The sequence below is a fragment of the Molossus molossus genome, unplaced genomic scaffold, assembly GCF_014108415.1.
Source record: "Molossus molossus isolate mMolMol1 unplaced genomic scaffold, mMolMol1.p scaffold_m16_p_15, whole genome shotgun sequence".
Taxonomy (NCBI): domain Eukaryota; kingdom Metazoa; phylum Chordata; class Mammalia; order Chiroptera; family Molossidae; genus Molossus; species Molossus molossus.
This window is the reverse complement of record NW_023425350.1, coordinates 55,471,080-55,542,870: the sequence shown is the minus strand read 5'-3', so window position 1 is coordinate 55,542,870 and position 71,791 is coordinate 55,471,080. Positions and strand designations below refer to the sequence as shown.

General features: G+C 47.8%; 1 protein-coding gene across 1 annotated transcript; it reads right to left on the bottom strand.

Annotated features, from left to right (window-relative positions):
* Window positions 1–12,825: 12,825 nt before the first annotated feature.
* HK2 (hexokinase 2) lies at window positions 12,826–71,526 on the bottom strand. The gene is made up of 18 exons (XM_036262506.1): window positions 71,014–71,526; window positions 52,638–52,800; window positions 38,182–38,330; window positions 32,788–32,907; window positions 32,044–32,139; window positions 31,017–31,116; window positions 30,528–30,711; window positions 27,657–27,812; window positions 25,712–25,945; window positions 23,276–23,580; window positions 22,387–22,535; window positions 22,008–22,127; window positions 18,239–18,334; window positions 17,729–17,828; window positions 17,448–17,631; window positions 15,990–16,145; window positions 14,573–14,806; window positions 12,826–13,045 (listed from the first exon to the last, which is right to left on the bottom strand). The coding sequence occupies exons 1-18, from the start codon at window positions 71,074–71,076 to the stop codon at window positions 12,901–12,903; spliced, it is 2,754 nt and encodes a 917-aa protein (XP_036118399.1). The 5' UTR covers window positions 71,077–71,526; the 3' UTR covers window positions 12,826–12,900.
* Between the last annotated feature and the right edge of the window lie 265 nt (window positions 71,527–71,791).

Sequence of the window (71,791 nt, the reverse complement as noted above, 5' to 3'; positions counted from 1 at the left end):
ACTCTCCACCCCACCCCCTGCTTCATTTCTCCTCTGTAACTTGCCACTGCCTGGCATATTACATATTAGATTTAATTTATTTACTAGCTTTCTTCTCAACTAGAACATGTTTTATGCAGGCAGGGGTTTTGCTCTGGTACTGCTGCATCTCCAGTGCCTGAAACAAAATGTATTCAACTTCAGAAAGTGAGGCCCAAAGCTGGTCTGTGCGGAGCTTCAAATAACCTGTAACTCTCTCAGACCAGGGCTCTTCCCGATGTGCCATGAAGCATCTCAAAGAGCCATATTAGGGTCCAAAATTGCTAGGAGAAGTGAGAAGCTACCATTTACCCAAACCAGAGCTAACACAAGGGTGTGGGAAATTGGAGGGCACCACATTAAGAGCCCCTCCCTGTGGGCAGCAGGTGTGTGTGGTGGCCAGAGGAGGCCACTCTGCACTCCATTGTGTGCACTGAGGCTTTTGTTCAGAGGAGCCCCATGCCGACAGCCAGGACGGCTGATTCAGTCAGCGGTGATAGGTATGTGATCAGTACCCAGGGCTCTATCAGAGTTCTTACTATTCACATAATGGAAAAATAATGAGACTGAATATATAGGCAACTGTTTATAGGAAAAGAGGGTGTGCTAGATCCAAAAAACATAGGGGCCACAGCTCCTTGAACTACTTCATCCTGCTCTGGTCCCCACTGCCTCCTCCTCAGACTCAGAAGTCATGTCTAGACTTCCTGCCTTGGCAGAACCTGGCCTCAGTGTGGACCCCAGTGCTGACCAGCTGGCTCTCCCCAGGTTTTTCCCCCAGCATGTGGTCTGAGTGGTCTGGCTAGATGTTGTCATTGTGTCCTGAATCGTGGATAGCGGCAAGGGCACATCCTGAGTTACCAGATGCTGCTGGAAGCTGTGGACACAGTGGTGGAAATGGAAGTCATCGATTACTTTGCAGTGGCCACGTGATCTATATCAGCGCTTTCACAGGGTCCCTGGGAAGATCCTAAGGGTGATATCCAGGTCTCTGGCTGTGAAATGTGTGTGTCATAACACATAACACCAAATGCATCACACTTAACCTGATTGTGAACCTGTTTCAGGGCCACATGAGTAATCCAGCTTGTCCAACTAGCAATTTCTCCTCTATCCCCCATTACTATTTATTCTCTCTCTCTACTGGATCATTCCCATTGGGACGAAAACATGCTATAACTCCACCCTTCTTGAAAAATAACCTATCAACCCCATACCCCTCTCACACCTCCGTCTCATGTCTCTGCTGCTTTCTTGCAAAACTCCTCTAAAGACTCAGCCGTGCACACTGCCTCTGGTCTCCTTCTCTGTCTTCTGGAATCGAACCACCCTCCCCCAAACTGCTCTGCTCCAGGTCAGCAGCCTCCCCAGCAACCCCCCCCCCCCCACAATGAAACCTCACAGCTCCTTTTCATTCTTGCCACACAGACCTCTTGATTTGAGGAACCTCTAAGATTCAGTTTGTACCATCTTCCTCTTATTTATGCTTATTTTATGGTGTTCTCATCCAGTGCCATGATTTTAATACATTTATAAATTTAGGACTCCTTATTTTTTCTCCCTGGCCTTAGCACTGTTCTGAACTTCAGTCCCATATGTTCAACTACCAACTCAACATCTCTGGGTATCAGACACGATATGCCCAAAACGAAACATGTCTCCTTCCTTTTCTTACTCCCCCTCCCCTCCCTTTTTCCTTATCTTCCTTCCTTTCTTTTTGTTATTATCTTTTCTCTTTTTTTAACTTATAATGAAGAATTTCAAGCATTCACAAAAGTAGATGGACAGGCTGGTATCATGAATCTTCATGTACCCATCATACAGGTTCAACAATTACTAACTCATGGCCAACCTTATTTCTCATCCCCCTAACCCTGTACTATTTTGAAGCCAGTTCCAAGCATAGACACATCATTTCATCTGTGTATATTTCTAAAAGATAATACCTCACTTTGAAACATGACCATCAAACCATTTTTGCACACACAGAAAATAACAATTTTTTAATATCATCTAATAGCCAGTGAGTGTTTGAATTTCCAACTGTCTCATAATTTTTTGTAAGTGTGTTTGTTTGAATCAGGATCCAAATAAGATCTCCACAGTGTGATGGTTTGATATATCTTCTAAGTCTCTTTTACTCTATAGGTTCTTCCTCCTTCTCTCTTTTGTTCTCTTCAATTTATTTGTTAAATCAAGGCCATTTGTCCTATAGAGTTTACGCATTTGGGATTTTTCTGAATGCACCCTATGGTGTAATCAACACATCTCATCCTCCTCTGTGTTACCTACAAATTGGCATTTGGACTATAGAGATGATGGTGTAGTCTTCCATCAGAAGGCACAGAATGTCTGCTTTTCTCTCTTCCTGTCATATTCAGAGCAGTTAATGCTCACTGCTCAAGCCCATCACCTCATTAAGATTGCCAAAGGTTGCCCTGGCCGGTTTGGCTCAGCGGTCAGAGCGTTGGCCTGTGATCTGGAGAGACCCGGGTTCGGTTCCCGCTAAGGGCATGTACCTCGGTTGCAGTTTGTCCCTGGCCCTGGTTGGGTCGTGTGGGGGGCAACCACTCGATGTGTCCCTTTCACGTTGATGTTTCTCTCTCTCTCTCTCTCTCCCTCTCACTCTATCTGAACAGAATATCAAAAAATGTCCTCGGGTGAGGACAAAAAAAAGATTGCCAAAGTTTAACATTCAAATCTACTATTCTTCTTCACTCATTGGCTTGAATACTTCTGTAAAGAGAAATATCCCCTCATCTACTATTTGGTTACCCAGAGGTAGATATATATAGGAAAGGCAGGATAAATGCTTGATTCTTTCCCTCTATTAACCAGTTCTCAAAATAATCAGTTGGTTTCCTATCATTCTCTAATAGAGAGCAATTAAGAGACCAATTTCAATATCATCATAAATGCATGGATTTAAACATTTTTGATGATGTTTCAATACATCGCAATTTAATCTTTAGTGATGCTCACATGGTCCCACCTTTCCTAAGTGGCTTAGTCCTTATGACAGGATCCCAGTGGTCTTTGAGAGCATCCTTGCTACCTGGTCTTTCAAGATGCTCCTGGATCATCTAGTGCATTTCCAGCCCCAGACCTAGGATCAGCAAACCTGGAAGATGGCATTTTGAGACCACAGTCTGGGTGCTGTAGTGATTGTTGCTTCTGAGTTACTTCAAAATAGGTCTCTTGTTTTCTCCTGAAAACCTGCCCCTCTCCCAGCTTTCCCCATCTCAGTGGATGATGACTCTATCCTTCCAGTAACCTTGGGGTCAGCTGATCTTCTCTTTCCTTCACACCCTCTATCCATTCTATTAACAAATTTGTTGACTTTATCTTTAAAATGTATCCAGACTGATAGCGTCTCACCTCTGGCACCACTACCTGCCTGGCCTATCATCTCTCACCTGGTTTGTTGCAATAGCTTCTGAACTGGTTTGTCTGTGTCTGCCCACTCTCTACATGGCAGCTGAAGGGCCCATTCAAAAACATAACTGAAATATTGGCATTACTTTTCTCAAAACCATTTCCACTATGCCTCACTTTATTTAGAGCAAATTCCAAAGACTCATAATGGTGTGCAAGGCCTTATACATAATCTGGTTTCCAATTACCTTCTTACCTTGTCTCCTCCCAAGGCAGATGCTAGACCTAATGGAAAGAGGATTTGACTCTACCTGTTTAGGGTGGTCTCTGCCCAGTGACAGTAGATTTAGGGCATCTGGCTGGTGTAGTGAGGGGCCTGGAGACCTGTCCTTTAGCCTTTAGCAGGAGTAGTGTTGATCCCTGACCTCGCTGTACCTGGTGAGGTGTTGCCAATGGGAAATGTTATCGAGTTCTCCCCTGTCCCACACTTTCTGATTAAAATGTCCCTTCTGAGTCATCTACAAAACTATCCCTCATCCAGTATACAGACAAGTCAGGACTCAGCGTTGAACCATAGCAAGAAAATTTATTGCAGAAAACCAGAAGGGATAACCCTACAAAGTAGTGTGAGCAGGAGAAAAATAAACAGTGTTGGGTTTCCATAGACACAAGAAAGCCAGAGCACCCAGAAGTCTCTGTATTCTGCTAGATGCCAAACAAAGCTCAGTGAGGCCCTTGGAAGCTCCCACCCAGCAGGAGGCGGGGGCTGTCCAGGTGTGAACTTCACAAGCACACGTGTCTTCACAGCCAGCCTACTCTGTTCCCACCACAAAATTTAGGTGGGAAATTTAAATTACCGATTTGCAATAAACCTAACAGGTCATTGATTTATTAAATTATTGATTTACAGTAAACAACTGTGGCTTTTCTTTTAGATTGTCTAGGGTAGGCCACTTGCCTTGGCAAGTCTAGCCTTCTTCTTAAGATAATCAGCTCTCTCTAGTGGTAGATTCTGTTTTTGAGGACACCGGTGCAGGATGGGGAGCTGCAAGGTGAGGACTCAGAGATACCAGGGTGACAGAGGAGTAAGGTCGGGGTGGACAAGGGCCCCAAACACACATGGCAGCCAGATCTGCTGTTCTCCCTGCACCTCACCACCCTGACCCCTGCTTCCCTGTTCATCCTCTGGAATATTCAAGAGTTCTTAGCAACTTCTCCCGCCTCCTCTCTTTCCCTTCTCCTTCTCCTTTCAAAGATTGCCTATAAGGTAGAAAACAAAGGAAACACACATGATTTTATTTATGTATGTATTTATTTATGTATTTATTTTACTTTTTTAATCCTCACCCCGGGGATATTTTTCTATTTATTTTCAGATAGAGTGGGAAGGAGGGAGAGGGAGAGAGAGAGAAACATCGACGTAAAAGGAAAACATGGACTGGTTGCCTCTCGCACAAGTGGCCCAAGGCTAACCGCAGCCAAGGTAGGTGCCCTTGACCAGAATCGAACCTGAGACTCAATAGGCCGCTGGTGAACGCTCTAACCGCTGAGCCAAAACGGCCACGGGGAAACACGTGCTTTTTTACACTAATCTGCTTCTTTGAGAGAGTCTAAATTTGACAGATATCCATTCAGTGTCTAAGGCTGGAGCAGCCTCCAGTCTTTAAGATGAATCAGAGACTCAAACACGAGTTGGGGGTTGGCGGCGCGGTCGAATAGATAGATAATCAGGATGCAAACTCTGAGATGGTTCCTGCATGGGGGACACATCCCATATATAGCCACATGAGGGCGCTCTGAGACGGAGCTGCTGACGGCACAGGGATCAGAACATATTTGCCGAATGAGGAGTCAGTGCCGCGTCCAGGGGCGCCATCTCCTGGCCAGCGTCTGGCGCCAGGTGCAGTGGATACCTGCGCAGAAGGCGGGCAGGAGCGGGAGGAGGGCTCTCCAACAGAAAGGCAGGTGGACCTTAATGCCCTGAAGACAGGGGGCCTTTTCTCAGGTACCTCTGGCCTGTGTCGCCCCCAGGGACTCACGCTCCATCCTGGGAAGGGGAAGAGCACCCCAGTAATACCAGATATTGGATGTCTCATCGTCTTGGTGAGGGAAAGCTCAGAGCTAATTTCAGTACTGTGGCATTTCTCGCAACAAGTCTTGTGAGGTAAATTCATACCCACTTCATGCATTATGTATATAATGTGAATAACACACGTGCACAAACGCCGTTTTCCCCGTACTTTCACTCTGGGGCTCGGGGAAATAGCCTTTGGGGGTAGAAATGTGTAGAAAGCTGCCAAGGAAAGGATCGCCTGGATCTGCCCGGATAGACGGAGGAGGTAGGAGGTCCCTGGGGCGATTCCGGGTCTCCTAGGTGGAGACCTTCCCGGCGTGACTGAGCAAATGGAAAATGGAAGTTCCAGCTCATTGGTGCATCTGCCCGTCCCCGGGGTCAGCAGGCGGCTGCAGATGGTTCTGGCACTTCCCACTGCTCTATTAAAAAGGAAAACATTTAATAAAGCCAGAGCACACGCGTCTCTCAGCTGGCCTGAAGTGCCGGCACTGGCAAGGCTACTGATTCCTGGTGTTGTTTCAACGTCCCTATTAGCGCCATTCATGTCTGACTTCCCTGGCAATGGACCCGCAGTCTGGAGAACAGAGAGCATGGTGGAGAAAGAAACGTGTTCATCCTCACAGGAAAGAAGGGGAAAGGCCCCCTCACCTCCGCATAATGCGGTGAGGAAGGCCTCATCTCCCTCCCCCCACCCCCGGGGTGGAGTCATGCACTGTTTCCAGGGCCACATCTGTGAGGTTCTCCGACACGCTGGCTGGCACCTGAGCCTGGACCAGGCGCATGGTGCCAGGATTTTCAGGTAACCACGCCAGCAGCAGATGGGGCTTACAAATAAATAACAAAACATAAATGTTTAAACTGGGCTGGAGCTTAAATCCCCTCATTTTACAGAGCAGGTTGGCAGGCCAGGAAGGGTGGGTATGTCACTCACATGATCTACAGTAGCAAATGTCACCCTTTGTCCATATCAGTGCCCCCCACCCTGGCAGGGGGTGCCTTATGATGTCAATTTCAAAAACATTTGAAAACATAAACAAAAACAACTGCTGTCCAAGAAGAAGAAAATAAAGGTCATCTGTGAGATTGTACATTGGTGAAGCCACTACGGAACATAATATGGAGGGTCCTAAAAAAATTAAAAATAGAACTACCATATGACCCAGCAATTCCACTTCTGGGTATTTATCTGAAGAAATCCAAAATACTAATTCAGAAAGACATATGGTATGCATCCATGTGTTTATTGCAGCATTATTTTCAATGGCCAAGATATGCAAGCAACCTAAGTGTCCATCAATAGACACATGGATAGAGAAGATGTGATATTATAAATAAATATATATACATATACATATATATTGGAGATATATATATTAGAATATTACTCAGCCATAAAAAAGAATGAAATCTTGCCATTTTGGACAAAATGGGATGGACTTAGAGGGTAGTATGTTAAGTGAAATAAGTCAAACAGAGAAAGACAAACATCATATAATTTCACTAATATGAGAAATCTAAAAAACAAAACAAACAAGCAAAACAGAAGCAAACTCATAGATACAGAGCACAATTTGACAGTTGCCAGATGGCAGAAAAGTTGGGGGAGTAAGAGTGAAAAAAGGGAAGGGATTAAGAAAAATTGGTAGTTACAAAATAGTCATCGGGATGTATATAGTCAGTAATATTGTAATAACCATGTATGGTGTCAGAAGGGTAGTAGACTTATGGGGTTGATCACTTTGTAAGTTATATAAATGTCTAATCACTATATTGTATACTTGAAACTAATATAATATTGTAATTAACATTTTTTAATTAAAAAATGAATATTAAAAACTTTAAAAAGGTCACCTGTGATTCCACCATAAAGAAACTCAGAAATAACTTCTATAAATGCTCTGGAATATATCCACAGTCACTCTGTCTCTGTGCCTTTCTCTCTGTCTCCCTTTGTCTAATTCTATGCCCAACACCAGAGAATGCAGAGTGTTTGGACACATGTAGAAGGGTTACGACATTGCCACAAAGGACAACTTGATAAATTCCAAAGATTTAATATCAAATAGACCAGGTTTTCAGACTGTAATGCCAAAATTAGACATGAATAAGAAAGGAATAATTTTAAAAATATATTGCTGGAAACTAAATAAGAGAATATTAAATTTTAAAAGGTGAAAAAGAAAGAAAACATACCAAATTACTAATTACTTAGAATTACAGTGAAACAGTAATGCATCTAAATTTGTAGAACTTAGAAGAGTTGCTATAGGGACTTAACTTCAAATACAAGCTAAGCAGTTCACTTAAGAAGTTGGAATAGGAGAAAAAAGTTAAAGAAACAATAAAAAGTTAAAGAAACAAGTAGGAAAAAAAACAGTAAGGGTGCCCTGACCAGTTTGGCTCAGCAGTTAGAGCGTCAGCCCGAAGACCAAAGACACATGGGTTTGATTCTGGTCAAGGCCACGAACCTCAGTTGCTGTTCAGTCCCCAGCCCTGGTCGGGGTCAAGTGGGAGGCAACCAATCCATGTGTTCCTCTCACATGGATGTTTCTCTCACTCTCTCTCCCTTCCACTCTATCTGAAGATAAATGGAGAAATATCCGCGGGTGAAAATTAAAAAAAATAATAATAATAAGGGCAAAAATCAATGAAATGAAGAAAGGGGGAAAAAACCTAACAAACAAAATAGACCCACAGACATGGAAGCAGGGAACAGAATGATGAACCTCAGAGGGAAAGGAGGTGGGGGAGGGAAGAGATAAACCAAATAACTTGCATGCATATATGCATAACCAACGGACACAGACAACAGTGTGGTGAAGGGTGGGGAGGTGGGGGGAACGAGGAGGAGGGAGTCACTGGGGGGAAAAAGAGGGTACATCTATAATAGTTTCAACAATAAAGATGAACTTTTAAAAACAAACCTCATAAGCTAATTCTGTAAAAAGATTAATGAAATAAAATTCTGGCAAGAGTGATCAAGAAAAGGGGTGATAAAAAAATTACATTGAAATATACAAATGTACAATGACAAGAGGGTAGGGGAACAATTACAGATACAAAACTGAAAAAATAATGCAACAACTCCTTTGAAGTAGTCTTGCTGAACTGTCAAATCTACAACTGCTCGAGTCCAGATCAGTGTACTAAAAGACATCGTTTATTCCAGCAACAAAGGCAGATTTATCAGAGAATGAATCCATGTTCTTAATCACAGTAAAGAATAATTAGAAGCACCATGTATCTCTTTCAATAGATGCAGAAAAAGCTTTTCATGTAGTATAACATTTATTTAAGATTTTATCATTTAAAATATTAGAAAACTAGAAACAGGAAAAAGAAATGCTTTAAATCAGTACCCAAAAACCTACATCAAGCACCTTTATAATAGAGAAAATTCAGGTACATTCCTTTTAAGGTGGGGAACAAGACAAAAATGTACTATTACTGCTACTATATAACAGTGCAGGAGATCCTAACCAATGTGGTGAGAAAAGAAAAAGTTTTAGCAATTTGAAGGGAAAGATAAACCTGAATATAAAAAAAAATATTATCATCTACATGGAAAACCAAAAGAATAAAAACTTTATTACAATTAATAATAAAACTAAACAAGGTTCTCATACATAAGACTAACTTACATACATTTCTAATGTTTTTCTACACCAATGGAATGATTTAGCCTTCTGCACCTCCGGCCCAAATGGAAGAAAACAAAGCCACAGAGAAAGACCAAAAAGAGCTGGATGGGCTCTGCAGAAGCTGGAAAAGCTATTTTCAAGTTGCATGCAACTTGGATGCAGGCTGTCCACTTGTTTGAAGGAAATGGATCCACCTGGGCAGGGAGGCAGCCCAAGGGAAACCCATGAGCACAATTGGCCCAGAGGCTTTGAGGATCTCTAGTGCAGACACTTGGTTTATGTTATACACGGCAATTCCCTCCTGAGTATCCTGTCCAGTATTATAACCTGTGGGGCATTAAGAGAAACCGAAGGTCCTTATGACTTCAATTAAATTTAGTTCTAAATCCCAGCCCTAGAAATCGTCTTTCCCCCCAGATAATCAGCAAACCCCCAGGCAGTAGAAGAGAGTAGCCCAAACAGACTAGTGGACATAGGGTCGGGACCTCTGGCAAGCTGAAGATAAATAACATCTTAACATAAGATCAAGGTAAATAACATCTTGATCTTACATTTCAGTTCCTGAGCCCTAAGGTGGAGTACCCCCTGGCTACTTTCCCATGAGACTGAACAGAGGGATGCCAGAAAAAAATCTCAAGGCTGTCCTCAAGACTTGAAGAAATTATTCATTACTCTTACTGCACCTTGCCTGATGAGCTCCCAGAATGATCCGAATCCCTAACCCCCAGTGTCTTGTGATTTTGCCCTATATCATCTGTAACCTCCACGTCACGGGGGAGTTCGGGCTGATGAGCGTTAGCTTCCTGTTCTGGCTTAGGAAAAGTCGTCTTCTAGTTGCAGTACTGAGTCTCTAGGAAGAGAAATATCTGGGGTCATGGCCAAGTCTTGGCCATGTGCCTATGAGGAAAGAGGGAAGAAAAAATGGAGCCACTGTAGTCAAGCAAACAAAACCACTTACATCAGAGTGGGCTGAAACATGAGGAATCAATTTTATCTTAATTTAGCCAGTGAACTTAAACTTTAGGATTTAAAAAAAATTTTTTTTTCTTTATTGATTTTCAGAGAGAGAGGAAAGGAAAGGGAGAGATAGAAACATCGATGAGAGAGAACATCAATTGGCCGCCTCCTGCATGCCCCACACTGGAGATCTGGCCCACAACCTGGGCATGTGCCCTGACCGGGAATCGAACCAGCAACCTCTTGGTGCATGGGTCGATGCTCAACCAGTGAGCCACACCAGCAGGGCAAACTTTAGAATTTTGTATTTGTGCATCAATGTCTGGCTATACATAAATCCTCTAGATAACCCTCTAAAGAAGTTAGGAAATATTAGTTCCTTGTTCCAGATATCTGGAAGATAACTGCCTTGGACCAATCCAGAAGTTAAGAATGCAGAACTGATTCTTCTCAAGAATGTGCTTTTTTACTACACAAAATCTCAATTTGTCTTTTTCTTTAGAACACTCTGGGTTTTAACTGATAGTGTTTTCTGAATTGCAGTTTGCTTAAGGCCCTTGAATAAAACGTTGTCATTGAATTCTACTGAAGCCTCCTGATTCATTTATATACCTGACAAGCACCTACAGTCAAAATCATGACACCCATAAATCATTCATACTAGCCAGGGAGTACTTATATGCATGCCCCAAACATGGGAATACACTCTTGAAAATACACATGAATCACACATGGGGTATTTTGAAAAATGTTATAATTTATTAATAGTAGTTAACATCACATAGTTAATTCAACTAGTTCTTTATTATACATGACAACATCCCCACTATACTGAGCGTTCGAGGATTTGAGATGATCTGCTATTCAGCCCATCCCCATCCAAAGTTGAGGTTCACTTATTTACACCAGGCAAAGCAGCATCAGCAAGAAACGTCACCTAATCGTGGGAACAAACATTCACAATGCATGTGCCAGTGTTCCCTTTTGGAAACCAGCAACACACCTTTCATAGCTACACACACAGCTCTACCTTTAAAAAATGAGCAATTTCATAGATGGAGCCTAATCATCAAGTTTAAAAGTTAAAATCCATCTGTTTCTTGGGCATCCTTTAGTGATACACAAATCTAGACACTGTTCTAGTGTCTAGTACAAGTTTGATAAATGTGCAAAACTCGTGTGCTCTTGAGACTTGTCTTTCCATCTTTCTGTTTTGACCTGTGCATCCTACTCAATAGTTACAAGGCCAGTCCTTCTTTACAATTCAGTGTTCAGGTGTAATGTGTGTGGGCATCATACTTTAGGGAAGAAGTGGGCTTAAGAATTCAGAATTAACTTTACCCCTGAAAAGTAGGGGAGGAAAGGTTTTATGCCACTCCCCCACCCCCCAGCAGATTGAAATAAATACCGTGTATAAAAACAGCTCAGCCCTCTGCAAGCTTCTTGTAAAACATTGACAAAACCAATTTTTTTTAGGACACAAATCCCCAAGTGTTGTCCCTGAGGCTTCATTCCATTGTTGTTTTGTGGTTTTGGTTATTAATGGTCAGACACAATTTAAAAAAAACATTTTTGGTGGCTCTTTTGTCTTGTAAGAGAGCTTCAAAATTCTCCCAACTGCCTTAAGAATGGAGGTTCCTAAGCAATGAGTCTGAGTCCTTTGGTTAACATCCCAGGTAACACTGCCCCAGAAAAGTCTCTACACACAGCAGCCGGAGGCTGTGGTTTCTTCAGCCCATAGCCCCAACCCACACCCCCTTCACTCTCTCCCAGGCCTTCCACCTTTCTGTCTGTGGGGAAAGGGGGGGCAGGGAGGGAACCGCTTGGCTATTCACTCACCAGGAAGAAGCTTCCTTCTCTTCCCACGGGGGAATGAGGTATTTCTACTAACCAATCAGTGTCTTCACCTTCCATCCTTTAACTACCCAGTCTACTAATGAGGCCGGGTCTGAGGAGACCCTGTGTATCTATACAAAGGACAAACTAACATATAAATACATACATACAACTGATCGTTACATACAGTATCCAGATGAAGGAGCACATGTACTTTGTGAACTAGATAAATTTCAAACATAAGTTAAAATAAAAATACAGTGTTTACACTTCTGTAGGAACATTTAAAAAAAAAAAAAAAAACACAGACCAAAAAGTCCCCCACCCTCCTGTAAAGGTCCATTGCCCATGGATGACTCGAACCCACAAGGAGATTTGACAAGTCCACTCGTGGCTTTGGTATTGCACGCTCAGACTCGGGATGCTTCATTCCAAGAACAGCAACCCACCAGGCAATGCTTGCAGATGAGGTTGAAGAGGGGCTGCCACATGGCCACCCAGGATTTCCCCCCACTGCCGCCCCTCCCACACACGTTCACGTTAGTGAACCTCCCTGGTGAGAAACAGTATCAACCTCCGTGCTGGGCGGTGCTCTCCGCCTAGAAATGTCATGTTGAGGGTCCAAGGTGAAGCAGCCAGGGTTCAAGGTGAAGCAACCATACCTTTTCATTAGTATCTCCATCCTGTAGGATTATACAGGGACATGGAATTCGGCCAGGGGGACTACTAAAGGTTAACATTTGTCTTAAGTTTTCAGAGAACCAAGGGGAATGGTTGTGATGAGTGTGAACAAATCCTTACTTCAAACTGTATTTATCTCAGGAGGGCCAAGGCTTGGGCACGGAACTCTACAGTGAGGACACACACAGACAAAACGCAGGCTGGCAGGGTCCTCTTTGCCCAGGAAGAGCTGAGGGGTCTGTCTCTGACACAGGGGGGGACATAATTTAAAGCGGGGAAGAGGGGAACCAGGGGAAGTCCCTTCTGACTTCAGGGACTCTATCGCTGTCCAGCCTCACGGATGCGGCAGGCCACAGCAGTGATGAGAGCCGCCCCCTTCCCGCTGCCATCCTCTGACTCCAGGAAGGACACGTCACATTTCGGAGCCAGGTCCTTCACCGTCGCGTGCATGACTTTGGCAAAGCTGGAGAAGTTGAGAGGAAGACACAGAATAAAAACCTTAGTCACGATTGCTTTGTATCCCCAGAGATGAGACCTTGAAGTGATGCTGGAAACCCCGGAATAACTAGATGAAGAAAAGAATGACAGCTGCCGTGTACTAAATACTCACTACATATTACACGAGAAAACCGAGGCTTGGAATCACTAGCAAAATGCCCCCATTCTATGTCAGAGCTGGTGAGTGGTGATAAGATTCAAATGTCTGAGATTCTGGCGAGTTGTGGTTTTGTTTTTTAATATGCTTTTATTGATTTTCATGAGAGAGGAAGGGAGGAGAGAGAGAGAAACGTCAATAAGGGAGAAACTTGAATCAGCTGTCTCCTAAATGCCCCACCCCCCACCCCCCCGGGGATCAAGCCTGCAGCCCGGTCATGTGCCCTGATGGGGAACCGAACTGATGACCCCTCAGTCAACCAACTAAGCCACACCAACCAGAGCTAGCAAGCTGTGTTCTTAAAACTAATCAGTGAAAGAGCCTGGCCGGTGTGGCTCAGTGGTTGAACGTTGACCCATGCACCAAGAGGTTGCCAGTTTGATTCCTGGTCGGGGCACATGCCCAGGTTGTTGGCCAGATCCCCAGTGGGGGGCATGCAGGAGGCGACCAGTCAGTGTTCTCTCTCATCGATGTTTCTAGCTCTCTCTCCCCCTCTCCTTTCCTCTCTCTCTCAAATCAATAAAGAAAAAACAAAAACTAGTCAGTGAAAGAGAAGTTCAATGATCATGGATGCCACAAGTGTGCCTGGCACAAATGCATAACCTGGTCTTACTCTTTGGAGGGAAGAACCAAGCCCCCATGCATTCTATTTTCCAGAGGTACTGTCTCACATCAGACCCAATTGAGTGCAAAAATGTCATTAAAGGCAAAAGGAGCATGTTCAGGTGGTCGCTGTTGGGACATCACAGGGACCTGCCCCCTCATCTGAGGCTGCTAACAGCAAACCCCAGTGCTGGTAGCTAGTCCTAATTCTCACCCGGGACCAAGGCCCCCATGTCGCAGTGACCATGCACATCAACAAAAGGGACTGGGAGCTTCTCAAAGGCTACTCTTCTCACTACTGTGTGAACTCTGGGCAAGTCTCTCAACTCCTCTATCCAATCGGCAAATGTCTCCATCTCACTCCATCCCGCCTACTGCCCGGGCCAGGGGCATAGCTTCAGCTGAAAAGCTTCCAGGGGAGAAAGACTAGGGCATTTCCTGACTTTGAAATAATTTATTCAAAACATATGCCAATATATGAAGAAAGGAGAAGAAAAATGGTGATCAGAGTTGAGAAGGACCAAGTCACCATAGCACTTACCCCAGGCAGGGGACAGTGAACAGGGGACTTGGGTGTGGAAACACAGGCCTACTCCTGGTTATTAACCATTAATCTATAATATGTCCATTACAGACACTCTTTGGAATGCCTGATTACCTTTTCTAAGGGAAAGCAGGGAGAGAGCAGACAGAGAGGGAGAAAGATGGACAGGGAGTGTGGCGGTCACTCACTGAGGATGGAGCTTGTAGAGGGTTCCGTCCACACCCACTGTCACTTTCAGAGAGTCCAGCCCACGGTTTTCTCGTATTTTGTCCACCACGGCGGCCATGCCTGCGCCACAGAGCTGGGCCGCCCGCCGTGCCACCACTGCGCACACCTCCTTGACGATGATGCTGTCGTCACAGGTGCTCTCAAGCCCCAAGTGGTGCAGGATGGCTCGGACCTGCAGCAGGGCCAGGCAGTCACTGGGGCGGGAGGGAGACAGCAAGTGGTCAGTCGTGCCAAGAGCGGCCCGGCCCGGGGCCTGTCACTCTAGGGCCCTGGCCATCAGCAGCTGAGTGTAAAGGCCAGTGCCCTGGAAGACAGCTCCTGTTCTAAACTCAGTTCAGAAACCAGCGTTCATCCCACTGGGCCACGCGGACTCTTCCTGCGTGTGGCGGGAACGTGAAGAAACAGTGCCCTATTCCACTTGGCCCAGGTGAGGTCCGGCAATGCTACTACAGAACTGAAACGCAAAACAAAAGGAAATTCACTGTCTAAGTATTCCACTCGTTTGGAAATATTAAAGGCAAGACAGTGCTCATGTGCGGCAGTTGTCAGTTGCAAAGCTCTCTCACGTCCACTCTCAATGCTGTGCACGGGTCACCAGGACAAGCATCGCCGGCCAACAACAGGTCCGTGTTCTCTTTCTACTCCCCCACCTGGGTGGTCTAAAATCCAATTGTGCACTATTTATGAAACACATGCAAATAAAATTGTGGGAAGAAAATAAACCCTGGTCTATAAAGGGTACGGCATGAGAACCCTGGGATCACTGTCTTGCACACACACAGACACATAAAGTATGTTCTTTCTATTCACTGGTGCAGACAGCCTTGGGCCCCACTCATGTCGGTTCTTGTTTTTCTATATGCCTGAGAGTAATGACACAGCGTTTTTAAAGGGCCCTGAAATTCACCATCCTAATTTGGAGCAGACTTTTCTGCCACTAGACTAGTGAGAGGAGGCTTTGCTTTGAGCCGCCACACGGCCTCCTTCTGCATTGCCTGACGAGCTGGTGCCTTATCACTGCAGCCAGCAGTTAGGAAGAACCCTCCGGCCATGTGTAAGTGCAGTAAATAGGTTACTGGCCTCTGTGCATTCTGATTTCCACCTCAAGTATCTTCCTAACTTTGATGTTTGATCTAAAACTCAGTATTACTTCGCATAGGCTTAGCATGATTCTTCATGGGAATATTATGTTTTCCCTTAAAATGCCAAGTGTCCATAAGCTATTTGAAATATATACTATAGATACAAATGTGTGAGCAACTAAACTGACCTTTCTGTAAGCCACGTCCTGATCTGACTTGAGCTTTGGAAATCCTTCAGCTTGTCTGTCCATGAGGAGGACATGGCCCTACCGTACTCCAGGACCTAAATTCTCACCTCTCAATTTGAGACAGGAACTTGGTTTCAAAGATTCCCCTTGTCTTGAGCCGTTCTGAGATGCGGCCACGGAAGAGCAGCCCACGTTTGGTGAAATTGATGAGGATGTTTCGGACAATCTCGCCCAGGTACATGCCACTGATCATTTTCTCAAACCTGCAATGTGGGTGACATCCACGGGGATTAAGTAGGAAAGGAAGTGATGAGACCCGACAGACGAGTCAGTCACCCCTGACACAACTGAAAGCAGAGGGCGTGCAGATTTCCCTCGACAGGAAAGGAAATGCTTCTTGACCCACTTGGGCATGATTCCTGGTGTTCGGTGAAGCTGGCTACAGTGCCCGAGGCCCACAGAGTTCCCTGTAACTGGCCCATCTTCTGTTCTCATTTCCCTTCCAAGGCTTATTCCTGACTCCTCGAGAAGAAATACACACCCAAAATTACCACACTTCCAGGAGAAGCGTAGGAGTCTTTATCCTTAACCTCAGTAGGCATTTAGCATGCTTTCTCTTACTCCTAATCATTAACACTTCAGTAACCAGTGCCAGCTGGAGATGCCCTGCCCTGGCCACCAAAACGGAATGTGACTACTCGGTGGCTGAGGGCCTTTTGGCCCCGAATAGTGCCTTGCAAAACTCATGGTTCCCAGTGTCAACCAAGACCCTGTGGCTACTCCGTTTTGCTTTACCCCATCCTGTATCCCTCATTAACATTGCCTGTGACCTCTACTCTAGACAGATGTTTTGCAAATATATTGTGCAATACATTGGTCCCTGGTTAATCTCATTAGGAAACACTACATCTTCCTAGTGGGAAGTGTGCTGGATCTTGCGCTACAGTCTCTCAGCTCAGATTCCTACACTACACGCGGGCCTCTGTGATGCTGGGGCTGGCCCTCGTCCAGTCTGACTACAGAGGGCACCACATGCTGGATGGAGGGAGGAGAGGGAGAGGTCTGCTCCTGCCTGCTTCCTGTTCCCACCTGCCTCACTCCAGTAATGCTTCTGCTTCTTCACCCTGGTAGCATCGCTGGTTCCACCGACCTTTGTTTCTCCCACCATCCCGGACCGAGATCTCAACGCTCTCTCCCCTGCCTGCTCCCAGAATCCTAGGGGCGGAACGGCTTCTTACACGTACTAACTCCATATTCCTCAGTGTCCCCCTCTTCATCCCTCTAAAACCTGTGTGGCTGGTCCCCTAGGTAAAATCTCCTTGCAATATACTGTTACGACTTGTTTTCCCAACCGGGCTCGGAAAGCTTCACAGTCCAGCAGGGGAAAGGACTTCACCCAGAACTTTCCAGATGTATTGGATAAGAACCCTTTCCAAGGAAATCCCTTCTTTAACATCTCAGGAGAGAGAACGCTGTGGGATTTCCTGTTGCAGAGGATCTCATTACTTGTCACCATCCAGTTCTGGGATACATGTACCAGGGGCCACACGCACTTGGGTGCCTACCTCTGCTTGCCAGGGTTGAGGGAGAGCTCATCCACAGCCACATCAAATTCCGTGCGGAAGTCATCCAGGCAGCCATTGTCCCCGAAGGCCCCCCACTCCATGTTGACACACATCCGCCCCTCATCCCCGTCCACCAGCTCCACGTTCCGCATCTCCTCCATGTAGCAGGCGTTGCTGCCCGTGCCTGCCAATCATAGAGACGTCAGGGCCTCACTCAGCATCATCTCCCACTCACCCAGGGCTGTGTGTCCCCAAGTGGGAAGGAAGGCCTAGGTCCTTACCAACAATGAGGCCAACTTCACAGTGAGGGTCTTCATAGCCACAAGTCATCATAGTCCCGACTGTGTCATTCACCACGGCGACCACATCCAGGTCGAACTCCTGATGAGAAGCAAAACAGATCCCCAGTCCACAGACGAACCACAACCTTATAGCCCGTCGGACACTTGCAAGGGAGGTTCACAGGAATATAAAACATAAAGCATGGCTCATTCTCTCTCTGCACGCAGGTCTCTGCTCAAATGTCGCCTCCTCAAAGGCTTCCCTGGTTCTACTCTTTAACGGAGTGCCCCGTCCCCAGCCCACTCACTGCGTCCTCACCCCACTTCACTTTTCTTCATCGCTCCACAGCGCTGACATTAGTTCCTGGGTTTGTTTACAGCACAAGGGTTTGTGGTGGTCATTCCTGAATCCCCAGTGCCAAGGGCCGGGCTGGACACACAGCCACGCCACAAACTGCTGGAGGGCTGAGCTAATTCTCCCGCTAAGCAATTCCCCCATTCTGAACACACCTCTCGCCGGTGGATGGCTTCCTTCAGCAGGCTCACCACGTCCTCGCCCTCACAGCCAGACGCCTTAAAGCCTTTAGTCCACTTGAGGAGGATGCTCTAAAAAAGCACAGTAATTGGGGTATCAGAGAAGGACTCCTGGGTCACCCCCTTACACAGGTTATACAGATTCCCCTTAGTAACCAATCATCTCACCCACAATGATTCTAAACTGGTTTCCCTCACTTGGATTTACTGAGTGCCTAGTGTGTACCAGGTAGCAGACTAAGCACATCTCATGTTACAGTATTTTTTTTTTTATTAATTTATTTATTTTATCCTCACCCAAGGACATTTTTGCATTTATCTTCAGATAGAGCGGGAGGGAGAGAGAGAGGAAGAAAGAGAGAGAAAAACATCGATGTGAGAGAGACACATCGACTGGCTGCCACCCACACGACCCCAACAGGGGCCGGGGACAAACTGCAACCGAGATACGTGCCCTTAGCGGGAACCGAACCCGGGACTCTCTGGTCCACGGGCCAACGCTCTAACCGCTGAGCCAAATCGGCCAGGGCTCATGTTACAGCATTTAATCCTCACAGCAACCTTGTGAATGTTTATCATTATCGTGCCCATTTCACAGGTAACTATGGCTGTGGAGTGACCTGCCCAGTCCCGCAGCTTGGAGGAGAGGAACGGGACTCCCCGGCCCGCGACAGCATGGCTGGGCCACGGGCACCACACGGCTGCGCCTGCCGGGGACCTGAGCTCTACAGGCTCGTTTCCGCTGCTGCGAAGGGCCGTTCGCCCTGCTCCCGCCCCAGCCCACAGAGGGGTCAGCGTGTGCCTCCTGATTTTCAAGCTCCAGTACACAGAGAGCAAGTGCCCCGCCCACACAGTTGGGGTGATATCCAGGCTTCACCACCATCCCAGTGAGGGACTCACTCCGAGCTCCTTGGGGTTCCCCACTGCCCTCCCATGTTCTAAAAAATTTGTTTTCTTTTACTGATTTTTAGAGAGAAAGGAAGGGAGAGAGAGAGAGATACAGAAACATCGATGAGAGAGAACACTGACTGGCTGCCTCCTGCGTGCCCCCCACTGGGGATTGGCCCACAACCTGGGCATGTGCTCTGACCGGGAATCAAACCAGCGACCTCCTAGTGCATGGGTCGATGCTCAGCCCCTGAGCCACGCCGGCCAGGCAGCCCTCTCATCTATAATGTGGTCCTTTGCCATGTCAGGGACCCTCAGGGAGCAGATAAAATGGAGGCTTTAAAAGTGAAAGAAACTTTCAAAACAGAGAGGGTTTTGTTCGCTGGTTCCCTCTTCACAGCTGCAGCCCGTCAAGAAACAAATGTGAAGGAAACCCAGGCCCCCTTCCCAAGACACCAGAATCCATAAATGGGCTGTGTGCTCACTATCTACCCACTCGCATGGCTCTTCCAGGCCTCGTTGGGCTGTTCATGCCCACCAGCCCAGCATTTCACGGTCCAGGAATTTGGTATCACTAGCCAACCTGAGTGTGTCCCTGTGCTCGGATCCCGGGAGATTCGGAAAAACAAAGTGCAAGCCGGCAGTGTCCTGGTCTACACACCACACCCAAACACCCGTGTGCTTATTTCCACCCAGCTTTCCGGTCTACAAATTAGCCTTACGTTGCTAACGGAAGTTTGTATTTTGCCCACTCTCGAGTTTAAAAATTGTTCACATAAAATTATTTCAGGTGGAACTATGACAAGCAGTCTGGGGAGACACGCCCAAGGCCAGGCTACCTGAAGGGCAGCTGGAGGCCTCCAGGCCTCCGCACCTGCTGATTTTCCCACCGAAGGTGATCTCACCAGAACAGAACCCGGCTTCTGCTTTAGTTTCTCTGAATCTTTATAATTCTAGACTGAACACATGATCCTTATAGAAACTTATAACATATAGACCTGGAATCTTACAAACCAGGCAAAAGAGTTAACATGTCTTGGCCACCATATGAATATAAAAAAGATATACATAACATGTTGGCATGTGAAGTAAGACAGTGTCTGTTTTAAAACACTTCAGTAGGAAAAGTCTGGAAATATATACACTGGAGTGTTGTTTTTATCTTCCTATTAATCATATTTTCTATATGTATCGTAGAGAGGTAACACTTTTCTTCAAACAATATTGTTTTACCGCCAGTGTTCGCCTGCCACGCTGAAATTTCTTCCAAAAAACTAGTTCCTGATATGAAGCAGTGAATGACTCATAGTTTATTATTTCCTGACCATTCAAGTTAGGTTTGTTTCTCATGTCTTTGTTGTAATAAGTAATGTTTCATTAAATACCACATAAATATTTATCCACACGTTTGATCATTCCCTTTGCAAATTAATGCAAATGTGAAGGCTCTGAAAACCCAAGGCGTTGACGCTGAAACGAAACTGGAAAAGCTCAAAGCAACGCTGGGGTAGTTGACACTGGTCAAATGTTAACAGATGGTGGGAAATCCTGGGTTAGGCAGGGTTTTTAATGCAGAACATCCCCAAACCTTAACTGTCTTAGTGCACACGGTGAATTTAACGCTCAGAGGGGAGGAGTAGGAGGCACTGGCAGATCCCTGCTGGGCAACAAGGGAGTACTGCTCCAGGCACCCTGGAACATGCGGCCTTCCCTCGCCACTGGGCCAAGCTCACTGAACCTGGGACGGTCCAGCCTGCGTGTCCTCGTCCACACTGCAGGCCTGCTCGCCCTTCTCCCCTACAACTCATTCTACTGACTTGGACGGCCCAAGGACTCCTCACGGCCTCCATGCACGTGCTCAGGACACATCACACCGCACGTCCTCGGGGCCTTCACACCCCATTGGTGCCCCCGTTTCAAACAGAAGCTCTGGCTTTTCTGAGCTTGCTTCATCAGTCCAGTCTATTTGTAAGCCCCTAACTTACACCTAGCAGGAACTATGCCTCCGGTCCCCTGGCAACTCCACCCACAGCATACTATCCACTTGCACCATGCACATCAGCTTCAAAGTAACAAAGACACAGAGGAACAACTGCTTAAATGACAGTGTTTTGACATTTATGTACCAAGTACAGACCCAGACCAAGCCCAAGCATCACCTCCTGGCTCTCTGACACTTCTCAGCACACTCATGTCCAGTATATCTGGGAGCACCCGTCTTCCCCCACATGCTTCATTCATTGAAGGGAATGAAAAACAAAGGCGAGTCTAGAAAAGAGTGAGGGCATCCAAACGACCGAAGATGAATGCAAATGTCCTGAGCTCAAAACAAGGGCCTCAGAAGCAGCTGAGCTTAACTGAGAGCATAGGCTTAGGTGTTAGGAAACCAGAATTCAAATCGTGGCTTAGCCGTTCCCAAGCTGTCTGACCTGGTCTAGGTCTTGCAACCTACGCAATGACGGGGTTTGATATCTGGCATCTCTATAGACCTTATTTTCCTTTCTGCAAAATGGGTATACAAACACCTGCCTCATATGTTGCCGTGAGGGTTAAATGAAATAATGCATGTAGAGAGCCTAGCATAGTAACTGGCATAGTGTACGTAAAAATGTTAGTTGTTAATATTTTGATTAGAGTCATCACTGTCGTCCCAAAGATTGTTTGTTACAGCCAAGCTAACCTATTTAAGCTCGACCAGCTCTGACGTACTCATTCGCACCAACAGGCCCCTCCTCACGACTGGTCACTCATGCTTTTCTTTTTCTCCTCTAAGCTCAACTTTCTGGCCTGCTCCAAACTCTGGCCAGTATACAGTCAATAAAGTTCACAGAAGAGACCTCCAGAAAGGTTCTGTTACCTCGTCCAGGCTGTTCTGCTGGCAGGGGAAGGAGAAGGTGAAGCCCAGGGGGAGGGACACGCCCTTCATGCCCATGTACTCGAGGAAGTCGGCGATGCACTGGACGATGTGGTCAAAGAGCTGCAGGGAGAGTTGGGCTCTAAGGGAAGGAGCCCTGGCCAGGGCAGGCTTCCCCCAGCAAAGCTGAGCACAAGTGAGGCCTCAATCCAGGAGAAATGCAACGTCAAGTGCAATCCTGAGTAAGGCCAGCTCTGGGTCCTGGCCCACCTAGCCCCCCCCTCCCATCCCCCGGGACCATTGCAGCAGGAAGCAATGGTCCTCCCAGGCAAGAAGCAGGTGTGTACTGGGGTCCCCTCCCAGTGGCCTTGCCCTGCCTCACCTCGTCCCCTGTGCCGTGCATGACCTCCTGCGGGATGGCGTAGATCTTGTTGTGCATCTCCACTCCGCGCCGCTTCCCATTCCGCACACGTACCAGCAGCACCCGGAAATTGGTACCCCCAAGGTCCAAGGCCAGGAAATCACCTTTCTCTGGAAAATAAATCCAGAAAGACGATGAGCCATCACTTGACCACAGCAGAGTGACAAGGTCTAGAGCACCTCCCCCCAATGGGGAGCTTTCCCAAGGGGCCCTCTACAACCTCAGGGGTGATGGACTGTGAGCTCCACCTAATAGTAAAGAAAGTAAGATCCCAGGACCAGAGACCTGCTGGCTCCTTAGTGGTTCTCAAATGAGTTCAAGTGGCAGAGGCCCCAGGAGTCACAACAAGCTCTAAGAACAAGGGAAAGGGTGACATGGTGCACTAAAAACTATCTAAACATGCCATTTGTGCTAAAGCAAAGGACACCTTACGTTAGGCTCTAGAATAGAGAAGGAACAACAGGGTCAAATGCCCTCCTCTGTGACCCTGGTGACATGGAGCGGTGGTGGCCACAGCTCCCAGTTAGCCACGTGATCCCCAGGGTAAACAGCCGGCCCTCCACTGTGTCCGATGATTTTGCCCAACTGTAGGCTAATGTACGCAAGTGTTCTGAGCACATTTAAGGTAGGCGAGGCTAAGCTGTGGTATTAGGTGTATTAAATGCATTTTCAACTTACGAAGAATTTATTGGGATGTAGCCCTGTGGTAAGTTGAGGAGCATCTGTACTACAGTTGGAGAAACATGTTCTGGTCCAAAAATTTAATGCTAAGGCTAAGGAGTCCTCCCAGAGTGTCAACACCAGGACAAGGGTCCATCGTGGTGATCTGAGTGGCATCCCTGCCACATACCTGTGCCATCAGGGGTGGCGCACACGTAGGTGGGCAGCATCTTGACAGGGGCAATGGCGTGAGTCTCCTTGCTCAGACCTCGCTCCATTTCGACTCTCATCCTCCTCTTGACTTCCAGCAGCTGCTCGCGGCTCAGCTTCAGAGACTCCAAGGTCTTCTGGCGGGCTCGGTGTTGGTCGGCCAGCCGGTAGGCCACTGCCGTGACCATGGCAGCCCCCTTGCCGCTGCCATCCTCAGAGCGGAGGAAGCGGACGTCGCAGTCAGGCACCAGGCGCCGCACGGTCTTGTGAAGCCGCTTGGCGAAACTGCAGTCACCAGGATGGGGTAAGAGATGGGAATGCACAGCTAGGGTCAGTGGCGCTAAAGGTTGGAGCATTAGCCCACCACCTCAGCACAAAGGCACCTCAGCCAAGAGGCACCTGCAGAAGCAGATGCTGCCCTGAACGTCTCCTCCCCACTCTTTCCCAAGTTAGGGTCACTGTACAAAAGCTCAAATATTCAGCTGTGTCCCCTTGCTGGATCCAACGCCTACTGAAAGGAAAGGACCCTTCTAGGAAGCCAGTACCCCCTGCAGGTGGTCACACAGACCTCCTCCTCCCACAGACCACAGCTCCCCTGCCCCATTTAGCACCCTCTTTGCTGGAGAAGCCCAATAAAATCAGGTGGTTCTGACACCAATTACTATTCATGTTTCATCCCTCATTTCATTAGATGCCTCCTGGGAAAGACCCAAATCAGAAAAAGTTGAAATGTTCTTCTGGGCTTTGGCCTCTCCTTGGCCAATTTCTGCCAAAGACCCCAAAGATGTCTAAACAGGTATGTTCAGCAAGAAATTCTCAGGGTGGTGGTTGCTTTGAGCCATGGTCTCCGGACCTCACCATTCCAAGTGTGGTCTGTGGGCCCGAAGCATCACTGAGCTGCACCCAGAACTTCTGAATCAGAATCGGCCCCTTAGCAAGATCCCCAGGTGATTCATGTGCACTTTCAAGTGCTTGAAGCACTGGACTAGGCCAGGGCATGGCAGAGCTGAGACCTTCGGCATCAACCAGTTCAGTCAGTGAAGGCCCACTGACCTGCCACTTACCACAGGTGAGCATATGTGATAAGTGGGCACAATAAAGATAGATCTCCCAGGTCCCAACTGAAATTTGCATATTTTGGCACCTATGACCCAAGGGATCAAAACATGAAGGGCAGGGAGGATCAACTCAATACCCAGGTCAGCCAGAGAGGCTAATAACCCACTGGGATGGGGGGCCCCTGGCAGAGGACACAGGACCTGGAAGGACCATCAAGAATCAGGAGAGAGCCCTGGCCAGTTTTGCTCAGTGGTTGAAGCATTGGCCTGCGGTCCAGAGAGACGCGGGTTCGGTTCCCGCTAAGGGCGTGTACCTTGGTTGCAGTTTGTTTCCGGCTCTGGTTGGATATGCGGGTGGCAGCCACTCGATGTGTCCCTTTCATGTTGATGTTTCTCTCTCTCTTTCTCTTCTTCTCTCTCCCTCCCACTCTATCTGAACAAAAAAATGGAAAAATGTCCTCGGTGAGGATAAAAAAAAAAGAATCAGGAGAGAGGGAGGAGGGTGTCAATGGGGGGAAAAGGGGAAATATCTATAACAAAAATAAATTAACTTAAAAAAATTATTTTAATTAAAAAAATTTTTTTAAATACAGTATACATTGAAACTAATATAATACTGAATATCAACTGTAATTTTAAAATTTTTTTAATTTTTAAAAAGACGTGAGTTTTCCCCTCCCAAAAATAGACTACGTATATCAAGTCATTGTGTTGTATAACTGTAACTAATACAATTTCATGTCAATTATATTGCGATAAAAATAAATGTTTTTATTTTGTATCCTCACCCGAGGACATTTTTTCATTTATCTTCAGAGAGAGAAAAACATGGATGTGAGAAAGACACATGGACTGGTTGCCACCCACACAACCCCAACCGGGCTGGGGACAAACTGCAACCGAGGGAGGTACGTGCCCTTAGCGGGAACCGAACCCAGGACTGTCTGGTCCGCGGGCTCTAATCGCTGAGCCAAAACCACAGAGGAATAAGTATTTTTAAAAAGTTAAAAAAAAAAAAGAAGCAGGAGAGAGCCAAAGAAATGAGTAAAGAGAAACACTAACTCCTACACAAGAGGGTGGCAACAAGAGCCCCGGGGGCCAGGAGCAGACCCCCCACCCCCTAGCTCCGGTGGTCAGCGGCCTTCAGAAACGCCACCCACACCAAGAACGGCACCTCCCAGCTCCCACTTGCCCACCTGGGAGCTTTTATTCTACCAAGACCCTCAACTCCACAGTCCATCCCGACCACCCCAGAATGCAGAGTTGCCGGTGGCGTCACTGGGGTCTCTCTCGAGCCTGTCAGGGGTCCCCGGGTGCTCTGGGAGCCCCATCGCTATGGGTCCCGAAGGCGGACTCACTGCGGGTGTTTCTTGTAGACGGAGCCGTCCACCCCGACGGTGGAGCGCAGGCGGTCCTCGCCCTTGTTCTCCTTGATGCGCCGCAGCACAGCCGCCAGGGTGGCCCCGCACAGGTTGGCTGAGCGTGTGGACACGATCTGGCAGATCCGGTGAGTGGCCACGCAGTCCTCCTGTGTCGGGTCTATGCCCAGCCGCACCAGGACCTCCCGGGCCTTCCGGATACCATCCTTCTCCCTAGGAAACAGAGACAGTGTGCGGGCTGACAAGGAAGCCCCTCAGCTTCGGCAGATGCCATCACCCGGTGAGGACAGACGCCTACTTCACTGCTCTGCCCACCATGGGGAGTTGAACAAGGAGGGGGGAACACAATGAAGGCTCCTCCCCCAGACAGACAGACAGACACACAGCCCAATACCACAACAGGTGCCTCTCTTTCCCGACCTGATGAGAAAAACTGACATTTCTTATGCACGTACCATGTAAGGACAAGGCCCTGTTCTCAGGTGTTTACACACCAAGGTGTGTGAGAGCGTTTGTGCGTTTGCTTGTGTCGTGGGGCAGACGGAGCGGTGTCCCTTCTCCCCACCACCTCTGACCGGTGGTCCCAGCTGTGGAGCCCACTCTGCTTTCTATAAAGCAGCCAGAGTCTACTGCATTTCAGGACAGAGTGGGCGCTGCTTGGGTAGCACTCTTCTCGGGGGAACAAAGGACACACCCCAGGACGTCATCCCTTTGGGGTCTAACAAGTAGGCACAGTGCCTTCAAGAGTTTCCATCTCAAGTCATTTGATCTGTTTCGCTGCTCCCTTGACACCAAAATCACCCCCCGCCCAACTCTGGATATTGTTCACTGCAAAAGAAAAATTAGGCCACCCTCTGCCCTGGCGGTTTGGCTCAGAGGTTAGAGCATCGGCCCGCAGACTCCTGGATTTGATTCCAGCCAAGGGCACATACCTCGGTTTCGGTTCCTCCCAGGCCCTGGTCAGGGTCCTGCGGGAGGCAACCAATCAATGTGTCTCTCTCACATTGATCTCTCTCTCTCTCTCTCTCTCTCTCTCTCTCTCTCTTCCTCCTTCTCTCCCTCCCACTCTATCTGAAGATAAATGAAGAAATATCCTCAGGTGAGGATTAAAAAAAAATTTGCCCTGGCCGGTTTGGCTCAGCGGTTAGAGCGTCAGCCTGCGGTCCGGAGAGACCCGGGTTCGGTTCCCGCTAAGGGCATGTACTTCGGTTGCAGTTTGTCCCCGGCCCTGGTTGGTCGTGTGGGTGGCAGCCACTCGATGTGTCCCTTCACGTCGATGTTTCTCTCTCTCTCTCCCTTCCTCTCGCTCTCCCTCCCACTCTATCTGTACAAAAAAATGGAAAAATATCCTCGGGTGAGGATAAAAAAAAAAACCAAAAAAAAAAAAATTAGGCCACCCTCACTCCCACCCCTGCTGCTCCATGAACATGCAGGCTGGGCTCTACCTAATGGAGCTGAATGACTGTATCTGGGTGCCATCCAAGGACCTATTTTTCTGTTATGAAGCAGGGGTCAGAATGGAGTCCTTTCTGAGAATCACTAATAGAGAATGAAATGTCAGAGTTTCAGAACAAGGGAAAGGAAATGGATTCAAATGAGTCATTAAGGGGCCCATGGGGAGCCTCCAGCACTAAGCCAGCCCCACCCCAGCCCCACCCCATGCCAAGCAGGAATGCAAGTGTGACCTGTGCCTGGGGAGGCCAGTCGGTCCCGCACCACGAGGTACTTGGGAAACCAGCATGCTCAAAATAGACAAGAGTGGAGACTATCTGGTAAGTGACCTCAAGCCAAAAGCCCACCATGGCCCATGTTGGGTGGGACCCTCTTGCTTGTCCACATTCAAGGGGTCAAGAGCCAGTGCCCCTTACTCATCCCCAACTGCCTGTCCACTCTTCAGTAAAGAGACAGGCACCCAAAAACTTACCCTTCAATATATGAAACGTCTTTGGTCTCAAAGCGGCCCTTGGCGAGGAGTTCGGAGCTGAGCTTCCCCCTGAAAAGCAGCTCCTCCTTGGCCATCTTCACCAGGATAAGCCTCACCAGTTCCCCCATGTACATCCCACTGATCATTTTCTCAAATCTGCAGGAAGATACAGCCCAGAAAACAAGTCGAGTCCCTGCTATCTGTGAACTCACAACTTCCCGGTGAAGGCAACAGGCATCCACATGACATTTTCACAAATGTTAGAGGCTGTGCACAACGAAGTGTGAACTTGTGTGGTGCAGCCTGGGAATGGGCTGTATGAAGAGCCACCCTCCTTGACCTACGGAGAAGGACCGGCCACGAGCAGGCAAACAAAACATCCAAGGAGTGTGGGACATTCTGGAATAGTCTGAATTTTAAGTAAAGTGAGTTACACTTAAGGTAGTGAGTTTCACATTTTTTTTCTCTAGCAAGAGATTTTTGAAAATGAAATCTAATGTAGAATGGAGCTGAGTACTTTTTTACAAGAGAAAAAGAAGGTCAATCTGATTAAATTGGGGGGAGGGGTGCAGGCCCAGCAATGCATCACCTCACACTGCCCCTGCCCCCTTGCTGGCCATTTGTGGATTCCTAAGAAAAGTGTGAAAACCACCAGGGGTGGTAGCGGGGAGGGGTGATGGGGCAAGATTAGAGATCAGAAGGGCAGGTGGGGACAATTGAGAAGGAACTCAAAATTCTTGGGAATATGGAAGTGAGATATGCTGGAAGTTTCTGAGCAAGAAGGTGGTAAGATAAAGGCTTGTTGCCCTGGCCAGTTTGGCGTTGGCCCTCAGACCAAAGAGTTTCGGGTTTGATTCCGGTCAAGGGCATGTACCTCGGGTTGCAGTTCAGTTCCCCAGCTATGTCTCTCTCGCATCGATGTGTGTGTGAGGATTTAAAAAAAAAAAAAAAAAAAGATAAAGGCTTAAGAACCACCAGCTCCGGCAGGCCCCAAACTGACAGCAGTTGGGTAATTTACTCCTTCAACACTAGATGGCAATGTTCTTTAGAAGACAGTCTTTCTGTATCAGACTGCGAAAGGAGAAACCAAGCCCTTACAATTCTTTTTGGCAAAGAAGGCCCTTTCTTGATATCTCAGAAAGGATCTGGGTCCTAGGGAGAGGAGGCCCCCAGGGCCTGCGGCACTAACTAGGCCAGGCTTCTTCAAGGAGGCCGGCAGCAGGGCTGGGGAAGGGACTCAGATGTCTCCTGGTGCTATCTACAAGAGAGGAAGTTGGGCCCTCAGGAAGTGACTTACTCAAGACCCAAGGTCAAGTATAGCAGAACTGGAGCTAAGTGGAGAGCTGGCTAAACTGCTTGAGCAGAGGGTGCATCTGAAATGTTTCAGTGCCAGCGCAGCCTGGGAAGCAGACCGGGCTTCAACACAAGGAACTCGTGTGTCTGCTTCAGCGGCTTCTCTGAAATAGGTGGTCCTATGGGAGGTAGGAGGGGGTCCAGTGGGGCTGAGGTGTGGCAATTTTTTAAGTTTTTAATTCTAGTTTTTAAAAAAAAACACTTTCAACATTTGAGAAGTACTTATATAGAGACATTAAGAGTGAAAAAAAATTCCTACTCAAGCCCAAAAATGACCTCAGGGCTACCGCAGCTAACACCAGTTCATGTCCTCCCAGCCTCTGAATTGATTTGTCTAAGGCTAAGCCAGTGTGGGTTGCCAAGGCCGCAGCCCATTCTGTCTTCTGACACTTCAAAGGGCATTTGGCTCCTTGGAATGGTGTGGGTTGTCTCACTGATGGAGGCAGGCAATGAGTGAGTGACCTTTCAGTCCACAAACGCCTCACCAGCCACGGCAGACATAGCCAGTATGTTCCTATGAAAGTTACCAGTAAATGGACTCTCGTTTCAACATGTGAGAAAGCTTGAGACTTAAATAAATCATACGTCCCTAAGGAAGCAAGACGCTCCCTGCAAAGAGAAAGGCCCCCACCGCTGAGCTGGTTTATGGGGTTGGATTTCCTCTCCAAGCTGAGATCGGCGCTACAGGCTCTCCCGCCAGTTCCAGCAACCAGACCAGAGAGGGTCTGAACTGCTCAAAATGTGTTGTAACTGCTTCAAAACTTGCAGCAATCCCTATTTCAAGATCTGTGGGGGACATTTGGTAAATGTTTGGGAGAGTAAAATAATGTTTTGTAAGAGTCAAAAGTAACTAAATACCAAGTCTGGCCAGGCTGAAGAGTATAGCATTCAGGGTCCAAATGTTGGAGCCCTTCCTCCAGTTCACCCCAGGGCCCCGGCTGGGCCACGGGACCAGGGAAGGTGGCCAAGGAGGCCTTGGGTCTGGGCTATGCTGGGATGGGAGGTCCTGGGACTCCATGGAGTTCAGCCTAGCTCACAGGCAACTCTACCGGGGCTCTGAGTCAGAGCTTCATCTGGTCATTAGGAGCCATGTGTCACAGCCTAGTCGTCTGGACAGTGATGGGGGCGGGACCTACAAAAGGAGCTTTCACACACCCAAATCTTGGCCATCTCAACACTTTTCTAGGTGGCTCACAAACTGTTTCTGAGGGCAGCCTACAAACTGAAGGTGGATAGAAGGAGCAGGGCCACACACTTGGACTCAGGATATGACTTTCTAAAACTACTGTTCTGAGAGACAAACCAAATTATTAGCTGGTGTGTCTGCCTACTCTCTCTTTTAGAGCCCTCTCAGAAATCTACAGTCACATGTGTGTAATGAGCACAAATTCCCAGAACCAGTGGGCGCCTTGGCAACCTTTGGGGGGTGTAAGACTGTAAAGCAAAAATAAGAACCACCCCCAGCCCCGGCCAGCCCCCAGGTCAACTCCAGAGCCCACGTCCCAATCTTCTGCTTACAGTTGCTTCCCAGGGTTCAGGGAGCCCATGTCGATCTCCTGGTCAAACTCAGTGCGGATGTCATCGAGCACGCCATCGTCCCCAAAGGCCCCCCACTCCATGTTGATGCACATCCGCCCCTCGTCGCCCTCCACCATGTCAATGTGGCGCATCTCTTCCATGTAGCAGGCATTGCTGCCCGTGCCTGGCCGAAACAAGGGGCCACTCAGTGTGCACCCACGTTGTCCTCTCCCAAGCACCCATCTCCTTCTTGCCCCACCATCCTGACCCTGCCCGGGATGGCTAGGACTCCTGGGGCATCCCAACATGGTCTACTCCACTAATACCTCCAACTGTACAAGTACTGACTCAGCCCTCCAATGTGTGAATACCATTATCTTCCAATATTAAGTGCAAAGGAACATCCAGGCCATGGACCTCCTTCTTCCTTAACAGCCCCCACCCCCATCCATTGGCCAACACCAGCCCTCACACCCAGTGCTCACGCACCCACAATGAGACCAATCTCGCAGTTCTGGTCATCATAACCACAGGTCATCATGGTCCCAACTGTGTCATTCACCACAGCCACAATATCGATATCAAAGTCCTGCAGGGAGAAAAGGAGAGATCTGATCTTCACCCTCACAGAAAGGTCACAGATGTGAAGATAGAGGGGAGTAGTAGCAAGACACACAGTTCAAGAGTAACAGGGCTGCCTCCTGACTAACCCTACTCTAAACCAAAGACAGTTACAGCTGGAAATTGGGCTCAGATCCAGGCTAACAGCTGCATCTCACTCCATGCTTGTCTTCATGGAGGACTTCCCAACACCAGCCCTGCGGTCCAGTTCAAAGCCATCACTGCACTAAGAATAGCCCATCTTCTCATCATTGTCATCTTCTCTTTCTTCTTTTCTTTTTTTTTTTGTACATGCCCTAGTGGGAACCGAACCCGGGACTCTGTGGTCCACAGGCTAAGGCTCCAGCCTCTGAGCCAAACCGGCCAGGGCTCTTTATTCTTTTCTTTATCTCTCCCAGAAAGTTTTATCCTTCTGTGATCTTTATCTTGTCCTCTCTCTGCCCCATTCCACCCTAATGCCGACTTTCTTACTTGAAAATGATATTCAAGTTTCTTCAGGCTAAGAACTAAATGACTTTTCAGGTTAAGGACTAAATGGTTTTTGCACCAAGGCTAATTTATCCACCATGACAATCTGAGATCCCAAAGATATTGGGGATCATCTGTAAGAGTCTTGGTGTGGTAATTATTTTACAATATATGTATGTCAAATCATTATGTGGTACAGCCTAAATGGATACAGAGCTGTATGTCAATTATATTTCAATAAAACTGGAAAAAAAATTTAAAATATATTATTGGGTAAACATAGGAAAAAAGAAAAGAAAACCTCACCTTGAGAACCACAAAACTCCTCATGCTATACTGAGGACAGACTGGGGAAGGCTTCAGGGTGGACCCAAAAGAGCCCCAGACCCCAAGCTCCTGCCTCCCCAGCCCTGGCACCTCTACTCACCCCTCTCCTCTGGATGGCCTTCCGGATCAGAGTAACCACGTCTTTGCCTTCCACACCACTGGACTTGAACCCCTTGGTCCATGAGACCAGGAAACTCTGGAAAGGACCAAAGATTGAACATTATTAATTCCTCCCAAAACTCTGACCACACTCCTCAAACAACCATGAGTACAGCCCTCTGCCATGGGCTAACTAAACTAAAGCCATGCTGGAATGTGTACATTGCTTCCTAAATAGCCTAGCAAGAAGTCTGAGCCCCGTCAGAGACCCAGAAAGGAAATTAATTGAATGATTTCTGCATGATCAACTGTCCTCAAAAGTGAAAAAAGGCACACTATGGAACTGCCAAAATAAGACAATTGTAACCTCTCATCGTTAACTCCCCAAGCATCTTTCTTCCAAAGATATTTATCACAACACTTTAGATCAAAGGAGTTCCTGACTAATTTCTCACTCCTGTTTCCCTAAAAGGGACAAGGGACAAGGAAGGTGTGCAATGTATGAGGGTTGCACATTGTCCTCTGAGGGGCAGGGGATAAAGACCCCCCCTTCTCTGATACTTCTTCATCATCTCCCCACACCTACACACACTCATCCAGAAGCACAGAACTCTCACTATTCGAACCCCATCCACACAACCATCAGAGCCACCTCCAACACTATAGCAGCAGGTGGCTCGGAGCTCTTCCTCATCCTCCCAGCCCAAAGAATGAAGCAACAAAGTGTCTGAAGAACTCATCTTACCTCATCTAGTTTCGTCTGGATGCAGGGGAACGAGAATGTAAATCCCAAGGGGAGCTTCTTGTCTTTGATTTGTAGCTTATCCATGAAGTTAGCCAGGCATTCGGCAATGTGGTCAAACAGCTAAGGGCACACAACACAGGAAGGTGAGCAGGGAGGCAGAATAGCAGTGATTAAGAGCACAAACTTTGGGCTCTGAAAAGAACTAACTGAATGTGTGCAAGGCATGTATCCCCTGTGAAGTCTTTCTTTACTCAGTTTATAGCACAGGGATGCTAATTGTACCTGGCCTCACAGAGTTACCAAAAGGATTAAATGAGTCAATACATATAAGGGCTTAACAATAGTTAGTGCTTATTAAGTACTGTCTTCATAGTACTTATCCATAGCCCTATCAAAATAATCCCAACAAGGCAGGGAAATCACAGCCAGAGCTCATCAAAGTTGCTGCATGCCCTCAGAACAGAACAGCCTTTAGTGGCTTGTGATAACCCCCTTGAAACTGATGCACAGCTGAATGTCTAACCAGAAGGGACAGGTCATCTCAGAGCCGCAGAGTATTTTAACATCTCTGTCTCCTCTGATAGAGGGAGTAGGTGGGACAGTGTTGGCCTTCTATGAAAGGACTCAACAAAAACAAGTAACTTTTGTATTCTTTCTCCATTTTAGATAACTAATTTCCTGGGGGCAATTCAGAGAAGGTACTTTTGCTTTCTAAATTCAAAATGAAACACCCATCGAGTCCATGAAAAGCACTGAAAAATAAATAGGATGTTGTGGATGGGCAGCCTCACAACCATGACTATGCTAACAGCACCAAGGAAAAATCCTAAACCTAAGAAAAACCTGTATTCACAATTGCCCAGGCTTTCAATGAGTCCCAAAGCCCACAGTCCCATGGCTTCCTTCTTGCCCACTCAGCATCCTTGAAAAGAAGTTAATGACCCCTCCAGAAGCTTAGAGGTTAAAGCCTGGGCATTCTGGTACAAAAAGTAAACAGAGGCCAAAGAGATTGAGCAGATTCCAAGGGCCAGGTTGACCAGATAGCAAAATCTAAGAGCCAAGGACATGGAGAACAACATTTATTTTTCCCATCAGGCAGAAGCCAGTAAGATTCCACTAAACAAGGGGTTCCCACATGTGCTCCTGAACCAGCAGTATCACCACCACCACCACCACCGATGCAAGTTCTAGGGCCCTAACTCAAACCTGCCAGGGGAGGGGGGGGGTAGCTTCAGCTGACCCTATAGCAATACTTAGAGAACCACTGTACTAACCCACAAAAACTATTTGCATGTGTAAAGGAACTGAGAGCTTGGGAAGTGACAGGCCAGGTAGAGAGGCCCAGTGGCTCCCCAGATGTCTGGGATATCTCAGTGGGAGGGATCCAGGAAGATAAGGCCAACCCATCTCGAAGGTATCCAGCTCTAACTGAACTTCCTGCATGGATCCTGTCCTCTGTCTGATCGCCTGCAAGTCCATTCTGCTCATTCTGAAACTCACAATCTTTAAACAACCTCAAGAGCAAAGACAGGGCCCTCTCACGAAGAGGTTCACCTATGCACAAGGGCTCACTCCCTGAAGCAAAGGTCAAATATTTTAATACGTAAATAAGGTTTCTAGATAACTATTCAGAAAGTTCTGTTCTTTTGTTGGAAAGTCAATCAGAGATAAATTTTATGATATGGTTAAACAAATTCCCAGCACCTTCTTTCTGGTAGTCTAATCAAAATAATTTTTTTTTTTATCCTCACCTGAGGACATTTTTCTATTTTTTGTTCAGGTAGAGTGGGAGGGGGAGAGAGGAAGAGAGAGAAACATCGATGTGAAAGGGACACATCGAGTGGCTGCCACCCGCACGACCAATCAGGGCCAGGGACAAACTGCAACCGAGGTACATGCCCTTAGCGGGAACCGAACCCGGGTCTCTCGGGACCGCAGGCCGACGCTCTAACCGCTGAGCCAAACCAGCCAGGGCTTTTTTTTTTTTTTAAAATTCTCACCCGAGGACATTTTTCCATTTTTCACTCAGATAGAGCGGGAAGGAGAGAGAGGAAGAGAGAGAAACATCGATGTGAAAGGGACACATCGAGTGGCCGCCTTCTGCACGACCCAACCAGGGTCAGGGACAAACTGCAGCCGAGGTACATGCCCTTAGCGGGAACCGAACCCGGGTCTCTCCGGACCGCAGGCCGACGCTCTAACCGCTGAGCCAAACCGGCCAGGGCTCTAATCAAAATAATATTTAATACAAATAGTCTTTCTTAAAAAAAAAGAAAAGAAAAGGAAATTACAGAAGCTGTGCAAAGAGATGAGGCCAATCGTCAGAGGTGGGGGAGGGGAGCTTTCGAATTAGAGGTGAAAGCAAAATGGTTTCCCCTCAGCCAGCCCTGCTCACCGCTCCCTTTCCAATTGCCCTGCCAATAAGGGGAGGCAGAAAAGAGAGGAAGTGAAGAGGTGTTAAACACAGGTGCCACTAACCTTCTGTGGCTATTTCAATGAATCAGAAATTCAAAAATTAAAAATTCACTTCTCAGTCAACGCTAGCCACATTTCAAGTGCTCAGTGTCTCTACCAGCACAAGCTGATAAAGAACAGTTCCCCTGTTGCACAAAGTTCTATTGGACAGTGCTGAGTTAGAAGAAGCTACACTTCTTTAAAAGTGGGGAAGAGGAGACCATCTGCTTCCTTAATTAGAAAACTATCTCCTTTTCTGTTAGCTAATGATCTAAAGATAAGATGCTGGGAGAAAGAGTTAACACCTTCCTGCCATAAAAAAGCTCAAAGGGCATCTTTTATGAAGTTAGAAAGGTTTCCTTTTCCTCATTGGTCTGAGAATCTGCTCATTTCCCTTCCCAGAAGACACACTTAAAAGAATTCTAAAGTGGCTACTCTTACGATTGGTGATTCACTGCTCTCAAGTGGAAGTCCACGCACTAGGAGACATTAATCCAGGGACCCACACTGCCCAGGTTCAGAGATCTTCAAAGACTTTCAGAGAAAGGGTTGGTGATTTCTTCTTGGTTTGAACTAAATTTTATTTTTTATATCCAAATGTTTTCAGTTAAAATACTGATACCCTAAAATAGAGGGCAAAGGGCACCAGTACCCACCACTAGGAAGTTCCTTCCAGTCTTTTTACCATGTTGTTTTCTGCTGCTTTCCCTTCCTTAGGTTGAAATAAATACCTATATTTTGTCTTATTTCATCTTTTATGTAGCATTTTTTTTTCTATTTATTCTAAACCTTTCTAATATCATAAGTTTCACAGTTTTTTTCAGGTGGGTCTCATAGATTTTTTTTTTTTTTGGACTAAAATATTTTGTCTATGGCCTGGCCAGTGTGGCTCAGTGGTTGAGCATCAGCCTATGGCTCAAGAGGTCACCAGTTCGATTCCTGGTCAGGGCACATGCCCAGGTTGTGGGCCAGGTCCTCAGTGGGGGAGCGTGCAGGAGGCAGCCAATCAATATTCTCTCTATTCAATGTTTCTATCTCTCTCTCCCTCTCTCTCTCCTCTCTCTCTAAAATCAATAAAGAAAATTAAATTTAAAAAAAATACATTTTGTTTATGTATACTGCAGCTAGTGACTACTGTGTCAGTAGAGCTAAAATGCCCACAGTCCCAGGGACTCAGCCTCCCTTCTCCAATCCCAGCTTTAAAACAAAGAAAACAGGTTTGCCCTCAGGTCTTCCCCAAGGACATATTAAGGGTCTAAAAATATCTTTCCCACATGTTCTACTGGTGGCCCACAGTTCCTTTCCCAGGAGGTAGCCTTGTGTGGGGAAAACTAAACACCAGGAGAGAGAAGTCTCCACCTCTTCTGACCCCTGGATTCCATTACCTACATTCACTCTTTTACTGAGTGCATGCTGGGCATAAAATATAGCAAGAATACCCAGCACGCAAGTCAAGAGTGATCCCTATGCCAGTGTCCAGGAATGTCTTCAGTGATTTGTATCCACGGACTGAGAGCAGTGGAGAAGGAGCAGAAAGAATATCCCAAGGAAGAATTGTGTACAACAGATGGCAATGAAGAGATAAGTTTCCCTGAACAGTCAAGGGCAAGAAAATGGCTGGGCCATGGCTGTCACTTACCAACCAGCCAGATACTTCTGGTGTGTTGTCAATGAGTGCCCCTCCATAGGAGGGCTCTCCTGGGGAAATTCTTGAGAGGGAGAAACCCCAAAGGGCCTGTCCCACAGGATTTCAATTGTGCAAGAGCGCCAGCCTCTTTGGGGTGTACCTTCTACTCTAGAAGCTAGTGTAGGTAGCTGGGACCAGGACCACCACATGGCCTAGTTCCAGGGAGCACCACTCATGTGGACCACATCATATGGCCTACAAAGTGGATGGAGCCCCCCATACCCCTGCCCCCCGCCAGTTGTGCAAACACAGGCTCTAGTCATATGGATCTGGCTTTGTGTTGTGCCTCTGGCTCCTCCCACTTCTGTGATCTAAGTCACTCAATCCCACATCTATTAAGTGGAGATAACAGGAGCACCCAGCCTCGTAGGACTTGTCTGAGTATAGAATGAGAAGATCCATAAAAGCGCTTCTGCTCAGCCTGACACACAACAGGTCATCACATATCAGCTCCTCGTCCTGATGGTTACTAACTCCTTCAATGCAGCATTGCTGCTTTCTATGGGGTTGGGGCAGCGGAGTAGGGTTGGGGGTCCTGGGGGTCCATCTGGGCTTTAGGCCCTAGAATGGAAGGAGCCAGACTTTGAATCCCAACAAGGATCAGTACCCAATGCATAGTATAGGTGTTCAGAACATGTATGGAGACTATCTCGAGGGCAATCCCATCCTTGCTCATTTTTTTTCTGACTATTACTGAGAAGATCCTTACTTGGATTCCACCTTTCTTCTCCATCCACTGCTTTCATTATGTAGATTCTGGGTACAAAACATGGCTCTAGAAGCCACTGAGGTATGAAGATAAAAAAGCATGACTTGGGGCCAATACGGAAGCACACAGTGTCCACTGCAATGCCAGATGGGACAGACACCCCACAGCCGGATTCTGGTGTTTTCTAAACATGCTCCCCTCCCTGTGTGTCCAGGAGTGTGAGCCCAGCCTCCTGGCAATGGGCTTTCCTTAATAATCAGCATGTGCGAGCAGATTTCAAAAGAGAGGGCAAATCCAAACACCTCCTGCTGCAACACCTCCAGGCCCAGGGCCTCCGGCACATGCTCCCTGCTCTCCGGCCGATGTGCATCTCTCCTGATGGCGGCCCCCATTCGGCTTCCAGGCATGGAGGGGGGTCGCCATGCAGAGAGAGGTCAGGGCATCTAAGCCTCAGCCAGGGTCTCCTCCCTCCGGACCACAGAGAGGGAGCAGCGTCTACACCCGCGGGGCCCAGAGCCCCAGGCCACTGAGAGGAGGTTCGGACCTGAGTGCCGCTGCCGCGCATGATGTCCTCGGGGATGGCGTAGATCTGGTTCTCCATCTCAACCTTCTGGAGCCCATTGTCCGTTACTCGCACCCGAAGCACACGGAAGTTGGTCCCTCCAAGGTCCAGAGCCAGGAACTCTCCATGTTCTGCAGACAGGAAGGGCTACTATTAGTTCAGAAAAAACAAGATCAAGCTGCTCCACACAGACTCAGACTTAAACGGAGTCCTTAATAGCCGTTGAGTCCTTAAAATTCATGAGACCATAAACCCTTGTCGTCTCTGGTAACGGGGTGTCCTATGTACTGTGTGCCTTTTTCTTAACGCTAAGCACTTTCATATTACTTTTAGAATTCACATCAACAATGACATATTTTCACGTCCAGTGATGGGGCACCCACACCCTCACAGAGCTGACTGTTTCCCAGGGGCTTCCAGCCAAGTCCCCATCCAGCTCATGGGGCCCACCCAGCCCTGTGCCAGGGTCCACATCTCGGTTTTGTTCTGCATGCCCGCAGGGCACCCAGCATGCTGCTACAGGCCTGTGGGCCCCTGGGCTTTCTGCCAAACAGTGATCCCTGCACAAAATTTACTTTCAACATTCCCATACTGCGCTAGCAATGTACGAGAGGGTCACGTGACGGAGTGGACTGAGGTCCAAATGGCTATAAATTAAGGGGCCTAGCAAATAAACTAAGCAGGTGCCCCTCAAAAAAAATTCCAGACTGATTTAAATGTGAGAGAAGGCTGACCCAAGAGTCTGTAAGGCAAGAGCCAGGCAGCCGGCTGTTCCTCTCAAACCAGCCCAGAGCTGGGGAAGAGGGGCAGGAATCTCCACAGGCACAAGCAGATCGAGACCCTCAGGAGTCACCAGGAAGGCAAAGTCCTCCCGGGAAACAAGCAGTACACAGATGTTCTAGATGGTAACAGCCTGATGCAGGGACACGCCCCATGTATGGCACAGAATGCAAGTGCTGAGAGGTGCAGAGGCCAGAGCCAGGGCTGGGGGAGGGAGCTGGGCTCACCCTTCCCATCTCCCCACCTCCAACCCCCACCCTGAGTGGCCACCTCAACCAGTAATGGCTCCACCAGCCTTCCACTGCCCTGCTCACACCTTCTCGAAGGAGACAGGGCTATTTCTTCAGGGATTCACTGATTGACATGTGTGTCAACACAGCCCTTTTCCCAATGAGAACTGCCACTGAAGTAAGGTGGAGTGGGTCGGAGGTCAGGGAAGTGCTCCGACTGAATGAACCATCCAGGGTTTTCCTACCCAGGGTTTTCTCAAGACCTGAGAAAAGCCACGTGTGCACAGCTCTCTGAGGGCACTCCCAACGTCCCCGACAGCCCAGAGGGGCAACTTTGGGGCAGAGACCATCCACCCACGGTTCCGTGGGGACTCGCCTCCACACAATCGTGGTCCGGTGGCTGGATAACAGAGAAAGTCAGAGCAGGAGCCCACATTCCTATGGCAGAACTCTGGCCACGGCAACTTCCTGCGCCTCTGAGCCTCAGCGGCCTCATCTCTAAAATGCCAACGTCAGGCCTGACCAATGTGGCTCAGTAGTTGAACATCGATCCATGCACCAAGAGGTTGCCGGTTTGATTCTCGGTCAGGGCACGTGCCCAGGTTGTGGGCCAAATCCCCAGTCTGGGGGCATGTAGGAGGTGGCCAATCAATGTTCTCTCTCATGGATGTTTCTCTCTCTCTCCCTCTCCATTCCTCTCTAAAAATCAATGAAGAAAAAAAAAATGCCAAAGTCATACACTGTGTGGTTATTGTGGGGGCTGCCTCTCAGACTGAAAAGCAAAGACCTAAGAGACATGTCCAAGAAAAACGACTGGACTCGGCTAAGGCATGCCTCCGCAGGGGTACAGACTTTCTGCTCCCTCCCAGCATCGGGGCCCCCTCCCTGCTTTACTCCCTCCCTGCTTTACTGGCAACAGTTGTTAGGTAGCTGGCACAACTCAGCCCCACCTGGGGGGCTCTGCTCCCCACGCAGCCATGGGCGACTTTTCCGGGCACTCCAGTTCTGAGTCACCCCGGGGAGTGGAAGGAACCTCAGCCAGATTGTAGGAAGAGCTATGTGATGGTTGTCATAAGGGATAAAAAAGAAAATCAAAGACGAACTGCCTGCATCAGCACTCTGCAGCCGGGACATTAGCAATCCGCTGAATCGGCAGCCCCAGGGGGAGTGTGGGGGCTGAGGCCGCCAGGTTGGTCAGGATCGAAGGCCAGCCCAGCTCAGTTCCTTGGAGGGGCACAGCTCCATCAAGAATGGCGGTTTTGCAGTCATATTTTCTGATGGACTGAAGGGAAACCACAAATGATAAAGTATTGCTGATGGTTCCGTTCCTAGGATGGAATGTCATCTTTGCTTTTTTTTCAGACTCCGCCGGAAAAGAAATTCCTCTGCTTCCCTCCTCCCCAGCACCGCTCCACAAATACACATGAGCACAAGGACAAATCCTTGTCAAAGTCCACAGTCTCGGAGGCAGGCCCAACACCATGTTTCCCAGAGTTCAGTCCTAAAGTGACTCCTCGGGACCCTGGACAGGTCCCTCTCCCAGGGCCTACCTCCTCGCCTCGCACACAGGCAACAGCAGCTAAGAGCTGGGCCTTAGAGACAGGTGGGCAGACACCTCCTAGGCCAAAGTGGTACTTTCTTTTTTAAACTTGGTTTCTTTCTTTTGTGTGATGTTAGACATTTTGAATTATTGGCTGGCCTTTTGAATTTTTTTTTCTGTGCATTTTCTATTCACATCTTTTGCCTTTTAAAAACGTATCCATTATTTCCTTACTAACCTAAAAGAGTTCTTTGTATATGAAGGAAAATGGTTATATTGGTTGTATATTTGCAATTTTTTTCCAGCAATATTTGTCTTGTAACAACTGTGTTTGTGGTATTTCTGCCATGCAGAAATGTTTAATTTCTATATTGTCAAAATACTTCTGGTCTCTGGGTTTTGTGTTGTGTCCCAAGAAATTCTGAAGATTACATAAGCTCACCCTCTTTCTAAATCTCTCCAATACCTCCTAACATGGTCAGCACCACTGCTAAAATAAAGGAAGCTAAGTTTCGCCATAGGTTTGTTTAAAAGGTCAACTTCGTGTTCTACTTTATGTGAATGTTTTTGAAAGATGAAGTTCAGAACCCTGTCTAGGACAGAGTTCTCACTAGATTATTGTGATAATAAAACAATGGAAGACAGAGGCAGGTGTGAGAGAGATTTAGTGGATTGAAGGCCCAACGTGTAGATGATTTTAATGGAAGAGAAGCTACCATTTGTTAAGTGATGGTCACCTTGTTGAACCCTGTTGGGCATTGTAATTCCAATTTTATGGATAAGAAAACGAACATTCAAATCCAGGTCTGGCTCTCCAGCAAAGTTGTCTACTACAATGAGCAAGGGAAAGTTGTGAACCTTTAAATAAGAAATCCCTCACTAACAAGGCCAAGAGCGTGAAACCCAGAGGTTACCAGCAGTCTCCAAGCTGGCCTGGGTGGCATAGGAAGTGACACTGTGGGTCACAAGATGAGTCACTTAACTAAGGTCATGCAGGGGTAAGTGACTATTGGTTGACCCCGAAGCCCATGCCTGTCTCTCTGCACCACACCCCCATCTCCTGTGGCCCTAGTTCTGGAGCTGAGGATGACCTTGTACAGAATCCAAGATGGAAGCAAATAAGCCATAAAGTGGTAAAAATGAAAGCAAAGACCCCCTGCTCTGTATCAATAACTGCGGCCAGTTGCCCGGGGCCTATTGGAAGGCCAAGTGCTCTCAGCATTGAGTGGCAGGTGGCAGACACACATCCACTGGCATCAGGTGACACGCCCTTCTCCTCAGAGGAACCCAGGATCTACTAAGCTGTTGATGTGGGCTTTTTCATAGCCACAAATAGATGTCTCGTGCAATTATACCAAACCTCTATTCCCACCTTACTGGACACTCCCTAAGCCCTCTCAGCTGAAGGTCCTCCTAATTAAAAGTATCCCCTCCAAAAACAGACAAGGAAAAAGATACCAACCCTCTACTAAAATAAAACAGGACTCAAAGGAGTGATGCTGGTCTGTGGTTAAGACGAACCGGCAATAGGAGTATTAGGTCATGCCACCCTCCAAATTGCCCAACAGTTAGGATCCAGGTTATTAGATGCTTTGCTGACTCATTTCCCACCATGAACTACCTGCCGTTCTGCCCACTTTCAGTGAGGCTCTTATCAAATGCATAAGGTCAGCGAGATAAAGGGCTTTCAGTTTCTCCTGAGAACTCAGTTGTCTCTGAGGAGGACTCAAATGGCACTGGACTAACCGCCTGAACATGACAGTCACGTCATCTTAGTTAATACATCACTAATGTACCTGAGCAGGCCATAACTCCAGCATTGTTAACATCACACACTAACAGGTAGCTTGGCGACAATGTCGGTGCAATTTCTGAGGGGTGAGGGGCAAGGCCAGTTGAATTTTCCAGCGGGGTCTATTTTCAATCATTAGGTACTTGCCACTAATTAAAATAGATCTCCACCTGTTCCTCTCGTCAGGCACTTGGAACAGTGAGCCAGGCAGGGCTCTCAGAGTGACTTGCAAATGGGTTTAGCTTGGTTTTGTATTCACCCCTTTGTCGAAAGCAACTGAGTTCAGAAGTGGCGGCGCTGTGCCTGGCTGAGGTTGGAGCCAGAGTTCAGCCTCTCACTCCAGGGCTTCTTTAGGTGATCCCCTCTTCCCTCACTTCCAATTGTGTTCCTTTTCCCTACTCTTAACTGCCTTATACATGGCATTCAATGTAAAAGATTTCATTCTCTTTAAAGTTGAGAGTGGGGTCCACTGCTTTAAAAATGTTTTTAAAAATCGTTATTTTGAGTCAAACATTGAATCTGTTCTAGGACCTACCAACGAAATACTTCCCACTCTGTGGTTAGTTATTTCGGCACTGTGCACTGAAGACAGTTACTAAGAGCTTCTTAGCTGCCTGGTGCTGTGTGGAACCTAGTCCCTGACCGGACAGGGAGAAAGGGAGCGGTTAGATGCACTGTGGCCAGTACGGGGATAGGAGTGTTATAGAAGGAATGACTGTTTCTGCTCAGATGAGGGAGGCTTCTCCGGAGGCAACATGACACAGCCAGGTCTTAGTGGATGGGTGTGAAGCTGCCAGACAGAGAAAAGGAAACATACAGGAGTTCATGGCATGCTTAAGGAATGGCACGTCCAGAGTGGCTACAGGCTGGGGCCCCCGTGACATGGCTACAAGAAGACAGTAAATGCCAATGCCAAGGACTTCAGTGTTTAAGCAGAGGTCAGATTTGTGTTTTCAGGCAGACTCCAGCAGCACTGCAGACGATGGGTCTAGAGCCAAGGGCTGGTGAAGAGGCTGCTGAGATCTAACCGAGCCAGGCAGTGATGAAGGCCTGGGTTCCAGGGCCATGCGGGGTGGTCAACCACTCCAGTGGGCCCAGGATTGACATGGGACTTTCAGTGCTAAACCTAGGAGAGTTCCGGGTGCATCAAGGTGGCTGGTTATCTGGGAGAAATGTTAGATCCAACCACAGGGAATCAGCCCTTCTTGTCGCCCACTGCCCCAGGCATGCAGCCTTGAACTTTGAGGTAGGTCAAAAACACACAGCCACCCTTTCACACTGAGTTCCTAATAATTCAGTGCCCTCAAAGGGACCTACTCCTACCTACCCTGCAAACGCAGGAATGTTTCCAGGGGCCCCAGGAAACTGCACTGAACATTCTGTTCTTCCTCCAGAGTGGCTCTGGGTTGAGGGAGACCTGGTTTATCCTTTCGTTTTCCTGTGCCTACTAGGACACCTCAGTGGACTGCTCTAAGAATGCGTGGCATGTACTCCAATTCAGAGGAGAGCTAGAAAGATAAATCTGCAGGTCCTGGGTAGGTAATCCAGCAAAAGGGACTTTGTCAGACACAAGTCTCAGCGCACATGTTTCCCATGTGGCTGGAACCACCACTGTCACCACCACATCTGGCAGCCGCTTTTTAAGCTCCAAGGTTCCAGCTACTCCATTATAATACAAAGCCAGCCTCCACTCAGTAGTTCAGAAATAAAGTCACTCCATGTTATTAAAGGTATCAAACCACAGTCCGTTAATGCTGGTGTCTGCCACAGTCAAGGGATGGGGAAATCTGATCTTCTCCGTCACTGGTTTTCAAACTATTTTAAGCACAAGGATGTCAAATGCCAAAATGCAGAGATAGAGTAAAATAGAGGTGCTTCGACTGAAGGAAACGGCCTGGAGTAGTATATAAGCACATTGTAAGTGCCCCTCAAAGCATCCAGAACCCCATTGGAATGCGCCTTCCTGGCACTTTCATATCAGGAAATGTTTCTTAAACTCAAAATATGCACCAGTCACGAAAAGGTACTACATTAGCTCCACAGATGTGAAACCACCCTTCAAAGGATTAAAACATGATTATGTTTCAACGTTGTGTAGGTGCTGAGTGTGTTAAGATTTTCAGGCAGGCAACCTTGGCCAGTTTTCTCAGTGGTTAGAGCTTCAGCCCACGGACCGGAGAGTCCCAGGTTCGGTTCCCGCTAAGGGTAGATACCTCGGTTGCAGTTTGTCCCCGGCCCAGGTTGTGGTCGTGTGGGTGGCAACCACTCAATGTGTCTCTCTCACATCAATGTTTCTCTCTCTTCCTCCCTCTTTCCCTCCTGCTCTATCTGAGGATAAATGCAAAAATGTCCTCGGGTGAGGATAAAAAAGAGATTTTCAGGCAGGCAGACCTGGGTTCAAATACCATTTGAATATGATTAGGGTAAATGATTAGAAATCTAATACTCAGATTTCATCATCTGTTAAGAGGGGATAGTAATAACCTCCCATCTAGCCAGCATCTCTCCCTTTACAACACAGGGAAACGCACACACGCACACACACACACAGTGTTTGGTCAAGATTCGTTGCAAAGAAGGCATAAGGTGTTTGGCACAATGCCTGGTGCGTGTAAATATTCAATAAACTCTAGCTACTGCTATCTGGAGGCCACTTGTCAATACAATCTTCAGTTTTCATTGTAGGCACCATATAAACCCACTTATTAACTTGCGTGTGTGCTACTGCTGTCTCCACTGCCTGGTTGTTGATATGATGCTGAACAACCAAGATAAGGGCTCCTTTCAGGGTTTTACCAGCCTCCGTGCAATTTATCACCAGCCTAGTCTGTCTTTATCATGTGTGCTTGCATTATATGACCCATATCGTTCTGTAATCATTTCGTCTGTGTAAGCCTTATCTCCCCAGGCCAATTTTCACGCTTCAAAGGCAGGGCACAAGGCACCTCTGCACACTTCTGCCACACAGAGAACCAGCTTTGGAGGGGTCCCTATTAAATGAGCTGAACGGCTAGGCCTGAATTACCCATTATTTATTTACGGCTAGGCCCGACCCATATTTATGATCTATTTAAAAAGAGAATCTGATCTGCTCTAGAAACTTTTATTCAGCAACATGAGCCAATACAGACTATGACTCTTCTGGCCATGGAGTCAGGAATTCCTATGTTTAAATCCCAACTCTGCCACTAACTGGCCACGGGCAACCTTGGCACCGACCCTCAATAGCTGCCTCATTTTTAAATTAGAAATGTCTCTCTTGTAGAGTGTGCATGGAGAGATCATTTATGTAAATGGCCTAGCACAGGCATCATGGGTGCTCATTAAATGAGGTCAATTATTCCTGCACTTCCCTTTAAGATGAGACTGTTAGACCCTGCGCTGTGGGCTGGGCCCCCCGACAGAACTGTGTGGGCTGGCTCGCAATCACAGACACAGCCATAACTTAGGTTAGGGCTGCCCACAGAGAGGTTAAGATGGTGAGGATCCTGGCAAATACAAATGAAGCCTTTCTTCACTCAACTCTGCACCACCCAAAACAAGAGGGTGACGGGGTGGGGTGGAGGGAATCACAGACGACAAATGGTGGTGATACAGGGCAAGTGGAACTCTCATAGGTCCTTGGTGGGATTGTTAAATGGTTCAACCACTTTGAGAAAAGAGTTGGAAGTTTCTTATAAACACACCCCAAACTCTGTGACCCAGAAATTCCACTCCTAGTTGTTTATGCAAGAAAATTTAAAAACGTATCCACAAACAGGACCTTCTCATTCAAAAATGTTTATAGCAGCTTCAGGCAAAAATTGGATGTCAATATTCATGTCATACAGGATTCCAATCATACCATGGAATCAGCACTCAAAAAGGAACGAACTACTACTGATACACAGAACATGGATAAAACCTGCATTATAATGGGTAAGCGAAGCCTTGCATAAAGAGAAAATACTGTATGATTGTAATTATGGAATGTTCTAGAACAAGCCAAACTAATACATGTGGAAGTTTAAATGGTGTTTGCTTCTGGCAATGGAGGTTGCCTGGAAAAGGGCACGAGGGGACTTCCTGGGCTGATGGTAATGTTCTCTATTCAATGGGGGCTGCATCACACAGGTGTATGTATTTGTCAGTTCATCAGATGATACTTAAGATCTGCCATCTCACTGCATGAAATTTTGCACCAAGAGTAAATGCGGGACTCTAGCTAATAATGTGCATGCTGAAGTGTTAGGGTTGAACTCATTTCTGCAATTTACTTTGCAATGCCTGAAATAAAACAAAATGGACTGGTGAATGGAAGGATGGAGGAGTGTGATAAAGCAGACCTGGTAAATACCAATGTAAAATCTAGGTAGTCCATTCATCACACAGTTCTTCAACTTATTTGAACTGGTTAAAAAACATAGGGCATTGTTAATATACATACCCTGGCTGACACCAAATTCAGTCACCTAAGTAAGATACTCTTGGATCATTTATGTATATTTCATTTTTATCTGCACCAACTCTGTTTATTCTCCCTGAGTGGTCCACCCATCTATGAAGTGCAGGTATTTTTTAGAATCAGCCCTCACAGGGCTCATTGGCTGCTGGCATTTCCCTCCTTCTCACCAAGACCTCAAACAATAACTTAGGATTCATTGTTCTTCAGTGTAATACAGGGCTCCGTCATATAAATGAATGGCCTGAAACGTCCTGATGTCTCTCCCACATTTTCTACCAGGACCTGGCTCTCACTCCAAAATGCAGGGCCTCTGGTGATGGAGATGAACCCTCCGACCTGCTCCCTCCAAAAGGACCTCAAGAGGCTCACTGATCCTCTCTCCATAAAATTGGTGCTGATGTGCCTCTTGCTGTGGTGGGTTGTGGCTACACAGGACTGTTTATATAAGGCCACACATCTGATTCTCCATTAATTCTCGGTTTAGCCAATCTTCTGATGTTTCCTTTTTCACAAATAAGAAAATGAAGAATCGGAGCATAAATGAAATGTTCTAAAGCACAGCCTGAATTCAACCCCATTTAAACCTAGAATTCTGATCTGCAGCCCTCACCACACGCCGCTGAAACCACCTCTCATCCTTGGCAAGAAGGAGCCGACTCTGTCGATGCCCATCCAGGACAAGACTGGTGAGGAGCACTGAAAGCAGTGACTTTACCCTACGAGCTGAAAAGACATAGTGGGTCGTAATCAGCAACTTTTTAATTTTTTTTTTTTTTATCCTCACCCGAGGACATTTTTTTTTTCCATTTTTTGTTCAGATAGAGTGGGAGGGAGAGAGAGAGAGAGAGAGAGAAACATCGATGTGAAAGGGACACATTGAGTGGCCGCCACCCACATGACCAACCAGGGCCAGGGACAAACTGCAACCAAGGTACATGCCCTTAGCGGGAACCGAACCCGGGTCTCTCTGGACCGCAGGCAGATGCTCCAACCGCTGAGCCAAACCGGCCAGGGCATCAGCAACTTTTTAAAGAACAGAAGGTAATAGGTTTGATTGCATCCCATTGAAGAATAAACACTGGTCCCTGAAAGTTGTATCAATTGTATATCAATATTTATACCTATGTGTTTCTTGCTGTGTGTAGTACAGAAAAGTTAGATTTAAAGATCAGTTCCCTCTAGATCAGAGTTTTAGATCTAAGGTTTAATGTCCCAGATTTAAAAAGTAATACCTGGCCCTGGCCGGTTTGGCTCAGCGGTTAGAGTGTCAGCCTGCGGTCCACAGAGACCCAGGTTTGGTTCCCGCTAAGGGCATGTACCTTGGCTGCAGTTTGTCCCCGGCCCTGGTTGGGTCGTGTGGGCGGCCGCCACTCGATGTGTCCCTTTCATGTCGATGTTTCTCTCTCTCTCTTCCTCTCTCTCCTTCCCGCTCTATCTGAATAAGAAATGGAAAAATGTCCTCGGGTAAGGATAAAAAAAGTAAATAAATAAAAATAAATAAAATTTAGTTAAAAAAAAAAAAAAGTAATACCTGAAAGGAATGGGCTGAGAAAGATTCTGAGTACGGCCAGTGTGGAGCACACACCACTTGAGCAAAGGCCTCTAACCTTCTCTGGGACAGAATCAATAACAGCAACAGAGCCCAGACTGTGGCCTGGGCCAGGAAGCAGATAAATGTACCAGCAAGGCCCCACGGGCCGTGTGACCACATCCAGGGGAAAGGCAACAGTTCCACACACTCTGCTCCTCTCAACACTTTAGCGGGGAACTAATGACAGAGAATTTTCATTTTTTAAATACATTACCCCAATATATAAAACAGACATGAGTGAAGATGTTTTGTTAATGGAGGACACAGGGAAAATCCCCTCTGGCCCCAGCTGTGGCCCCAGAGGCACATCTATTTTATTTGATCTTTAAGAGCTCTTCAAAATTTTCATTTTTGAAAGGCTTTATCTATTGAAGTGTCCCTAGTCCTTGCTGTCATTTCAGAACTCACAGCCCCAACTAACAAAACAAGACTGAAAGCCTTGATGTTGACTACTTTCTATTACATTCTCTCATGTTCCCCTCTGCAGTTCCACTTCTCTCTCCAGAAGCAACCCCCGTCGTTATATAGTGTACATTTCCCAGTTTAAATAATCTTATGATGTGTATATGTCCATAAGCAATGGATAGCGTTGCTCTGAGGGATTTTTTTTTTTTAATTGACATTCAACTACTATAAGGTCCATGTCCTTTTACAATGTTTCACTCATTGTTTTTCAGATGTATCCATTTTTATATATGCTCATTTATTTACCATGCTGTATAGTACTCCATCACATGGATCTTCTGTAAACTGGTCCCAAATGCTGTCATTATAGGCATCACTGCTATGAGCATTCTTGGACATGCCTCCCGGAGTTCATATGGGAGTTTGTTCAAGGTATAGTGGGAATTATTGAGTTGTCATATACACACATTTTCAACTTAACTGGTTATTGCCAACCTCACATCCCAGGATAACCAGTATCAATAGTTCAATATATGGGCTTGAGACTCCATACACCTGCGCACACGCACACATATAATACATGACTTTACAGAACAGAAATACAAATAAATCTATCTCATGCTTTAGAGGGTTGCAGAGGGCTGTTTTCTGCATTAATTGACCAGTGCCCAACTGATAGACATTCGGGTTTTTCCCTCTTTACAGTATTTCAAGGAATTTCATGCATAAATACACACATTACTTCTAGTACACGTGCAGAATAGATCGGGTCTGTTGTTCCACCTCTCATTTTACTAAGGAGAAAAGGCTGAGTGTCCCTAGACATTCAGCCTTTCTGAGTCCCAGAAAGCTGGGGTAAGGAGCTAGGCCATGGACCCTCCAGGAAGTGAAAAACCACAGGGCTGGGGGCCAGGTTTCCTACTGTCTAGTCTCCAGTTCTTTAAGGGGGTACTTTTCTGCTTAAGCAAATAAAAAAATCAATGCACAGTATTCCTTTTACACACCATCTCCATTTACAATGTAGAATTTGAAATTACAAAGAGGCTTTCTGGGTTTCATGAAAGTCATGTAAAGTCCTACTGTTTCTGCCTCTAAAAGAGACCAGGCAGAAAGTCCTGCCCCAGACCCTTCTGCCCCAGAAGGCTGCAGGGGTCAGCCTCTGGCTCCCGACTTCAGTCCAGGCACCTCACATTCACAGAGGCCAGAAGCATACTTGCTGCTCCATGCACACTGGGCCCGAGGTGGGACACAGACGGGCTCCCAGGACTCTGCCCTTTGATCAGGGAAGGAGACTAATAGCCACACAGCACAGCAACCAATGCAAACTTCCAGAGACAGAGGGAGGTCTCTGTGCCTCAGATCTCTGGAAAGCAATGAGAAGAAAAACAGCCTGTCCCACACCTAGTTCTCTCCAGCAAACTTATTCACCTGCCTACACTACAGGCCAGACATCCACACCCTACCTGATTTCAAAAACTCTCAGCAGAGCCTGGCCAGTGTGGCTCAGTGGTTGAGCATCGACCCATGCACCAAGAATTCACGGGTTTGATTTCCAGTTAGGGCACATGCCCAGGTTGTGGGCCAAACCCCCAGTTGGGGGCATGCAGGAGGTGGCCAATAGATGTTCTCTCTCATCGATGTTTCCATCTCTCTCTCTCCCTTCCCCTCTCTCTAAAATCAATGAAGAAAATAATTTTTTTTTAAAATCTGAGCTGAGCATGTGCTGTGTGCCCTGCTGATGCTCACACACATGAGGGGTCGGTGCAGTCTTGATGCCTGACCTTTGGCAGAGATGAGTTTGAACCCTGACTGAGCCTCTCAATAGCTCTGTGGCCTTAGGCAAGTTATGACCATCCAAGCTTCAAATTCCTCATCTAAAAAATAGAGATAAAATTGGTGACTACTTCCTTGTAGGATTTTGTGGAAAGTACATGAGTTAGTGCACGTAGGAGCTCAGGAAAGCCCGAACTCCTAATATACATTTAGCAACTATTCAGGGTGCTGGCTTAGTGCTAGTGCCTGAAATAAAGACAAGGTCCCTGGCCTTAAGGAGAAGGTACATTTATCAGAATGTCAAATAGAAACAATAGGAACAGGTGTGGCCACCAGTCAGAGGGAGTGGCAGGTACAATAAACGTGCCGATGTTGAGGGCCTACGTTGAGGGCCTACGAGGGATACTCAGGAACTGGGAGAGGCTCTCAGCTCTTTAAAGGGCTGAGACACACACACTCAGAGAACAATCCCGAGCAAGGTCACTCTTTGGGTCCAGGCTGGGTCCCAAGGCTTCGGCAAACACAGACTTATTTTAGGAAACACAGAAAGGTACAAAGTCTTGTTAGACAAACTAGGTCCCCAGAGGCTCTCAGGCAAGTAAGCCTCAAGGACACAAGTGTGATGGAAATGCTGAAGGCATGTGGCCTGTGAACAAGCCCTGTCCCATGACCTGCCCCAGTCCCAGCCCCCAACCCCAGGACTTCTCTGTAGACGCCTCACCAGTGACCAGCTGCTTGGTGCTTTCTCCTCCTCCCAAGTTCCTGGACTTCCTGGTTCTTCCACAGCCCTGGCATATGCCCCTTGGGCTCCTCCCACCCTCTGGAATTGGGTAGCTGCCCACACCCCTCACCCCTCATGGCCCCACAGATACCTCATCTCTAACATGGAGGGTTCCGTGTGACAGAGCTTAGCTCTGTTCCCTTCTCTGAGGATGTTGCCACCCCCAGCAGCTGGCATCACGGCTCAGTCCTCTTTCAGCCCTGCCCCCCATATCCTACCCGCACCACTGCCCTGTGCTGTCCCAGCCGCCATCACCCCCTCCACTCTGCACATACTGCTGATGATACCTGTTACACCCAGACAGCTCCCCTCACACCCTGAACACCTTTCAAGAAGAAAGACTCCATGTTTTAGGTAGGCATGCAAGGCTTTCTGTGATCCAGCCCCAACCCACCTTCCACCTTTAATCCATCATGGCCCTTTTCTCCAATTTGAGTCAATCACATGCTGGGTGGTGCACCATGAAATAGGAATTCTGTATCCAAATACGGGGATTAGACAAAGCTTGACAGATTCCTACTGCACAACTTCAGAGCCTTGAATACCTTGCTGTGTACTGTGGCTCTTCACATTATCTCAAATTCAGACTTGTAACACTCTTTTTCATAGAGTTCAAGAACAATCTAGGACAATCTGAACCACACTGTTTCTCCAGCAAGACTGTGGAACGTGCCAGTTAGGTGGGCCAGAGACTGCCGTGGCCCATGGCCATGACCATCTTAGGCACGTTTGTCGTTCATCACCATCACTGAGTACAATCTCAGCAGGATCGTAAAATCCCAAACTGAGAAAGGCCAAGCAGCCTTTCTCGGCACACGAATAGGAAGCAAACACCTGACAGCAAGGCCCTGGTCCAGCTGACAAGGACATGTTCCTACCTTAACTCCCAGGGCTGCCTGCTTTCCCAGTCTTCCTGTCCCACAAACTTCGTTCAATTCCCTGTATGCTGAAAGTATCCAGGGTTGATTTCTGAGGCTTCAAACCAAAGAACCTTCACTGATACACAGTTCTTTAGGTCCCTGAGCAAAGCCATCCAAAATTCCCACCAGCAATGGAGCAGCCAGAGCCAACCCCTCCACCTCCCTGCGCCACTGTGCAGTACCTGTCCCATCTGGAGTAGACCTCACAAAGGTGGGCAGCATTTTCACTGAAGCAGTGGGGTGGGTGGTCGCTCCAAGCCCTTTCTCCATCTCCTTGCGAAACCGCTTAGAGACCTCCAGAAGGGTCTCGTCAGAGAGCCGCATGTGATAGAGATACTGGTCAACCTGCAGGAGGGGGAAACGGGAGTAGAGACCTGTGAGTTAAATAAATTCTGGTATGCATCTATGTCACAGAACAACCCTCAGCCCTGCAGAAGAATAAAACCTGTCATACACAGAAGGTAAGACCATTTAACCGGAATCTATTTGACAGGATTGTGTCTTTTAAAAGAAACTAAATTACAATTGGAAAAATCGTTTTCATTTTATTTCTGGAGAATGGTAAAAAGTAGAGGAAAGGGCCTGTTAGGGAAAAGTTCTTCTCAGAAAGGTTGAGTTTTAATGTCTAAGACATCCCTTTAACCGGAGTTGATTACTGACCCTCATCTCTTCTCCGCTCTCCCACCCCACCCACACCTCATGAGGTCAGTCATGCCAACCCCACCACCCCTCAACCTAGGCCAAGCAGCCATCACATCACCTCTTGCCTGGACTTACACAATCCCCAATTCTACTTTTACCCCTTCCATCCATTTTCCACCCCCAGCCAGACTCTGCTATTACTTCTCTGCTTAAAATCTTTCAGTGGCTTTCCATTAGAACTAAACCCTCTGGAAATCCTTCCAAGGCCCTATACAGTCTGGCCTTTCCCCACCTCCTACTCTCATTGCATGCCTCCCATGCAGACTTGATCCGTCTTTATCCTTGGTTCAGTCCCCACTCACTCAACTCACCCTTCCTGCCCTGGAGCCTGTTCACAAGGGCCCCACAGCTCCTTAGTCCACTCGTCATCTGCCGTCCAACCTCTTACCAATCCCTCAAGCCTCTCTCCCCAGAGGCCTTCTCCCAATAAAATAGGCCTCCCATCAGTCTAAGAACTGAGACTTTTCTCTTCAAAACCATCCATAATTTGTAAATATATATTTATTAGTGTCTAAATATAAGCACCAAAGGCCCGACCAGTGTGGTTCAGTGGTTGAGCATCAACCCATGCACCAAGAGGTCGCTGGTTCGATTCCTGGTCAGGGCACATGGCTAGGTTGTGGGCCAAATCCCCAGTGGGGGGCATGCAGGAGGTGGCCAATCCATGTTCTCTCTCATCGATGTCTCTATCTCTCTCTCCCATCCTCTCTCTCTAAAGTCAATAAAGAAAAAAAATGTTTTTTTTTAAAAAGCACCAAGGGCAAGAAGAGCCATGGTATTAGCTCCCTGCATCCCTGGAACCTGGCACTGTGCCTGATGCATAACAGAGACTCCACACACAGTGACACAGCCTCTCCTCTCCTCGCCTCAGGATGGAGGCACTTTCCATAGTGATTCCATCGATCCTGTTTCCAACATAAATTTACATGAGCTCTTCCCAGATTTACTACCAGGAGAAGAAGAGGCACTGGGAGTCCTTCTTGGAAATACCTATCTGCCTTGGCCACAAATATTCCTAGTTTTCTCCTACTAGGAAGGAATCAGGTAGAAATCCATCCAAGAAGGCACACAAGTTTCCACAATATTCCTGTTCTCAGCAGCAGAGTCCATGACAGGCAGCTGCTGCCATGGAGGGTGGGGCTAGAGAGATTCAGGAACCCTGGGCGGCCCCTACTATGCCCTCAAGGTGTGAGGATTGTGGTCCTCCCAGCCCTGCCCACGAAATGAGGGACCAGAAGGGACCCTGCTCCTCCCAGCTCCAAAACTCCAGGATGCCCAAAGGCAAAGCTGGAATAGGTGCTGACCACCCCCTATTCCTGAGGGTAACACAAGTCAGTGCCCGCCTGTGCCTTGCCCTTACTCAACTCTGACAAACGAGCATACATTTTTATTAGCTTCCCTAGACAAAAGTCCTCATTAATATTATAGCCTATTATGTTTTCCAGCATTTTGAGTCAGGTCTTTTTGGATTTCCTTTTAACCAAACTTACAGCCTAGGATTTCCAAAGAAACAGGAAGAGGTGTTTAATCCTTTAAGAAAAGGATGATCCAGTGTCTTCCTTTGTGTCTCCTTACTCATATCCACTCTCTTCCCGGCTGAATCCTAACTTCCTGTGGGTGTGGGGCATGTCCTTCTCTTTGGACCTGTTTCTGCCCTTGTAAAACAATGAGATTGGCCCTCCTGAGATCATTTCAAATATCCTGATCAGTACTCATCGTTTATCATTCTTGTGAAATCCCCAAAGGTGAAAGATCAGAGTCTGGAGTGAAATGCTGAGAGCAGCTGTAAGCAAGGCAAAGGAGTCTAGAGAATCGGCCCGCCCCTCTCCACGCCGGCCACAGGGCTCCTTAAACAGAATCAGCAGACACCATGCTCCACAGGGCGGGGAAGGGTGAGGAGGCCCTGGCCACTCTCCCTCCCCGCTCAGCACAGGGGCCAGGCTTGTCATGCTGGGTTTCCAGTTTGCCAAAATGAGGATTTCCCAGACCTCCCTGTTGTCAGCATTTATTCAAGAGCTGCCCCAGACTAAGTCCACCAACTCTAAATCAGGAGGAATCCAACCGTCCATTCTGTTTTCTGATTCCAGGCTCCTGGCACCTTACTTGCCTTGAGCCCACTGTCTGCCTCAGCCCCCCAGGCCATGGGGCACCAGCCCCAGCCTGAGCTGGGTCACCTTCAACTGATGTGGGTTTCCTTCAACCCTGGGGAGCCAGGGTGCTCCTGAGGAGGCCTGGCCTCCCCAACAATGTCGTCTGAGGCTCCCCAGGAGGTCAAAGGGAATAGCTTCAGACAAGTCCCCTCTCTGTTGGTGCAGGGGGAGACATATCTCTGGTGACCCCGAGCCCAGGACAACTTTAGTCACTGCAGAGGCTGCCTGTTCCAGACCGGATGACACTCGGGCTGGTCCAAGCACAATGCCTCATGGCTCAGGCATCTTGGTGTGAATGTACAAACCCAGGACCCCCAGACCAGAGGCCAAGGCCAGACCACACCCCGGAGTAGCCCAGGATGCCCTAGTGTACAATGGTAATAACAACAAACCCTTACATGGCACTGACCCTGTTCTCAAGGTTCTGCACCCATTTTGTCATTTAATTCTCACAGCAGCCCTCTGAGCCAAGTAGTGTTATAACCACCTTCTACCAAGAGGGGCAGGAAATATGCCCCAAATCACACAAATACAAAGGGCCAGGCCAGGATTAGACCGGGCAGCCTGGCTCATCTGTGTTGCTTTCTGCTTCGCTACATGAATGCCCCTCTTCCATCGGACAACAGCAGGTCTATACAGGCCAAATGGCACTGCGGGACATTCAGGTTTGCCACACCCACGAATAGGCCCCTTCTCTTCCCATCAGCCCCTTGATGCAGACACAAAGGGCACACTGCGGTGGGCATGGCCATGGGGCTGGCCTGGCAAGTCAGAGAGAAGCAGGGGCAGCAAATATGACTCTGGTCCTTATCAAGAGTTTGACATATGACAAAGTTGAATCTCCCACATAACTATTTTCCCAAACAGAGGAGAGGGCTAGATCCTCGCTGCCACCCACTCCCCACTCCATAGATGGCCCGAGTCTTGCAAAGAAAGCAGGGGAATTCCTGCACGCAGGAGCAGAGCCTGAACCACCTTCTTACGAGGTTGTACCATACACAAGAGAGCAAGGTGGAGTGGCCACAATTCTACAGTGGCCATTCTTACTTTAACTTGGATGTTGAAGCTGTGACAAGGTTTGTTGGAAATCCAGTTGATACTTCTCATCGTTAACCCTCAAAGACTCTAACAAGTTAAACGGTCAACTTCTACTCAGACATGATGCCCTTTACCAATAGATTATAATCACTTTGCAGTGGTGAGTGACAGATGATGATGATGATAGTTACAGCAGCTCAAGTTCATCAAGCATTTCTTACCTGCAAGACACCAACCTATGGCTTTGCTGACTTGACTTCCACTGTCCTTTCATAATAGGTCACTTGGTGGTGAGGGGCAGAGCTAGAGTGAGATGTGTCTGACTCTAAAGCCAGGCCCTTGGGACGAGCATCCTCACCTGTCCTGCAGGCCCTCTTAGTGCCGGCAGACACTCCCTGCCCTGTGGTTTCTTGGATGACCCCAGGGCCTCAATTTCCTCTCTGTCACATGAAACTAAGAGAAAGGATGAGGGACAAATGTGAAAAATGCAACCATGGCACCTTGGCCTAAACTTCCTCTCTTGCACAGCATGATGGTGTATCCACCTGAGTTTATCAGGGCCACTCAGGAAAGGATGGTTAATCACCTAACGTCGCAGCTTCCTAAACACACCACTGGGGCTCTCCCAGCCTTGGCCGGCACTCCTGTGCTGAGTGAAGGGTGGCCAAGGGAGACAGAAGTCAGAAACTAGAAGCAGCCTCCATACAAAGAAAGTTTTCCTGGAATGGGAAGGAAGTGAATGCACTTTGCAGAATCCTGCCAGCTTTCACCCACAGTGCAGCCAGAGGGAAGGAACACCAAGCCCAAAGTCATGGGAGAAAGTCATAGGAGATAACGAATGCACACAGGACAGTAGGACTGCGGCTAAAAAAAATACCCACTCTTAGAAAGGAAAGGCCCTTGGGGAATCTAGCTGAATTCCACTGAACACAGACAGCCTTTGGGTTTGTCTGGTTTGTCTCTCTCACCTTAATAAGTTACCGGGCCTAGGTTTGAATGCTTCCAAGCATGACAGGCTCACTACTTCTCTAGGTTGGTTAGTTTCTATTGTTGGTCAGCTCTAGATGTTAGAAAGCATTTCTTCAGTCTAAGATAAATCTATGTTCTGGTTACTTCTGTCTAGCCTCCACTCTGCCACTTGGGATCAGCGTTCCCAACGTGGCTGCACATCACAGCCACAAGAGGAATGTTTCAAGACATAGGAGGGCAGGGAAGAGATAAACCAAAGAACTTATACACATATATGCACAACCAATCGACACGGACACTAAGTTGGGAAAGGCAGGAGGGGGGTGGGAGTGGGAAGGAGGGAATCAATGGGAAAAATGAGGGACATCTGTAATACTTTCAATAAATAAATAAATAAAATAAAAGAATTCCAAAGATCCATTCCAGACTAGCTAAGTTGACATCTTCAGGGCTGGGTGCTCCAACATCTTCCCCTCTCCTTGGGCCCATATCCACCAAGCCAACAATGTGATCGTGGTGGGCTGTTCTGAGCAACAGTGCTTAAGGTCATTCTTAGCACTTTTCTGCCTGGGGTCTTTGAAAGTCAGTAGTTAAGATACTGGGCTAAGTGTGAAATGGTTGATCCTGGGGGTTGGGAATGGAAAGACAAGCCTCATACTTGTTGGACGTTATCAAGCAGAATCATTCGGGCCAGCCTTCATGTTGTAGCTGCTGGTGGTGAAGTACAGGCTGTGGCACCAGGGAAACCAGTGTTCGAATCCTGGCTCTAGCATGTGTGCAGGTGGATGAGCCACTCTCTGTCTGAGCCCGTTTCCTCCCTATAAACTGGATGCATAGCCCTACACAGCATCCCTGGCATAGGTGGGGTGCTGAATGTAAAACGCTGTAACCCCTCTTTTATTTGCATCCCCTTCTCTTTTTCTCCTAGAGTCTCACCTGCCAAGTGGCACCCTTGGAGGATCAAGAACATTTCTTGACTCTACTTAGTCCCATTCAGGGTTAACAAAACAAAGGCTATTCCCCCAATTGTCCCTTTTCTTTCAGCAGTGGGTGTGTGGCCTGTCACACTGGGCCACTTCTCTTTAAATCTCTATTAGGGGGAAGGGACAGGAAGGGTCATTCCAAGCTGGGGAAACAGGTAAGCCAGAAGCAAAGCCTGCTGGGGTATGGGAAGGCACCTGCCTGCGAGGACACGGGTGTGTATTCAAGAGAAGAGACGGCAGTTTCAGAGGACATCTACTTAGCAATCCGGAGATTAGATTTCCTCGTGGGGCAATTTTGGTCAGTTTCTTTGTGACCATAAAATACCACTCCAACATGCCCACTTCCTCTACAAAATTATGGGTAGAGGCAGGAAGAGCTCTAAAGGGAAATCAACCCCATACTCTTTATGAAATAGGATAACATCCCAAATGGGAAGCCCCTCTCCTAAAGGGCCCACCTTTTCCTCCAGACTAACACTCAAAGGAGAGGAAATCATGTCACAGCAGCAATGCAAGGAATGAAGGGAGCCGAAAGGCACCCTGGTAGAGGCTCCGCATCAAAGTGTACAGAAGCCTGGAGGGACAGACAGAGCCCCACCCAGGTATGGGGAAGCCCGGGAAGGAATGGCCTGGGGGTGAGACCTGGAAAAGGACCTCAGAGAAACTGAGACCAGGAAGAGAGCTTGACCAGGGCCACACCCTTGAGACTAGAATCCGGCTCCTCCCAGATGGCTTATTCTAGTGTCAAAAACAATAAATGACAATCTGACAGCAGGTCCAGAAGGGCCCATGTCACCCTGAGGCCGATTTCAATTGAATGGCTTGTGGCTACTGCCTGGTTCCAGAGTCCCAGTGGGAAAATGGTCCTGATCAACCTATTTATATGTAGAAGAGAACACTATTCCAACATTGACGGTTTGTTATGTAAAGTACTGCAAATCCTACCTTAATAGTCAGTTTCCAAGGGAAGTGTAGAAGAAATCTTAAATTTCAACATCTAAATGTTTAAGATTCATTCTATTTAACCCTGACTCTAACCACTGCTGGGACTCCAGCTTCTCCCATTTTATGGCCTTTATGAAAACCAGTTTATGCAAAGCACAATGGTGTACAGGAAAATAATTTAAAAAGAAATCAATTCCAGAGATGGAAAGTGGTGATGGTAGGACAACAACATACACACACACACACACAAAATAGAAAATAAAATGAGCCCTGGCCGGTTTGGTTCAGTGGTAGAGCATCAGCCCATAGACCAATGAGTTGCAGGTTCGATTCCGGTCAAGGGCACATACCTCGGTTGCTGTTCGTCCCTGGCCCTGGTCGGGTTCATGCGGGGGATAACCAGTCGATGTGTCCCTCTAGCATCGATATTTCTCTCTCTCTCCCTCTCTCATCCTCCCACTCTATCTGGAGATAAATGGAAAAATATCCTTGGGTGAGGATTAAAAAAAAAAAAGTAAAGAAATCAAGATTCCTGTTCTCTAGGACCTTACAAGATAGAACAGAACTCAGCTCATATTATAGATCCAATAAATGTCTCAAATAGAATGGAAGGATGAGTTTCGGCAGATAAGAAAAGTAAACACAATGCCAGGCACCCATGGAAAGTGTCACAAGTGCAAATAAGCAGCCTGAGAGACCAGCATTCAGGGGAACTTGCTTCCGGGTTAAGAAGATACATGTATACAAGTCAGTGGATATATGTTGACCTGGAGGTAGTAGGGAGATCATATGAAAAGGTTCAGAAGGTGTGGGCAAGCCCAAGATCCTGGAAAAAGACTATGAATTCTAGGACCAAGAAAGCTACTCACCATCAATACATAACATTACCTCCTAAATGCAATAGGTTTATAATCAGTATGATTTAATCCTATTGCTTTTAATCAAGGGATCTCGGGAAGGATCATAAAGATCACCCCACTGAGTCAAGTTGCTTTGTTGTTCACTGACCAGTCAATTCTCTGTAGAGTTAATGTCAGGAGAAAGTCTGGCTGCCCAGACCTGCTGTTCTTCCTGCTACGGACCAATAAAATAAAAGTGACTGATTCAAGGAGAGCTGTCCCTTTTGCCTTGACTGGCAGGAAGCTCAGAGCTCTGGACTCAGCTCCAATGAACTATACCCTCAGTTCTAAGCTTTTTTAGTAATCATCCCTGCCTGTTCCATGACTCTTGTTCTAGGAATTTTTTTACTGGAAACTGAACCATATCACCTAATCCTTTTAGTAAGCAGACAGTACATGATCGAGCAAATGCTCATTTCTACAGGACACCCTCCTGGTAGAAGGATGAACCCAAGTGACCAAATCAGACAAGAAAGCAATTACAGCCCGGCCGGTGTGGCTCAGTGATTGAGCATCAATCCAAACACCAAGAGGTCGCCAGTTCGATTCCCGGTCAAGGCACATGCCCAGGTTGTGGGCCAGATCCCCAGTGGGAGACATGAGAAGGCAGCCAATCAATGTTTTTCCTCACTGATGTTTCTATCTCTCTCTCCCTTTCCCTTCTTCTCTCTAATGAAATAAAGAAAAACAATTTTTTTTTGAAGAAAGCAATTGCTCAAGTATATAAGCATCAGGGCCAAGGACAGAGGCACCCTGGACTTTGGGTACCTCTGATTTCATAACTAGAGCCTTCTCTCCAGGAAGTGCCACTGATCACTAGGTAATTCCTACCTTTAGCTTCTTCTAGACCTCAAGCAGACCAACTGATTGAATTTGAGCTTTCCTGGTACTCGTGTTCTTATCCTAAAGATACATCAGATAATATATATAGCCAAGGAATCTCCAAGATTCCAACCTAGCCTCTTTGAAAGAATTTTAGGAAGCACCATACTCTCTTGACTAGTCTTATCTGCTTTTTTTTTTTTTATCCTCACCTGAGGACATTTTTTCACTTTTTGTTCAGACAGAGTGGGAGGGAGAGAGAGAAACATCGATGTGAAAGGGACACATCGAGTGGCTGCCACCCGCATGACCAACCAGGGCCGGGGACAAACTGCAACGGAGGTACATGCCCTTAGCGGGAACCGACCGGATCTCTCCGGACCACAGGCCGACGCTCTAACCGCTGAGCCAAACCGGCCAGGGCGTCTCATCTGCTTTAATTCAACAAGTCCAGACAGGATTGGAGGTGCAGGGGCAGGGATTCTACCCAGCGATAAGAATGCATCACCTACCACCACCATGTAACAACATACACAGGAGACACACCGTATTTAAGTCCATTTATATTAAGGACAGAAATAGACCTATGCTGGTACAAGTCAGCATAGTTATTACTCTAAGTGATGGTTAGTGCTGGTGTTGGCGCTGGATCTGGGTGGTGGTTACCTGCTGTATTCAGTTTCCCGTGCATATTATACTTCAATTTAAAAACGTAGAAAGAAACAAGGGCAAGGCACTTACTAGGCCCTAGTCTACCCACTATGCATGGTCAGAGGGCCAAAGGAGATCAGAGTTCAAAAGAAGCCATACCAGAGGGGAGTGCCATAATCTAAACACAGCCACACATAGCTTTCCAGTGACTATGCGTTCACACCTGTTTGCAACTTAGTTTTGAAAGTGTTTCATTCTGTCTGTGTGTGTTATTCCTTTGCCAGTATTTTACCACAAATCTTTGATAAGAAAGCCAAGGTGTGGAGAAGCTTCCCCAAACCACAGGCCAAGTCCCTGGCAAAACCCACACATCCGGTGGCCAGGTATGCCCATCCCAGGAGAGCTAGGTAACTACTGTAAGTGACCTCATTAATAATAATGCCGCCCTGGCCAGTATGGCTCAGTTGGTTGGATGTTGTCCTCTGCACCAAAAGGTAACCAGTTTAATTCTGGGTCAGGGAACATGACTAGGCTGTGGGTTCAGTCCCCAGTTAGGGTGCATGTGGGAGACAACTGATGGATACTTCTCTCTCACATCAATATTCCCCTCTCTCTCTCTCTCTCTCTCTCTCTCTCTCTCTCTCTCTCTCCCCCCCTCTACAAAAAAAGGTTAAGAAAGAAAAGAATAAAATAATAGTAATAATAACACTTTCACAGTCTCCTCAAAGGACCAAGGAGCAAGGCTATGCAAAGAACAGCAAACATACAAGTGGGGGAGGAAAAGACACAGCAGATCCTGGGTTCTTTAAGGCTCCTCTGAAATGCAGCTAGCCAAAAGCAACAGTCTGCACAACACTCTTCAGGTGGGACAAGATGACCCTGTCTGGGGACTAGGGCCCGCCATGCCACCTCGGGGAGATCCCAGCTCTGGAGCACTGAGTACGAACAAGCCTGGGGTGGCAGGGTAAGTAAGGAGCTGACAGGCACTCCTCCAGGATCCTCTTGCACCCTTCTGAGTCACAGGGTTTCCTGTTCTTCCAGTTCTTGCTCTCAGCTGCATCAAATTACAGCCAGATAGACCTTAGGCAGCAGCACCTGTCAAGGGTCCAGGAGATGGGCACCTGGGACACTCATCAAGGGACCCTCCTGTTCTCAAACATTTTGTTCCAAGTGTGGGGCAACAGTGCAGAGGAAGAGGTCCCAGATGTGCATGACACTGGCACAGTTCACTTACCCACACATATTGACTGAAAACTAAACTGAATGGGCCAGGGACAGGCACTGATACCGGCATCAAGGGGACCCCAGTCTTTGCCTGCAAGGGGCTCAGTCTGTTAATGGGAGGCAAACATGTCAACAAAGAATCACAAACTGGAGGTAAGGGCAGAGAGTAGGCAGTTTCTTTCACTGTAATAAAACACATATTTATAATCACTGAAAGCGCATACATCAATACAATTCTGAGTGTTTGTCTTGCAAAGGTTAGAAACATGTATACGCTGACCCTGTGCCTAAAATGTTCTCCTTCTCTGACCTAACAAACTCCCACTTGTCTTCCCCAAATTGCCCAGCCACAATGCCAAGGCACTTTTTTTTTGTTTTTTTTGTTGTTGTTGTTGTTCAGATAGAGTGGGAGGGAGAAAGAGGAAGAGAGAGAGAAACATCGACGTGAAAGGGACACATCGAGTGGCTGCCACCCACACGACCCAACCAGGGCCGGGGACAAACTGCAACCATGGTACACGTCCTTAGCGGGAACCAAACCCAGGTCTCTCTGGACCACAGGGCAATGCTCTAACCACTGAGCCAAACCGGCCAGGGCCCAAGGCACTTTTGACACCTTGTGTCACGCACGCTCATGGGTCCCAGAGGAATAAGGGAACTCACTACATGTCCCCAACTTCATATTCGTCATGCAAACAGCTATCTCAGTACTGAGATATAGTAGGTGCTCAAGACATATTTGTTACAGTTACAAGGGGCCAAAGAAAGGAGGAGGGTAACTTGGGTGAAGGGAGAGAACTGGCTATTCCAGACTGCCCAGGGCCTCTGAGCTTGACCTTGTTCTTCAGGCCTGGATCCTTGCTGCCCACGATCCTGGCAGCAGCACAATTTCCTCTCAATCTACCTGTCTGCCGTGGCCAGTACCCCAGGTCCTCCAAGGGTCAGACTGTCTCCCCTAGACAGTCCCTGCTCCCGTCTGGTGCCCACTGTCCACCTGCTGGACCTCATCCCTTCGAGTCTGTGCTTCTGCACCATGTTCAGCCTGGACCTTCCCAGTCTGCCCCACCCACCCCACGGCTATGCCCACCGTAGGCAGGGCAACCTTAGGTCCTGTTTGCCCAGGACAGTCTCAGTTTACACTGCAGTAACAGCATAACTATGAATAGTGCCCCCTTTCACTCTCAAAAGTGGTCGAGTTTGGACAATGAGTTGTAGGGTCACCCTAGGTACAGGCCACAAAGCAAACCCACCCTCTGTTCTTAGGGAGCCCACACCTGAATGATGAGAAAAGCTTGTGCTGCACAAAGGTGTGGAAAAGGAACGGGACGGGGACCAGGCAGCTGGGTTCTTTCTCTGGAGCTTATCCTATGTAAGCTTGGGCTGGTCCCAGTGCACAGCACTAAGGGGCACTTTTGCTCATTTGTAAAATGAAGGGTTTGGACTAGATAATCCCAAAAGTCTTCCTTCTCAACTGGAACCTGACTCATAACTCCATGAAGCTGAAACACAGTTGGCCATCTCCAGCTGCCCCGGGGAGCCCCATGCTGGGGATCAGGGCCTGGGCTCTGGAATCCGACTGCCTGGGCTTGCATTCTGACTTGCCCTTGAGCAAGGTACTGTCCCTTTCTGTGCCTTGGTGTCTTCATCTGAATAACAGGTAATGACAAGTGTCCACCTGGAGGGCTGCTTGAGGAAGGCCTGAGTTAGAGTAAAGCATGTTACTCTGAGGGAGGGCCCAGCACTGAGTAAGGAATGCACTGCTCATTGTTTTAAGACCTTGAGAAACTGAGGGGCAAGGGAACCGACAGGACATGGCTACGAGGCTTCATCGGCAGTGGTTGAAACAGGATAATTGAAGAGGAAACAGGAAGCAGAAGGGGAAAGTCCCTCAAATGAGAAAAAGGATAAGTAGCTGCTTCAAATGCCCTCATTTAACCCTAATTAAAGCTGCCTGATGGCTTATCTGGCTTCATTCCTTTATCAGACAATATGGAGATGCCAGAAGGAAGAGGTTGGGAATAAGGCCGTTCAGAACAGGGACCACCTCCAGGAAGCTGAGCTGAGGGTGAGAGGCAGGAAGGCTGGTGGCTGGCTGGGTGGGTGGGTGCCACGGGCTCCCAAGTCCTCAGTCCTGATTCACTCTCTTGGTTAACTCCAAGATAAGTTTTAATCAAAGTCCCTCCAAAGAAGGAATGTCAAGGAAATGCTTAGAGATCCACAGATAAAAGGACAAAAGGTACGGCCACCACTAAAAGAAGGCAGCATTCCAGAGGAAATAAGAGTCTCAGGCTCCTGCTCCCATGGGAACAAGGCCAAGATTCCACTTGGGTTTAGATAGACAAAGGCTGTACAGGGATGAGGGAGTAAAGCGTGGGTTTCACCCAGAGGGTCCTCTTGGCCTTTGTCAAGAACCCCAGACACCCCAGTGTCAGGAGGGACCACACTGGACAGCCCGGTGTCTATATATGGGGGCCAAAGAGCTCTCTGCTGAGACCCAACATGGCCAGAGACCCTCCACCCAATGTGCCAAAAGAATGTGGGAATGACTGTCCCCTTCAGTGAAACGCCAGAGGCCAGCAGGACCAAAACCTTCCAGGGTCTAGACCTATGACAGCCCAGGGCAGCTCAAGCAGTTTCTCCCATGGGAAGCCAGAGTCAGGTGCTGGTGTGAGGAAGGATGAGCAAGTGTCTTACTGGCCAACTCCAGCAAAAGTGACCTCAGCCGCTGCCCCGGGCACCTCTGTCCTTCGGCCCTCCGAGGAGGGGACTAGGTTTCTACAGTGGAAAGGGGTTGAACTAATGCTGTGATTATTCAGTGCAGCTGTGTCTCTCATGGCTTCCCAAAGAGTACACTTCAACCTGAGGTGCATCAATGACCCAAGGTATCCCAGAGACTCCCCAGTGGGGGAGTCTCCCCGGAGGACCAGAAGGAAAGCAACTGGAGGAAGCGCTCAAAGACAGGGCTCCTCTGCCCAGGGAAGAGAAAGGTTTAGAAGTTGCAGGGACAATGAGGATACTTCCTTACACCTCAGCTTTAGGAACTTTCCACTCTTCCCTGTCCTCCGCTCTAATCTGACATCAGACAGAGAGCATAAATGGACCAGAACCTGTATGCCCCAAGAGCCCTTGTGAAAAAAAGAAGTAGGGTCTCCTTTGTTCCTGCCCAGATGGATAGCGCAGTAGGGTAAGTGTGTCTTTCTCTATGTACTAATACTGAACACACAAAGTATTGATCACATGTCAGGCACATCTCTGAGAGCTTCACATACATTAACGCTCTCTTTAATCCTTACAATAACCCTATTTGGTGTTATCCAAATAGTCTCCATTTTACAAGAGGAAGAAACAGACGTAAAGAGGTTAAATTAACCAGCCCAAGTGCACACCGCTGGTTCTGCAGTTGCTGGGAGTCCACCCCAGGGAGCCTGGTTCTTTACCTCACCACACAACCTCTCCCAGCAACTGCTGGACTATCCCTCAGTGGGTGTCAATGGCCCCTCTCCTCTGCTCCCCGTTATGGAAGCTCCTGAGCTCACGTTCATCCAGTACACATACCTGCCTTGTTCAAACACCTGGCGGATGCCTGGCCTTCATGGAAACCCCAGCAACAGCAGGGTGAGACCCTCCTGAGGACAGCTGAGCAGACTTCTCTCCCACTGGCTTTCTGGAGTGCTCACATTCTTCTGGTTGAGGACAGAAAAATAGTAACCCAGGTAACCCACCCTTCAGCCAGAGGTAATGGACATCCACTGACTGCTGTGGATCTGCAGAGCTCACCTTAAATTCATCTTTTGTGAAAGACCACTCCCACCATGACTGTCTCATGACATGGTTCACTGAGAGCTGAGGACTATGGTCCTCGCTGCAGCCACTAACTAGCTGTATGGCCACTGTAAAACTGAAAGGGGGGAGGAATGGAACATGTTCTTCTAATGCAGTTTCTCAATCTATACATATTTGGGGCCAGAAAAGTCTTTGTTGTGTAGGGGTTGTCCTGTGCACTGTAGGACCTTTAGGTGCATCCCTTGGCTCTACTTACTAGATGCAATAACACATCGCTACCCATCTGCCTTGTAACAACCAAAAATGTCTCCAAACACTATTAAAGTCCACCAGGGTGGGGGCAAATCACTAATAGTTGAAAACTACTGCTCTAAAGGAAGAGTAAACACAAAACAAAACAATAGGTTTTACCCCTGTAGATTTGGTTAGGGTGGAATTCTTGCTTTTTAAGATAGGCTGGGACGGCCCCTCACATGAGATTATCCATGCCAAAATGTCAACGCGCCAAGGTAGAGGGATCTGCTTTAGAAGTTAGCAGAAACAGCCACTCAAGTGCAAGGAAGCATGCCCTGTGATCCATGGAGTGTGCTATTAAGATGCAGCCAATGACTCTGGGTTTTGATTTGCCACCCCCTCCGCTGCTTTGGAAAGGCACAGACAGACAACACACAGTGTTGGAAAACAAACCAAACTTGCTGACTTCAAAACTCAACAATGATAATCAGAAACCCGTTATCAAGAGTTGTCTTTTAAACCAGAGGTATCTGAACAAAGGAAGCCAGTTTTCTGGGGTTCTTGAGTTCTTTTAGTACATCAGATCTCCTTACTCTGACTGCCAGATTTTTTGAGAAAACTGTTGTGGTTTGTGTTGTTTAGATTCCCCCTGGAAAAGGACTCCTCACTGCCCTCAAACTCCTCAGGGTGCTGAAAACGTTGAACTTTGAAAAGTAAAAATGTTTTTTAAAAAAATGTTGGCTTTGTCTGAGGAGCCTCTAAGGGAATTTTAATTAATTCAGGGGTAAAGAAAAAAGTGCTTCCTGGAGCTCTCTGAGATAGAAGTTTGATAATACAAAACAAATGAATGGTTAGCAAAAGCTATAAATTATTCCTATTATCATCAGTTATCTTCTGAGTAGGGAAGGGACAATATTAGGATACTAAGCATTAGATTACAAGTTGAACAAATGAAACAAACTGTACCTCATTTAACCACATAATACATCTTTTAACTTGGTCATAGAACCTATCACTAAGTGATGACTTACTATCATTGTGTCTACTTCAGGGGGTTGTTGTGAATGTTAAGTAACATATGTAAAGAGCTTAAAACAGTTCCTAGTACATGGTACATGCTGTATGTGTTTCTCTTGATTTTCAAAGGGTTAATTACCAAAAATGTACCAACAACTCTTACTCCCCTTTCACTGGCATACAACACTGGACTTGTCCATCAAGTAGTAAGTGACTCTGCCCCAGCTGCTTTAGCTCAGAGGTTAGAGCATCGGCTTGTGGACCAACGAGTCTCAGGTTCAATTCCGGTCAAGGGCATGTAGCTCGGTTATGATTCGGTCCCCAGCTCTGGTCAGGGTCGTGAGGGAGGCAACCAGTCGATATCTCTCACATCGATGTTTCTCTCTCTCTCTCTCTCTCTCCCTTCCACCCTCCCTCCCACTCTGTCTGAAAATAAATGGAAAAATATCCTCGGGTGATAATTAAAAAAAAAAAAAGGTTTAATAAAAATAAAATTTTAAAAAAGAGTTAAGTGACTCTGATAGGGCTTGTTCTGAGCAGGTGAACCTAAGCTTCCCATGCCCCAGACTACAACCCAGAAGATGTAAAATGATGGGGTTTTCTGAAGTCCAAACCAAAGCCTTTTCAAAAGACTCTAAAATTAAAATCCTGTCTTCCTTCTCTCCTAATTCTTCCTTCTAGTGGCAACGTGAAAAGATGCTTGCAAATATTCTCTCTGACTCTCCTCCTACCGCCTATGTAATTGTAGCTGGAATCAAAAAAGCTGCTCACCTTAGTCAGGAGGCAAAGTCCCAGGTCTGACACCTGGTGAGTTAAAAGCCTGACTCACTCTGCCCCTATTGGTAATTTAGAGGAAATACACGCAAATGTCCTTCAGACACTTTCCAGGCAGAAAGTAAACTGCAAGGGTGGAGAAGCCTACAAGAAGGACCTTTTCTCATTGCTGTGCTTAATCATCACAACTTCATAAAGTGGACAAGGCTACTGCTGTCATCCTCATTTTACAAAAAGAAATTGACAGTCCAAAAAGGCAATGTGACATGCTCAGGGTCCTGTAGTTAAAAAGAAAACCACAAACCAGAGATTAGAACTCATTTCCAGATACCCTGGCTAATTCTCTTTCCAAAGAGATGGCCCCTTTCCAGGCTGGGAGGGTGGTACAAATCCACAGTTCCTGTCCCTAACCTCCTCCCTCTGGATTGGAAAAAAGTAAATGTGTAAGAGTTAAAATGTCCTGGGACAATATTCGCCCAACAGAGAAGACCCTCAACTTGGATGAAAGATACTACAGCTTTGTATTTTAGGAACTTGCCAAGGGATGACAACCTTCCAAGTGTTAATTCACTCCTTGGGCAGAGAAGCCCAAAGAAGTTGCCAAGATCCTGCGGGCTCACAGACATGTTCTTAAATAAACTGAACTAAAGTACAGAGCAGGGCCACGTCCCAGGAATGAGTTAGAGTAACAGCCTTGATAGGCAGAGTAAAACTCAACTCAAACAGCCACCCTCTGCTCCCTACACCAGTCTGAGGCTGGGTAATGTCATGCTTTATTTGGACACTCATCTGCCACGACTATAAAAACACCAAGATGGCCTGGCCAGTGTGGCTCAGTGATTGAGCATCCACCCATGCACCAAGAGGTCGCCAGTTGGATTCCCCATCAGGGCACATGCCCAGTTTGTGGGCCAAATCCCCAGTGGGGGGCATGCAGGAAGCAGCCAATAGATGTTCTCTCTCATTGATATTTCTATCTCTCTCTCCCTCTTCCTTCCTCTCTCTCTAAAATCAATAAAGAGAAAAAAATTTAAAAAAAAAAAACCACCACCACCAAGACTGTTTCCCACCATCCTATCCTTTGCTCTCAGGATCCCCAAAATGGGATTACGAGCAGGTTGCCCCACCAAAAGATGATGTCAAGACATTTTCCAAAAAATGCGTTCCCACTAAAACACAAATTTTAAGTATGTAATTGAGAAAATGCTCTGTTATTGCCTCTCAGCACTGAACACCCCTGACCCTCGTCCCAGCCCAGCCGCTCTTCTCAAATCCTAGCTGAAGCCCAGGGTCAGGAGCTAACCCTGAAATCCTGAGCATTTCAGAAACAATTCTACCCAGAGTGAGAGTGCCTCGGGCCCAGCCAGGCCCCACCCCCACCCCATACCCGGAGGCTCGGAGAGCTAGGCTCCCGGCCCAGCCAGAGGCTCTTTCTTATGTAAATGACCCGGCCGAAGATAGAGCGCGGGTTGGGACTAGGGGGGAGGTGGGTAGCTGCTGAGAGCTAGGTGGGCAGACAGGTCAGGGCCAAGGGCAGGAAAAAAACTCATTTTCAAACAACAAAAATCTCAGGGAAAACCGGAGGGGCAGGCGCGGGGGAAGTTGGTCCGCTCCGAGTAACTTACAGGAGTACCAGAAGTAATATCCCAAGTACGCCCCGCAGTTGGAGGCGGACCCTGGGGGCCCAAGGCGGGGCGGTTCTGAAGGAGATTTGGTGCGTTGCGGGGGGAATGTACGCCCCTTGCGAAGCCTCAGTTCCGGGCACCTCAGTTCCGGGGAGGGGGCGCGGCGGGCGGAGTTCCACCTACTCCTTCCCATCTCCCTCCCCAGTTAGTCTCTCAGCCGCCCACCTCCCAAGGACTTGTGTAACCCCTAAGGGAACCACACTTCCCCAAAACGCGGTCCTTTACCGCCGCAGTCTCCCGGCAGCCCAACGCGGTAACGGAGCCTGCCGGCCCAGCCACGACTCTCCCCACGTGCTCTCGCCGGAACTCCGGCTGGGAAAGAGGGGCTCCTCCCACGTGGGCCCATCAGTCTAAGACTACTAACCAGGTGACCCGCCCACCCAGAAAAAAAAGAAAAGAAAAAAGCTCGAGCGCGCGCAGGGTAGCAGGGAGGGAGAGCGGTGCGGAACGCGAACCCCGGTGCCTCGCACGCGCGCCCAAGCCTGCCGGTGCCCAGCGGACGTGGCTCCTCATGCCCAGGAGCCTCCCGACTGCGCAGACTTCTTCCACGTTCTCCGCCCGGAAAGGGGAAGAGTGCTCCCGCAAAGTGAAGAAGAGTTTCGGCCGGGACCCGGGAGAGAGGGCCGAGGACCACACAACTTTCTCAGAAGCGAGCCAGCCACCCCAGCCCGCGCCTACTTACCTTCTGCACTTGGTCATGGTTGAGCTCCGTGAAGAAGTAGGCGAGCAGATGCGAGGCGATCATTCTGCCACGGCCCGATGGAGCAGAGTTGGGAAACCAAGGCTAGAGCGCTTGTGGGGAAGGAGGAGGACGCGGTCAGAGTTTTGGCAGCGCGACCGGGAGCGGTGAGTCCGAGCGGCCCAAAAAGACGGCTAACAGCGATGGTCCGCCCGGCTGAAGGGTTTCGGGTCTCTAGAAACAGGTTTGGGGAGTCACAACTGCTAGAAGATTCCCAAAAAATCACAACCAGCGACGTTTCGGTTTGCCCCGCTGTCAAGGCGCTAACTTCAGCCACGGGATCACTAAAGCTCAACTTGGGAAGAATCGCAGCCCGGCTCCACTGGGGTGATCGGACCTCTCCAGCTCACACGCGCGCTGCTCTCGCCCGCAGATATTCTGGGCTTGATGACTTGGCGTTGCTAGTGGCGGTCCCGGACTCCTGCGCTGGAGTTTCGTGCAACAATGTGGCTTATTGAGGGGCTGCCGGCTCTGGGCCGCCCAGTCAATGACGCGCACATGCCCATTGGCTGCGCGGGGAGGGTGTGTGCGCCCCCGGGCCGCCCGCCGCCTCAGTTCAACCAATCAGTGCACAGGGCCCGTGGGCGCGGCGGCTTCGACACCCGAGCCGGCAAGCCGGAGGGGCGCGCCCGGGGCTGGGGGCGGGGCTGGGAGGCTGGGATGCGACGTGTGGTCCGTGGCAAGAGGCTGGGCAGGAAAGGCGCATGAGCCGCCGCCGCAT

Coding starts and splice junctions, on each gene's coding strand:
- HK2 (XM_036262506.1), bottom strand. CDS start 71,076: ATGATCGCCTCGCATCTGCTCGCCTACTTCTTCACGGAGCTCAACCAT. Junction 27,813..30,527: donor CTGAACCCTGGGAAGCAACT/GTAAGCAGAAGA, acceptor ATCTTCCTGCAG/ATTTGAGAAAATGATCAGTG. Junction 14,807..15,989: donor TTCCTGTCTCAAATTGAGAG/GTGAGAATTTAG, acceptor CTCCCGCCCCAG/TGACTGCCTGGCCCTGCTGC.